The sequence below is a fragment of the Sinohyriopsis cumingii genome, chromosome 15, assembly GCF_028554795.1.
Source record: "Sinohyriopsis cumingii isolate HCF-2022 chromosome 15, ASM2855479v2, whole genome shotgun sequence".
Taxonomy (NCBI): Eukaryota; Metazoa; Mollusca; class Bivalvia; order Unionida; family Unionidae; genus Sinohyriopsis; species Sinohyriopsis cumingii.
This window is the reverse complement of record NC_142975.1, coordinates 95,395,198-95,467,286: the sequence shown is the minus strand read 5'-3', so window position 1 is coordinate 95,467,286 and position 72,089 is coordinate 95,395,198. Positions and strand designations below refer to the sequence as shown.

Sequence of the window (72,089 nt, the reverse complement as noted above, 5' to 3'; positions counted from 1 at the left end):
AACACTATATCTATATGATTGAGACAAAATGAGAACCCAACTTTCCCTCTGGTACATAATCATACGTTCGGTGTTAAACTTCCAATGTATTCTTTTTAGGTCAATTGGTCCCACCATTTTCGATGTACAGTGCACCACTCGCTATTGGTTAGTTTGGTTTTACATGCTATGGGAGGCATAAAAAACAATGTCGCTAGGTCAAAGTATCAATATATATACTGGATCAATCAGGGTATAGATAGGTTATCACATCGGAATCACCCTTGGCTAGCGAAGATGTCCATTGCGCTGAGTACAGGTTATACACAATATATGCATTTCAGCAAAGTGGCACTCAAACAACAGAACAAAGTTTATGTACATTTTTGCAAACGTCTTTCCTGCAAGGATAACGAAATTACATCATATATAACATTTTATATCGGATTAGAGGTAATTGATCAGCATAGTGCTTAAAAATGAAATACGATATTATTCCTTGGTAAAATTCAAAATCTAATCTCCAGAAGAAAACAATATTTATTAAGGTTTCGTCTTTTGGGTGGTAGCGGCCGGTAATATTAAAAGAACATTCTAAATTTTCTACATTTTCAGCATTAGCAATATTTGTTGCGCACAAATAGAATGCCTTATGCATAAACATAACCTGTACTTCTGAACACGTCTCTTTTAAAGAAGATGGTGGTGTTGTCAGCTCAATACACGGCTACTGGAAGTGCAATATCAAAGGGAAGCAACCGTTTGTTCCAGGTATTTAATGACGGGTAAATGAATGAGAAAAACTGTTTACTTCAATAGCAGTACTTGACTGTTGATATGAAGGATTGAAATGATTAGTTTCGGGCACTGAGTGCATGAACGAAGTAGTCAATGATTTTCATTCTATACGTTTCTACTCTTTGTGAAAATGTCAGGTATGACTTGTAAACGATCATCCTCTTATCCTAAATGTATAGTTAAGAATGGAAAATCTAGGGCGGATCACTGTACCTCCCAATCTGAGTTTTTGCGGAGAAGCTAATGAAATAATCAGCCCGGCTATATTCATTCATACATACAGACATATATATATATATATATATATATATATATATATATATATATATATATATATATATATATATATATATATATATGAATTCGCTCTTACCTATGGAGAACTGATTGTCGTGGACTTTGTGGTTGCCTCAAACACTTTTGTGCAGATAATTTGAATAAGTTACATAACTGTGTAACACGAACAATATATGGTATTTCGAAACGTTTAGTTCTTACTACATGAAACTTACCCTTATGATGTATTATGCTTCCAAAATAATCGGCTATATTTGCAGGGTACCTTAAATATACGATATCGTTTTCAATTACAGATGAATAGATATATATAGGCTATATATGATAAAGATTGTAGGACATGATGTATACCATTCTTGATGGCTACGTACATTCAACCACTGGCTAAATCAGATGATAACACCCTTTCGTCTCAATATCAGAATGATCATGTAAAGACTTCCTGACATTAAAAACATCTACTTATTAATCAAACAAAGTCATCACAATGTTTCTGAACATTTTTATCCGTTAGAACTGAAAATGAGTTCTGTCTGTACATAACTCCTCTAATTGAAATTTGACGAAAAACGGCAGAAAGTAATAATCCTGCCAAAAGATGATATATGTAAGAATGCATCCAAATTACAGAAATAATCTCTTTTTCATACTGAGTACGTTACGATTGGTTATAATACCTAAAGCTCTGTATGCAATCTTTCTTCAAGCGTTTCATGCACTTACTATTAAAGATTATATATATATCAATCGACGTTTTTTCTTACTTATTACAAAGGGTTTGAATTTGGTATACAAGTTTTCCTAAGCTTTTCCATGACGGTGCACGACGTGAATATAATTGATGATATGCTGTCTGAGAATTTGTCAGAGGTAATTGAGGCATGATGGTTTGTTGTATACATACTCAGCATACATATGTTTAACTAAAACTGAATCGTTTTTCTGCTCCCGACCCTTACTTTCTATAATTTCAGTAACTGTTTACTAGATAAACTGAAAACCCTTCCACAACACCCTCAAAAAATGTTTAAGTCGCTATATACTCAAAACATGTTATGAGCACTTGGTCATGCATTAAAGAAAGCTTTGGCACTGTGTGAATGGAGTGGAGAAATGGCGTACAAATAAAAATAGACTAAATCGAGTGAATATACAGATAAGTCAAGCGTTAATAAAGCCCTCTCGATTTCTTCAAGAGTTGTAGGGCTTTATTTTCCTATTGGTTATATTTTGCATTATTTATTGGGATTTTCTCGTTTTTGGACATTGAAACGTTCCATCTATAATTTCCTTTGGTGAACTACGTATGTAACTAACCATTTTTTGTACAATGCTGGCATATTACCGTTAGTCTTTCTTGAACTTATCTGTCTTGAAATTATGCATACTTCTCCATGATTCCCTATTACCACTTTATCTATTATTTAATCCATTAAGATGACTTATGTTGTTATTCGTCACACATATCTCTGTCCTTTGCAGCATACTCTTTGTCTCAGCTCATGTAGTATTCTCTTAGAGTTGGAGTTGATGACCTTTTTTCTTTTATTTCTTTCCTCTGATCCATTAGTGTCCATGTTGGTTTGGAGATTCATGGCTTGATATTTCATGTTTTATACATCACAACTTTCCCACTTGTCTATGCGAACCACTTGCTAATAATGTCGAACAGCCTGTATGATAATTCCCTCATTAGATTGGGCTAGTATATTGAACCACATTTCGAATTCCAGTGCAAACCCTAATTTGTACTCGTGTAATTTAGTCTATCCACATTAAATGACTGGCAGGTATTGGTGTTAAGTCTCTTTGTTCTTCGCGACAATTTAGGTAAGCTGGCAACAGACGTTGAAGTCTGATCTTCTTCTTGCCTTGACGCAAGAGACTGAATTTTTCCCTCTTCCGTTGATAAAAACTATATGGTTAATCTGATTTTGATCCCTTCGATTAGCAGAAAGCCATGGTAGTTTATGCATGTCCTTATATTTGAGAAGCATCATTCGTATCCTTATATCATTCGCTGCACACAATCCACACGATATCCGTTGCCATTATCTACAAAACCATCACTACGCATCATTGCACTGCTGCATAGAGTCAACCGTAACACATATTACATTGTAGGGTGGTGTGACTTTGAAAATCACTTTACATTTGTTGTATGAGTATTGCTTCAACACATCGATCACTTCATTTGTTGGTTAGTATAACTTGCTTTTGTTTAAAATATTGGCTCTGATTATACTCTTGCTCACAAACTTCCAGGTGAAACGAAACTTCTAATATATGGTATTCAATGTGAGAGTTACAACCTTTTCCTGCTGTTTTGTCGTCTCTGCTGTGTTAGTCTTCAAGACGTCATAATCATTCCATCTCCTTCTGCCACCAGAGTATATATTTTGTTGTTCGCCAGCTATCTCATTTCTTTAGCAGTTCTCACCACTAATGTTATCTCAGTTTCCATGTACTTTTGACGTAAACTGAATGTACATCGCTTTTTCAACAGAACTGTTGTGTGGTTGCCCAAGTTGCATAATCATTCACTGCATTGATTAATGTCAGGCAAATAGATAAGTATATACTAAATTCACAACTGAAAAGGAATACTATATTAATGACAAAATACCAAGAAATATGTTGTGCTTAACTCAAAACAGACGTTACTAAATGTTGCTCCCCCCAAAACAATAAATATCGCAAACAATGGACAAGATTTAGATTATGTAATCAACGTAATAAAAGTGTTCATTGTTAGTCCGTAAAAACTGGATAAAAATGATCGTCAGGTTATTAAAGAAGTTGCGTAATTAAATTTGATTTGCAGAAAAGGACCAAAACAGAATATTAAAAAGTGTAAGGACTGGCTACGTAATGTTGCATATCGTGACGTTACGTAACATTGCCTTAGAAATATGCCAGTTCTAGTGCATTCTTATCGTTCATATAACAAATTTATTTAAAAGCCAATTATAACATTATACATGAGATTTGAATTGCATATCATCGTTTATAGACACGGATGAAATTTTTGTAACATATTTTGTCAGCAGTAACGTCTTTTTTCTCTTGGCAATACCAAGTTGGCATTTAGTGTCTGTTAGTCATGCAAATTCTATTAATGTCACAAAGTCATACGTTTTTCAGCGTTTCTTACGTTAATGATATTCTACGTTTACGTTTACCATATAGACACATTGACCTAAAGGCCCTGGCGGTAATGAAGCCCCAAAAATCGTCTTAATTGTGATTGTAACTGTTCCTTTGACACCATCAGTTAACATTGCACTATTCAAAGTCACCTCTTATGAATATTATCATTAATTAATCACTGTCGCAAAGACAAATGCCATATCGTTTAAAACGTAACTGTTTTAGCCCCATGCCTGAGAATTTTGCGATATTATTACAGCAGCACTTTGCTAAAATTATTCGACCGATCTTGCTCTTTAGTTCGTATGCTCGTTGGTCCTCTTTAAAGTTTTAACACTATTTCTAGTCACTGAGGGAGCGTGATCATATTTATCGTCTTACACGTAATTGCACTAGTCATTTAAGCAGTGGTTGAATGTCATAGGATATAATTAGCTGTGGTGGATGTTTTTCTCGTGCATGCGCTTATACAGTTTTTGAAGCGCCTAGTTAAATTGCACAATCGAAATAGTATTAAATGCTTCCTTTATGTTTGAAGTTTAGATTTAGATTTGCATCATTACGATAATGAATAAACGCAAAACCACAGCTTGGAGATTTGGAAAAGAACTGGTTTAATTTGGCTGACATGCCGATCCTGTCCTCTAAGTGACGTCAATATATTTGCTTAGACAACCCAGAGACAACAAAACACAAAAATACAAGTAAACCATATGAGTGAGCAAAAGACACCATATCTCTCATGCTTGACGGGTGTGCAGTTTCATAATTATTTCATGAACGAACGTGAAAGCGTATCAAGATCATTAATAGATTGCCAATATGTACTCTCTCTCTCTCATTAATTACGTTTCCGATATTTCATGTTCTAGTTGATTGTAACAAGGTCAATATTTTCAAGTAAAAGGAATAAGGCATTACATTTGATAACAAGCGTAGGCTTGTGCTGGCATGAAGAACCATATAACCATAAAACGGTGTGACGTTAGCGCAACTTAAATATAATGAGATTTTACAAAATAAAAAAGCAAACTTAATTGTTTGTAACACGCATGTGTTAGCTTTATTGCACGAGAAATGGCATCTTCGAGATTTGTAGGATGTCATTAAAAAACTCATATGACTCATGAGCGAGATTTGATTATTCGCGGCCCTTGTGGGGATTTCTTACGATCACCATTATATATCCACGTATACGCTTTAATATGCACGAAAAGAAGAATTCAGATATGTGGATGACATCGGTCGAGGAATATTTTCTAATCACTTGCTCATATATCCTCCTCCCACGCCCATCACTAAACAAATCGGACTTAGGTCATTAATTCTGTGTTAAATCCCAGATTTACGGTATTTGATTATTCGTATAAGAATATCAGTTGTTTGTGTAGGCTAGTTGGTTTTCCACAGTTGACAGACCCTTGTTTGTACATGATAGCTATCTCATGAATCAGCGGCATGACTTAATATTCTATTTAACTATTTGTCTAATTTGTTTACTGCTGATTTGTCTAACACTTCAATCTGCATATTCATGAGACTAAAAATGGATATAGATCAGGAGGAGCGGAGTCTTACATCTGAGACTGCTATTCATAATGTTATATTCCACAGAGATCTGCAGATGATATATGCTTTTCCGTCATTTTTCGTGGACACTGATACCTATTATGAACTTTATTTGTATCACTTTGAGTTGGTCCCATAATGCTTGTTAGTCATCATCATCGTGCAGATATACATCACTATGTCGTTGGTTTGTATTCAGTTAGACCACTAACCAGCAATGAATCCTGATTTTATCAAGGTCATCTGATGTGTATGGACGATCGTTGTATTCATGCTGACGCAGATAATGAAGCATTATAGAAGCTGAAGCCACTCCAAATGAAATATAAGAAACTTAGTACAGATAAATGTACAAATTTACTTCAATTGTTAGCTTTAGGGTGTTATCGCAACTAATGGACTTTGTAATGTTGGTGCTGACGAGAAAGGATTTGTAAATGAAATTAGGTTTCAAAATGGGTTGCTATAATTGTGTACATTCTCCTTTATAGTAGAGTAATGTGGAAGTTGGAAAACAAGATATCGTAGACAAATTGCTTGATAGCCACTATTCAGCAACACGATCTACCTCCATACACGTCTTTGCTGCAAGTGATATCATTATAGTGTGTTTTTGAAGATTGTCCTATGCCTTGGAAAGCTAAGGCTTTTATGACAATCGCGACTAAATCTTATTAAATGACGATAACTGTTGGTTGAAATTTTTCCAGAATGTTCTTTTGTCGGTTAATTATTAAAGATGTTCAGGCATCATATAATACATACATAAGGTTAAATTACAGCATTTAACGTTGATGTGACATTTAATGATGATTATGCCGGAATTTTAAAAAATTGAAAAGCTCAATCTTCTGTTTTAAAAAAACGAAGGACAGGTAAGGAACATGAAAGCGCAATATCATTAGTAAATGTCACATAAACTTGAAATATTACCTTTAGTTATTTTAACTGAGACTATGCATTCAGTGGCGACTGTACACTTTTTAACTGAATTAATTTTCCGGCAAATTAAGCCATGGTAAATGTTATAAACACATACAAATGTCGCTTTATGACATTTAGAATGTAGTGTGAACTAATGTTCACAAATTCCCTAGTCATCCCTTGCGGCAAAGATATATGCATTACGACTGGGGAGTTCAGAAATTCATTTTTAGTAAATTATTAGATTTGCATCGCTCATTTTCTTCAACATTTCCCTGTTATGATTCTTTTTAATGGTCCACGTATACAAAAGTAACAGCCCACTCCGAAAATATAAATTCATTACTCCTCTCTTTCCTGTAATTACCAACATATTCCCAACATCAGTTACTGCAATGGGCGCCCTTGTATTAACATATTTTGTAAAATTTTACATTTCTGTGTTTTTTGATTCTCATTTAATTGTCATTACAATGATTCAGTAGTTCAGTGGTGTCAGTCCCTGTAATGCCTTATTTATATCGGATACTGATAATAGATGCATCTATTCATAGCATATTTTTACAACACTGACCTTGAAATAATCAGGTTGTCTGTTGCTCTGTCCTCTAATTGCTGACAACGATATATTCATGTATAGTTTGAAGATAATGATGTCTGATCTGCATTACTGGACCCTAACAAGGTAACTCACGTCAAATTTGTTACAGTTTAGGCATATGAGTCCATTATGGATGGTATATGCCGCGTTTCATTCATACACCGCGACATGTTTACATTTACATTAAAATTAAACGAGGCTCGCTAATGAATCCAAAGATAAAGAGTACATACTATAAACATATTTTATTTACAACACCTACAAATGTATATACTTGAGTTTTCACGACAGTTCAGATTAATTGACTACAGACAAGTGTATATTGACGTAATGAAAAAAATACTTATCACATCCCGCCAACCGTTTCCGCTACAACATTTATTCTTAACCTTGTGCGGTTAATCACAATTTTCTGTGCAAATTCATAAGCTGCTTCATTTATTTACTGAACTTTCATTTTCGTTGGGAATGTTCAATTACATTGATTAAGTTAATATAAAAAGCACGTATGACTGAAAGATAGTTCCAATGTAGAAAGTAGAGCACTTTTACACGGATGTGAGCCGGTACCTTCCTACAGAGAGAGAGAGAGAGAGAGAGAGAGAGAGAGAGAGGGAGAGAGAGAGAGAGAGACGTTGGTGGTCTGGCTGGATAACTTACCTAAAAAGAAATTGTGTATCGCTGATCCGTATCTTTTTTTGTTGCTTTATTAGCTTGCTACCTTATCGACCAGTTTCAAATTGTTGATTATACAGTATAACTTAAAAACTCAGGGATTATGATTTTTCTATATATTTCTATTGAGAAAAAAATGACTGTGGAAAGAAACCTAGAAAGATATTTAAAAATTTAAAATGAGTGTTGAAAATAGACATTACATTTACATGACTATTATTTAAATCGCGAACCGATAGTTCGAGAATGTAACATGCCGATTTGGATAGAACGAGTTCGTTATGGGCCGATAACGTTAACGGACCAACTCTTCTATGGGCCATGTAGTCCTGGAATCCGTTTAAACGATTACGGGACTACTCGTTCCATAGCAGAGTCGGCTCAAGAACGAATTCGGCCCATATCAAACTGGGCTTAACCAAGTCGGCCCATTAACATACTTGGCCCATAACGTACTAGGTCCACGCAACAATTTCGGCCCATTACGTATTCGGCCCATTATATGCTCGGTCAGCATTACAGTCCACAATGACTAAAATAGTTTTTGTTTAACGGCCATTTCTGTTGTTTCGTTGTTATATATTTTGTACGTTTCTTTCTACGGTCATGTATTCTATTTATAAATTTTGTGGAACAAAATCATAATTCAAGATTAATTAAATTAAATACTGCATAATCAGCATTTGAAACCGTATATGTTAATTGTTGAGTTGCACGATAGAATGTGTTTGCTCATCCAAATGTTAATCAGACCAAATAGAGGCTTGAATAGCATACACGAGGCATACTACATACTTCCTAAATGTTCTTTTCTACTGATATTTTTCAGTATCTCGTTATAAAACCATAATAGATCAATGAAGACAGGAATAAAAGATAATTAGTGGGTAGGATGGATATCTTATCCTCTGAATTTACGTCATACAGTACAGTATTTTTCCTAGTTTGAAGAATGAAGAATACCAAAAGGGAAGATGAATATAATGCGTGAAACTTAGATGAGAACGATGACGATGGTGACGATGAAAATGATGACGATGACGATGAATATTGCAGTTGGTAGTTTTGTGGGTGCAATGCCGTTTTTCCTGCACACGATATGCCTTGCATGACATTCATTATATCTGGTGGAGGCAGAATCCAGGGAATTCCTGGGAAGATACATCATCCGATAGGAAGCCACATTCAAGCTTTCTTGCATGCTTACATTAGCCGAGCAATAGACTCGAACCCACTTGCACGGATGAGGAAATACAGTGATCGGAAAAGGCATGCTAATTCGACATACTGGAAATCAAAAACTGAAATGTTAATTTTTGGTTTGTTGCTGTTTTTATGGTTGTAGCTGATGTTGTTGTGGATGTGCATATTCAGCAAAACGTATGTAATTCAAAATAATGTTAAAGCTTATAAATAAATAAATAAACAAATAAATAAATAAATACATAATTAAAAACACGAGAAAAGTGTGCATAACTCAAGTGTTTGGCATCGTCAGTAGTTTTGCATTTCATTATCCACAGGGTCATGTGGTTATGCTGAACTTCAGATACTAGGACACATGTTCTTAAATCAGACCTTGTATGAATATTATGTCTATGTTAGTGGTTTTAAAGGATAGTCTCATAACACGTAGTTTGAATTGATTTATATTCTTCAATAATTTCCTATATATTAATCTAAGATAATAAATAACGAATAAAAGAGGGGAAAAAACCTGACGAGACAAATCATTAACGCCACAGGGAAATCCAACCTTTGAAGCTGCATCTAAGATGAAATATTCTAGTTTGTTTGAACAGGTCCTAAATAGTTTCCTTTGTTATCAAGTTCCAAAATGAGACACATAGGTCATCTAGCTAAAACAGGCAGGTGAAGTCCTAAGTGCCACTAGGGATGAGAACGAAAATTTGTCCATTAGATTTTTACGCCCATATTTTATACAGGAATTTATTTTGACATTATTAGAGGAGGGAAAGCTATGCATAGCCGATCCCGCAACTTTCAAGATGGATTACGCTTTGTATTAGTATTAGCCTAAAGAGAAAGAAACCTCAGATGACGTCATAAAGAAATCCATCACTTTAACCGCAATAATAGGAGATGTAATCTATTTTACTTGAAATTGCCCAAATTTTGTTGCTTTATTATCAAGTTCATTTATGAGGAGTATGTTAGTAGACAATTCCAGGCTAAGCGCTTCGTGTCACTAGAAACGGTAACTAAATTCGGCCTTAAGATTTGTATGTAAATATTTGATATCTTTAAAGTATGTATAATCTATCGTCTCTTATGACTTCTAAAGTCAGTGTTGTTGTATATAGGTGACGTTGTACTGTTCACACGAATCTCTGCATTCAAACATATGTTGCTTTTGTGTTGCAAGATACTTCCGAATCACGTTTTTACAATACTGTCCTTCCACCTAAAGCTAGTTATCCAATGATAAAATCAGGCAAAAGTATTTCTCATACATCACTAAAGGATATACTACTTGAATATATTGGCTCTTAAATTGTATTCACAACTTTACATTTTCAAAAAAGACACATTCTCATATTCATAGTGCTTTGCTCCATTATCTATTGTACGGGTAGAAATGATTCGAATGAGAGATTAAACGCAGAGTTTAAAGACAACTATATACATGGATACAATCAAATCTTAAAGAAATACTTGGTAGACATTTGTATCACATTAATCCATGATTAGAATTGCCGTCGTTTTGAAATACCATGTAAACCATAAAATGGCCATATCAGTACATTATCATTTAATTGGTCACAAAAACTATCTAGAGGCATGTAAAACAAACTTCTCCATCACAAAGTTGGGATAATTCATGAAATGTGCATAATGCGGTCATCACTTCCTTTTCATATATGTGTATGGTCTAGATTCTACCTTATAGCGAGTTTTCATAAATTTCGAGCATGTAGATTTTCATATTTTCGTTCAAGGTTACAACATATTTTTCGAAGCAGCTCTTGTAACATATCGGTGACCCGATATTGAAAAATGAATCACTAAATGTTTATATAAACGTCTGATGTTATCAGGTAGTATTATATAATCTACTGGAAACGTCCGTAATATATCTATTTTGATCTATACATCATATAATGTTCCTGAATTATATCATGGAGGTAGATATGCTGTTTATTAGTCCTATTATGTTCCTCATAGCCAGATCTCTTCTGGGTTGATCTTTACACACAACATATTCATACTATAATAATGCATATATTTGCAACATAATATCTATCATACACACCAAAAACATTTTCATAAAATATGTGATATGTTCTAGGAAAGTAAGTTGCAATAAAAATTATGGTCTTTATCTCTCCCAGTATGACTTTTACAGACATACTATTATGCAAATCAGTTTGAAAGGTGCTTAACGTACAAGTGATGATCTATCGAACACTCAAACTCGTCGCAACCTATGTTGCAGTTCAGTATGTATTAAAGAGGAAGAGCTACGAATTTAAAATCGTCTTGTAATTAATATACACATATTAGGTAGATTCTCTGTCTTTACAAAGTCACTGTTCAGTAATATCAAATAGAACTCTGTCAATTAATTTCTACGTGCTATGCCTTACGACAATTAATTGCATGCTGAGTCGATGAGCGTAATTATAATCATGACACGAACAAGTCCTGTTCCGTTCGTTGTTCATTGGAACGACGTTTTATATTTATCATGCGGTTCATTAAAAGGGTAGTCCTCTCTCCACTTACCGTTTGACGTCCATCCTTTACATTTTTTTCATAACTCCAAAATAATGGAGTTTTCATCAACAATTCAAAATCTTTGTAAAACATATTAGTTAGAAAAGTATAACACACCCATGCAAACACACCCACACATATCTATCTATCTATCTATCTATCTATCTATCTATCTATCTATCTATCTATCTATCTATCTATATATATAGACACAGAGAGAGAGAGAGAGAGAGAGAGAGAGAGAGAAAGAGAGAGATAGAGAGAGAGAGAGGGAGAGACAGAGAGTTACAAATGCACAACAAACTAAATTGAAAGTGCAATAGTTTGATTGTACAACAGCATGAATGATAATGCTAACAGAATGTTTATAAATACCAAAATATAGCGCTATTATAAAGGTTAGGGGACTTTAATTCGTACTCAACGGACATTTGAACACGGATCTGCAGTTAAACTACAGCAATCGCCTTGCCTGACGTTTGACGTCCATCCTTTACATTTTGTTCATAACTCCAAAATAATGGAGTTTTCATCAACAATTCAAAATCTTTGTAAAACATATTAGTTCGAAAAGTACAACACACCCATACAAACTCACCCACACACACACACACACACACAGACACACACATATATATATATATATATATATATATATATATATATATATATATATATATATATATATATATATATATATATATATATATATATATGTGTGTGTGTGTGTGTGTGTGTGTGTGTATATATATATATATATATATATTTATAGAGAGAGAGAGAGAGAGAGAGAGATACAAATGCACAACAGACCAAACTGAAAGTGCAATAGTTTGATTGTACAAGAGCATGAATGATAATGCTAACAGAGTGTTTATAAATACCAAAATATTGCGTTATTATAAAGGTTAGGGGATTTTAATTCGTACTCAACTGACATTTGAACACGGATCTGCAGTAAAACTACAGCCATCGCCTTGCCTGTAGACACCGACCCCTAAACCATTCCGTCCATGCACATATGCACATACTGTTATTAATTTGTACTAGGGGCTTCAACTATGTAAAAGTAAAGAGCAAAACAAACAAGTATTGTATAATGTAGAATGCAAATATATCTCCCGAAAATTCCAAGTGAAAGAATTAAAAGTAACTTACAGTATCGCACGAATTGCTAAATTGCCTAAAAGTATCCATCAATACATGGTAATCCAGGAGAGATCAAATGATATTCCGAATAAAAGCTATAATGTGCATATGTACTAGCACCCCTTTTTTTAAAATCCAAAAGTGCTTACTTAAAATCAAACTAAATCCAAAGAATATTACGTCCTTAAATGTCTTTGAATATTTCACTGATAATCCAAACATAATAAGACATCTAAGTCAATGAATAATCTCACTATAATCCACTGTATTATGTTATCAATTACAATAAATGTTTCAAGCTTTGCGGTTACGACGAATGGTTATCGATTTAAATAAATAACCGAAGATCCTCCATGAGTCTCGTTCACGACTGATATCAGCTCTAAAGACATACGAACACTGCCCATAATTACTTTTTTTAAGAAGATAATTTAAACTAACTAAGCTGTAGCTAAATACGAAATTGCTGAATATCATTCCAGTTTTCAGTGATTCATTTAGTTGCTTCGAAATATCTCATTTGTAGTCAGCCAGTAAAAATCTGCTGTTCCAGTTAAGACTAATCACAAACTAGGAGAGTCTGACCTTTCGACAGTACAAACGACCTGGCTTGGACGAGTGGAGTTGTTTGAACTAGGCACATCTATCTTGAAATTTACGAATGAAAATAGTAATATGTGTTACACATGAACTTTCCTTCTTTATAGTACAATCTATTCAAACGACATTGGCAATATAAATGTTATTAAATACATGACTCTCATAAAAACTATCTTATATCCTATTTTAATGATGCAGGCGAAAGGTACCATCACTCCCTTCTCCTTTTAATAGCTTATAAGTGCTGTAAATGCTGTCCTTACAATAGTGTATAATTTTCAATGAATACAGATGATCCTTTTTCAGGATCACATCCATAAGTTTATGTACATGTGCATGGGTTCTTTTTCTTTCGTTTTCCATGACTGCTATACAAGACATCTACTTACACTTCTCCATGTTATCACTGATTTATATTTCATGTTTTAGTTAACATTACTCTCTCGTCAGTCATTAATCGTTTTTTTTTTCTGTATGGCGGTCTTACATAAAAACCAATTTGAACTTATATACATTTTTGTTCTGATCAACACTTTCCCATCTATAAACACTTGTGACCCCATAAATATGTTTGACCTTATAAACAGTTTTGGCGCCATAAGACCAACCCAATGTTAAACAAAATTTCTTTTACAACCGCATGTAGTCTGTTAACGGAAACCTATTTGTTAGTATTGATTCCCGATGATCCCAACTGCCTCATTCAACTACTTGTACCGCATAGCTGTTAAGAAAATGCTGTTTTTTATACATGCTTTTTATATAATAAACATTTGCAGATCAATAAATTTTACTTGAAAAATAATAATAAATAACATCATCTGGATTTAAGTCTTTTCTCTTTAAATGGTGCCAAAAATTATTAAATGGAAACAATTCGATTTTATTAGCTAACGTTTAATTGAAAAGTCTACTCAATTATGTTTTGGTTTTATAGACAATAATAAAAAGACACATAGACTGACACTGTTTTTTTGTTTCAAGGCTCTTGCATTTCTGGCATTTAGTCAATCTGTTCTACATAATTTTCATCTGTTTTATAATAGTATATCCAGTTCAATTGTAAATAATGTTATTATATCATCTTTATTTCCGGTTTGAACGAGAAATTAGACACGTAGACATTCACAAAAAGAATCACAATTACATTAACGGATTTACCATTATTAGTGTGAATACCTAATTATTCAATATGCATTGACAAGAGACTGATATGAATAAAGATGGATCATTTATGACAAATAACCTCTTTAATTTAAAGGTCATGTTTGAGACAACAAAAACCCTGAAGATGTTTTTGGTGTAAACGCTGCCTGAGAAAGGATTGATAAAGCTATACAATGGAATCGCTATTTGGTATTTTCAAAGTATATTAGATTTCATTAAAACAAAATCATCTTGAGAAAATGCAGTCCATGAAAACAATACTTGACAATGGTCAGTAGTAAGGTGGGGTACATTAGCGACAATGGGAATTAGCATTACAGAGACCCCTGGGTCAGATTAGCGACAATGGAAATTTAACATGGCGAAAAATCGTGGGTCAGATTAGCGACAAGGGAAATTAACATGGAGAAAAATCGTGGGTCACTCTAGCGACAAGGGGAATTTAACATGGAACTATAGTGTGGGTATGTCTATGGACAAGGGGAAATTAACATGGGGAATAGAGTTTGGGCTTTTGGGATTTTTTTTTTTTATAAATTTTTTAAAATTTAAATTTAAATTTAAATTTAAATTTAAAAAAAGGGTAGGCAATGGAAAGGCTATCTCTTTTCGAGAAATATGGCTGGCCCTGAAAAGGGCCTTTGGGTTTATGTTAATGTATTCATTAACATAAATGGTACCGCATTGGTCTTCTTCTTGTCCTTAGGCTACGTCTCACTGTTGGTCCGTAAATCAGCACTCTTTTCAGGCATCCTTGTCTTTCAACGTAGATCCTACGTATCCACGGGCTGGTGTTTGTCCTGTGGACAACGGTCCACTTGGATCGGATATACATGAGCATGTCCGTCCGGAACATCATGGAAGACACAAGCGTAGAAGATTGCACAGCGGTCCACATCTTGAAGCGACGAGAACAAGTGAATCAATGCAGTGAACTGCGCTTATTTATAGGTACAGGAAGGATTGAAACGGATTGAATTCATTCACCAATCCGAACACGCGTTACAAAATTCAGTCAGCTCGCATCCAATCCGAAGAGAGCAGTCTGTGGCGTCACGTGGTCTATATAGATTCGTTAGCGCTTGTGTGCAGTCAATCTATGCGACAGTGATTCAACATGACGGAAACTCAGAAAACGATCCATTGGGGTGCACCAGCAGGGGAGACTGCCCAAGGGAACCCGGACTTACTTTCAGAAGAGGTACATTGGGATTTTGTGGATTTTCTTACCTCGCAAGAATTTGTTCCGGAACCTTCGTTACCTTCTTCATTACCGCAAGTGGAGAATTTTAGACAGAGACAGAAAGAAGAATTGGAGAAATTTATGCAACGACAAAAGGAAGCGGAACAAGCTTTTCTCCTACAGCAACAGCAACAGCAACAAGAAGAGGTAAGAAAAAAACAACAGCAACAACAGCAAGAAGAAGTAGCAGCAAAGAAACAAGAGGGCCACCCACATTTCTCGAAAAGAAATACAATTTCAATTTGCCAATAACTCAAAAATAAACCCCACCCATTTTACCTTATAGTACGTGTCTGTGTATGAGTGCGTGAGTGTAGCTTCTTATTTTAAAATCAAAACTCAAAGACACTTACCTTATATCATTCATGCATTCTTTTATCCATTTTTTTACAATCCAATTCACAATTCACCACAGAACACTTTAATTAAAAGTTCATTGACTTCTTCTTTCTCCTTGTTTAGCCTCTCTGTTTTTTGAATTTCTTCACCGTTTTTTCCTCATTTTCTTCCCTTCTTCTTTTCTTCTACTGTTTCTTTGCTTCTTTTAAATAGAATTGTCTTCTTTCTTCCTCTTCTTCCTCTGAAGAATCCCTCTCTTCTTTCGAAGAATCCCTCTCTTCTTCCGAAGAATCCCTCTCTTCTTCTGAAGAATCCTTCTTTTCTTCTGACTCCTCTTGTTTCTTTTTTGGGCAATCTCTGACGAAACGTTCCATCTGGGTAGTCTCTTCCATTGTTGTGCTCGGCTTGAGAGTGAAATGAATAGTGAAAGGACAAGACACACACCCTTTTTATATACGCTGGTTTGCCAAGACTATAAATTAGTCTATGGTGTTTAAACTTGAGTCATTTGACGTTTTGCACTCAAGATGAAACGATCCCATTCATTCGAGAAGAAAGAAGAAGAAGAAAGTAAGAGGCAGAAACGTGATCTATCGCCTCGTACCAGGGCTGAAATCTTGGCACAAATTCATGCCAGTGATTTTGAAGAGGACATGAGTGAACCAGAATCCGAACCCTCTAAACCAAGTTCACCACCCTTAGTCAACCCTGAAAAGTACTATTCCATTCGAGAGACGGAAAAGCGCTCCTCTAGAAAATTTAGAACCACGGCTTACACCTACACGGTGAAGTTTAAAGATTTCAAGTCCGACGTACCCTTGGAGAAAGCAGAAGGGTTTATCACCGAGATGTGGGATTCTTTGCTCACCGCACTCAAGCGACAATGTCAAGCCAAAGAAGACGATCGCTTGACACTATCCATAGATCACGACGGTTTGAAATCCCCTGTTTGGATCGAGTTCAGCAGACCCGCAGAACTGACCCCTTCCAAAGTCATGGACAAGATACAACAGGTGCAACAATCTAATGTCCAGTTTGACATCACCGATGGTAAAGCCACACTGAAAATGGCCCACGTCTCTCCTCCTCAAGGAACTGGATGCAAAAAGATGTTATTGGTGGACGACCTTCGCAACACCAAAAAGAGTCTCGTCCGAATTAACAACCCTCAAGACCAGATGTGTTTAGCCCGTGCCATCGTGGTGGGACGAACCTATGCCAACAAGAACGACACGGTAGAATGGAAAAGAACCTGGAAAACTATTCAACGATGCGATCGAGCCAAACAACGAAATGAAGCAGAACTCCTGTTGCAACAAGCCGGACTATCCAAAGACACACCCTGTGGCATTCCTGAGATGCAAAAATTGCAAGATGCCCTAGCTCCACGCTACACCTTGAAAGTGCACCCTCAAGAAATGCGTGGAACTCTGTTGTTTCGAGGCCAAGATTTTAAGGACGGAAAATACATTCATGTCTATCATCACGATGACCATTTCGATACCATTACCAGTATCACTGGATTCCTGGGATACAGTTATTATTGTGAGAAATGTGACTATGGTTATAACAATCGAGAGCAACACAAGCATTGTGGAATGAAATGCCCAGGATGTTTGGCCTCTCCACCCTGTCTGAGCGAAGGACCAGTGCCTTGTTCGACTTGTTTGCGCACGTTTGTCAGTCCTACCTGTTACCAACAACATTTGAAAACACAAGGTTCACAGAAGAAATGTGCTTGTCAACTCCTGAGATTGTGCCCTACCTGTGGACAAGGCATACTTACCAATAATGCCAAGGCACACGTATGTCGAGGAAAGAAAAAATGTCACATTTGTCACCACATCGTGGACTTGGAACACCAATGCTACGTGCAAAAATACCAACCCCCACCAGAGAAAGAGGACGGTCACAAGAAGAAAGGCAATTTCATCTTTTTCGATTTCGAATGCATGCAAGAGACTGGCATTCACATTCTTAGTTTCTGCGTGGCTCATCGAGCGTGCGAGAAGTGCATTCAAGAACCTATCTTCAGTCATTGCCCTCACTGCAGCAAGATTCCTGGAGGACGTGAAAAAATCTTTCGGGGACCAAACACGTTAGCCGATTTTGCCCAATGGGTCTTAGACCCCATCGACAAGACGTGGAGCCAAGAGGACATCGAACGTTACGGAGATTGTCATCGTCATGCCACGGTGATGGCTCACAATTTCTCCGGATACGATGGACAGTTTCTTCTCAGATACTATACGGAACAAGGCACCGAACGTCCTAAAGTCACTTTGAACGGAGCCAAAATCATTTTCATGCAAGTGGGACAAGTACAGTTTAAAGATTCGATGAGTTACTTGGCCATGCCTTTGAGCCGAATGCCTAAAACGTTTGGAATGACAGAAATGGCTAAAGGGTACTTTCCACACTTTTTCAATACGGAAGCCAATCAACATGCCGTTCTACCCCATTTGCCTGAGGCTCACTATTACGACCCCGACAACATGCGTACCGAACAACGAGAAGCTTTCTACGCTTGGTACCAGGCTCATGCCTCTGACCCCTTCGACTTTCAGGAAGAAATGTTAAAGTATTGTCGTTCCGACGTGGACATTTTACGGCGTTGCTGTGGAAAATTTCGAGAACTGTTCATGGAACACGGAGGGGTCGATCCTTTGAAAGAAGCTTGCACCATTGCCAAAGCGTGTTCCTTAGTGTACCGCCAACGATTCATGCCTGAAAACACCGTGGCTGTCATCAGTCCTCAAACGACCCACTATGTCAAGCGTCAATACTCGGTCAAAGCCCTACGATGGTTACATTACTTGTGCGACAAGGAAGACAAATGGATTCAGCATGCCCGCAACGGAGGAGGCGAAAAGACCATCGGAACGTATTCGGTCGATGGCTGGGACTTAGAAAACCCCAAGATCGTGTACGAGTTTAACGGTTGCTTGTTTCACGGATGTCCCGTCTGCTACCCTGACCGTGACACTAAAAATCAGTTTTTGCAACGAACCATGGAAGACTTGTACCAGGACACTTGTCAGCGACGCCTAAAGTTAGAACAGCAAGGATACCAAGTGGTGGAAATGTGGGAACACGAGTACGATCACCGTTTGAAAACCGATCCCGAGTTTAAAAGCCTCGTGGAAAGTTACCAGTTCATGGACCCGCTGAACCCGAGGGATAGTTTGTACGGAGGAAGGACCAATGCCACCTGTTTGCTGTACCAAGCCGACGAAGAGAAAGGAGAAGAAATCAAATACTTGGACGTGTGTTCGCTGTATCCCTACGTGTGCAAATATTGTCGCTTTCCTGTAGGGCACCCGCAATTGTTGACGGAACACATCGACCTGAAAAACATTCGACAATACGAAGGCTTGATCAAGTGTAAAGTTTTGCCTCCCACGAACCTATACCATCCCGTCTTACCTCACCATTGTCAAGGCAAACTGATGTTTCCCTTGTGCCGTACTTGTGCCGAAACGTGCAACCAGGACCAACCTTGCCATCACAGCCAGGAAGAACGTGCCTTGACGGGAACCTGGGTCAGCGTGGAATTGTTCAAAGCTCTGGACATGGGATACCAACTGTTAGAAGTGTACGAAATTTGCCACTTTCCCAAGACACAACAGTACCACAAGGGTGACCCTACTCAGAAAGGCATTTTCGCCGACTACGTGGATGCCTTTTTGAAACTGAAACAAGAAGCCAGCGGCTATCCTTCCTGGTGTCACACTCCCGAAGACCAAATACAATTCAAAGAGAAATACTATGCACAAGAAGGCATCTCTTTAGACCACATCGAAAAAAACGAAGGCAGGCGATCGTTTGCCAAAGTGATGTTAAATTGCTTGTGGGGTAAAATGGCACAACGACCGTGTTTACCCAAGACGGAGTATTTGACAGAACCTTCCCGCTACTTCCAGATGATTCACGACAAAACCAAATACATGAAACACGTGGACGTCGTTCGAGAGGATTTGATCTTGGTCAATTACGAAGAAGATCTGGACTTTGTACAAGACGACCCTTTTGGAAATGTCATCATTGCGGCTTACGTGACAGCTCATGATCGCTTAAAATTGTACGAAGCTTTAGAACTGTTAGAAGAACGTGTCCTGTACTTTGACACGGACAGTTGCATTTACATCCATCACCCGATTCAACAGCACCCTGACATCGAAGGAGACCGTTTAGGAGCCTGGACAGACGAGCATCCCGACGACAAGATTCTAAGTTTCGTCAGTGGTGGTCCCAAAAATTACGGCTACGAATACCGGGACAAACAAGGAGAAGTGCACACGACGTGCAAAGTGAAAGGACTGACTCTGAATCATCGTGCCAGTCGAGTGGTCAACTTTGGGGTATTGAAAGAAGCCTTGCAATCGGGAGAGGATGGAAACTTTAAAGTGACCACCTATCAACCGAACAAGATTGTACGTTTACCCACTCACCACATCGTCAGTCGACCCTTGGAAAAAGTCTATCAAATTGTATACCAGAAGCGAGTGCGACTTCCCAATCACTTCACCTTGCCGTACGGTCACGTCGGTATTGGTCTGTATATAAAAAGGAACCCTAGGCAAGATCGATAGTTCATTGTTCATTGAAGTAACTTACCATGTCGTTGACGAAGAAGAAACCAGATTGGTTAGGAGTCAAATGTTGGACATCACCGAGACCAGGGTTTTGAGGCTTGGACACAAGAGGTGGCCCAGTATGCACGAGAGTTATTCAAGGAAAAAAGTTACTTTTCAACCTGTGTTAGTGACGGTGCCAGAAGAACCCGTCACCCAGGACAGGACTGTCGTGGACAGGCCTGAAAACCCTTTCGGGAGGACACTTGCGTGACCTTACCCCCTACTATAGAACTGGTTAGAACTTTACCCAAAACATGTTGTACAGACACTTGTGTTTATTCCACGTTCATGGTTATCATGTGCCTTTTATTCTTGTACTTAAGCCTTTGGCTTTTATGTATTTTTGTCTTTCGTATTCATGTTTGAAAAAAAAACATTCAATAAACGTGTTCTGAAAAAGTATATAAACTCTTGTCTTGTTTGTTTTTCGTGTCACAAGTGACATTTCTCACACAATGGCTACCTCTGCTGTCTCTGCTCCCTCTTCCTCTACTGTCAAAGTCATCGACGAACGCTTAGATCGTGCCAGTTGGGAGGCTTTGTATCTTCGCCATCTCTTTAACATGCTCATTGCTGGACCTAGCGGTTCAGGCAAAACCGAATTCGTCAAACGTTTGATCGAACATAAACATCATTTGATCGATCGACCCCCTCAACGAATCGTGTGGTGTTACAAAGAGTGGCAATCGGCGTACAGCCTCTTGCGAGAAAGTCAAGGCGATTCCATCGTGTTTGTGGAAGGCATTCCTAAAGAAGACGATGGCATCGTCTCTGACTCCCGTCTAACCCATTTGGTCATTTTTGACGACATGTTAGGAGAAGACGAAGAAGAAATTAAACTGTGGTTCACGCGCAAAGGGCATCACCGTAATGCCAGTGTCGTTTACATCACCCAAAATTTGTTTCAACAAAGTAAAGCCCATCGCACCATCAGTCTCAATGCGCATTACGTGGTCTTGTTTAAAAGCCCTCGAGATAAATCGCAAGTGCAAGTCTTAGCCAAACAATTAGGAACGCCTTGGCTGACTCAGGCGTACGACGATGCCACTCAAACTCCACACGCCTATTTACTCGTCGATTTGAAACCTACGACCCCCGAGGATTTGCGATTTCGTACCCACTTGTTTCACCACTGGTGCCAAGACGGAGGGCCTGTCCTGTACACGTCTTCGTCCTCGACTTCATTTCACTCCCCATAAAAAAAATCTATAAAAACCTCAGACCCTTTTTCGTCTGTCTCACTCTCAGTGTGAACATGACGTCCCTTCAGTCGCATCTTCCCGTCAAATTGATTCGTGCCTTGTATGGCATCAGTCGAGAAAAAGATCCACAAACACGAGCTCGTGTCTTAGAAGCTAGTCTCAAAGAAGTCTTACGATGGTTCACGGTGACGGCACGTCAATTACTCCAAGGAATCATTCAGATTCCTCATCAAACCAAACGCTTTTTCGATCGAAACAAAGTCGCTTTGGTCCAACTGGCCGATCCCCGCATCGACACTTAAACCAAAAAACAAATCATTTTGAAACCTGGAGGGAGCGGTACTCTAGGAGGGGTCATCATTCGCTCACTCTTAAGATGGGATCCTAATGCCCCCAAAGTTATACCCAAGACAAAAGTCCAACGAAGCCCCAAGAAGAAAAAGACCAGATCCCCAAGGAGAACTTCTCCAGTGGCAGGACCCTCCTCTGACCAGACACCACCACCCCGGAAAAAGAAAAGAAGCCCCCAGAAAAAGAAAAGTCCACAAAAAACTAGTCGCAAGAGAGGCACTTCGGCCAGGACGCAACCTTACACTCGCAAACCACGACCTGCCACAGCGGTGACTGCGTCTCCGGCAGCTTCACGTTTGTCCACTTCTCCGTTAATGACACCCAGAACTGAAGAGTACTTGGAGACGTTGATCACACCAAGAACTTCTCCGTTGATGACCCCCAAAAGAACTTCCCCAGTGGCAGGACCTTCCAATTTAGTGGCAGTGGCTGCTGCTCACAAAGTACCTTCTCCCAAAATCAAAGTTCAAGAAAGATCGGGCATGTTACAAAGTTTACTGGATTTGTCCAAGCAAGAACTGGCTCGATTTAGTCCGTTACGTACCCCTGCACGACGTGTCATGCCTGTCCTCAAACTGATATGACGTAAAGACGATCAGTGGCGACGCGTTCCAGTATAAAAAAGGCCTGTGACCAAGTCGGGTATCAGTGTTTTTTTTGGTGCTCCTGAAGACTCAAAGATGTCACCCTCCAGAAAACCCCAAGGAAAGAAAAGGAAAGGACTGCCACCACGTTTAGCCAAACATGGGGACATGTTATCTGTCCTGTCCAAAGCTTCTCCACCCCTACGAAAAAAACTCATTCAAACAGCCTCCAAAGAGGTCATCGATACCGTGTGCGAATGTTGTTTGAACGTTTTGAAAGGCACGATCCCTTTGTCCAAACACCAGAAACAATGCTTAGGCAAACATCGTCACGTTCTTCGCCAAATGGTTCAAAAGAAAATTCCCATTCGTCAAAAAAAGAAGATGTTAGTGCAACGTGGAGGTATTTTACCTCTCTTGTTAGGCCCCATACTGAAAGGAGTCTTGGGAACCATGTTGGGAGGACTGGTGGGAGCAAGATAAAAAGGCCTCGGAAGTTCCAAGATCTCAGAATCGACCCCTGACAACCCCATGGAAGGACGAAAACTAGCTTTAGTGCCTTACAAACGATGGATGGAATACCATCGGTGGCAAGAACAGCACACCCCGCTTTTACCTCCCAATCCCCATTTGAGCGAGATGTCCCAGTTGCAACACGAATTGCAGTCCTTGATGGATCGCCAAGATTTGTCCGAAACAGAAAAATCGCAAAAGTACGGTCAACTTTTGCAACGACTGCAACTCTTTCACCAGAAAGCTTTAGACGAAACAGCTCTACCCACTCTGAAAGATTTTAAGACCTTGATGAAAAGTCCAGCACCATCACCAGTACCAGTACCAGTACCAGTGACCAAGACAGAAAAAGGAAAAGAAGAAGAAGAAGAAGGGTTTCAAACTCCACCAGAAAAAGTACGCAAGTTAACAACACCACCTACCTCCAGAATTGGATGGATTAAAAAGATGATGGCCAACCCTTCTTCATCACAAGAGAAAAAGAAAGTGAAGACAGAAGTGAAGACAGAAGTGAAACAAGAACCGATATCCCCCGCTCAGACATCCTCCTCCTCTTCGACACCTATTGCCGGTCGCACACGCAAAGCATTGCAATCCAAGAAAATACCCCATGAGAAAAAGAGTAGCATCCTCCAAGAGTGCGTGCCTTATTAACACACCAACCAACCCCAAAAAATGGAAAAAGTCTTAGCCAGCATTTACTACGATCCCTCCCATCCTGCAGGTTAAGCAGGAGTTCAGAAATTGTATCGTGCTGCCAAAACGCGACTGAAAAGTCTCCGTTTACCTCAAGTGCAACGATGGTTACAAGAACAAGCTACCTACACTTTACACAAACCCATTCGACGCAAGTTTGCCAGAAGTCGCACCCGAGTGGAAGGCATCGATCATCAATGGCAAGCCGATTTAGCCGATGTCTCTCATTTGGCCAGCTACAATCGTGGCTACAAATATTTGTTTTGTGTCATCGACGTCTTTTCCAAATTTGCTTGGGTCGTACCCTTGACTTCCAAATCGAGCAGCGAGTTAGTGCGAGCCCTGCAACGAGTGCTGAAACAAAGCGGTCGTCACCCTCTTCGATGGAAAAGGACAAAGGCACCGAATTTCTGAACCAAGCTTTCCAAAAAGAATTAAAGAAACGTGACATTCATTTTTTTACCACCGAGAATCGCGAAACCAAAGCCAGCATCGTGGAACGTTTTCAACGCACTTTGAAAGAACGCATGTGGAAATATTTTACGCATCATCACACTCTGAAGTACATCGACATCTTACCGCACCTGGTGCAAGCGTACAACCAATCTTACCATCGAAGCATTGGACGTGCCCCGCAAGACGTGACTCCCGACAACGAAGTGCTGGTGTTTGAGCGCCTGTTTGGTACGTCCCCGACGAGGGCTGTCCCCAAGAAAAGTGGAGACTTGGCCGTAGGAGATTGGGTGCGCATTGGCAAAACCAAACGCACTTTCGACAAAGGTTACTTGCCTAACTGGACGACCGAATTGTTTCGCGTCACTGGACGAGTGCATGGCCGTCATCCTGCCGTCTATAAATTGGAAGACATGAACGGAGAAGTGCTCAAAGGAACGTTTTATTTGCCCGAGTTACAACGTGTCACCAAAAAAGAAGACGTGTACGACATCGAAAGCATTCTCGAACGCAGAACCCGTAAAGTGGGCAAACGACGTGTCAAAGAAGTCAAAGTACGTTGGAAAGGATATCCGCCCAGTTTTGATTCTTGGATCGACGCTTCGCAAGTCATCGACTATAAAAAGAAGTGACCATCATGCCTTTTCACACAGCAGACGCAGCTACGTCGACCACTCCTCCTTCCCCTAGTTCTTCTGTGCAAGATTTACAAAAACAACCCTTGTGGGTGTGGTGTGGAGAACGTGTGCCTAAAACGCAAATCGTCTTTTTCTGCCAAATCTTCGTGGTGTATTGTGTCATCGGGGCAGCCATCGCCAATTTGAGTTTGCAACAAGGAGACAAACAATTGTGGACCATTTTATTGAGCAGTTGCATCGGTTACCTGCTTCCTAATCCCTCCCTGAAATTCACCTCGAACGGGAACCCCTTGAACCTTGTGTCCAGTGCCAGTGTCAGTCACCACTTCAATCACAACCAGAACCCGATTTTAGACGAAGACACGCCTCTGACGTCCAGTAACCCCTCGGACAGCCACAGAACTCTGGAATTATGAGTCACCAAAACCAATTTTACTTAACTTTACCCAGTGACAGTTCCATGGAGGTGTTTCCCAAGAACACGTTGTGCTGTTACACGGCCAAATTACCTCAGGCCATCCAGTTAGATCACGAAGCCCATTGGGAAGTGGCTTTAGTAGAAATGATTCACCCGACCCAAGTCCTCAATGTCCTTCCCAATCAAAATTTTTTGATGTGGAAGTTCATGACGAGCAAATGCAACAGTGGGTGGATAGCAATGTCAAATATGACAAGAAAACCCGTACACAAAAGTACACCACCTATCACTTGTTCATTCCCCCAGGCTATTATTTTAGTGGTCAACATTTGGTCAGCACCATAACCTCCAGGTTTAATGTCGTGTTTCTGAAAGCTTTGGAGCATGTCAACAAAAATGTCACCATGGAGTACCACAAAGCAGCTCGTCGCTTCTTGATGAAATTTGAACGAAGTAAAATCCTGTCCATTTTATTTTGTCCTGAATTGTTTGACATGTTGGGCGGAGACATGGACATGAGAAAGACCATGCTCAAGAAAAACGAATTACCCATCGTTTACGACAACGAGTCTTTTAGCAAGTTATTTCGTGCCCCGGTAGAACTGAACCAAGGACTGAATTTGATGTTTGTGTATTCCGATGTGGTGGAGTACAACGTGGTGGGACACACCTCCGTACCGTTACTGCGTGTCAATCCTTTCAAAGTAGATTCTGCCACGAACGCTGACGAGGAAGGTGGAAACACTTACCACGTCCACCGCGAATTTGTCCATCCTCACTATTTGCCGGTCAGCAAGTCGTATTTGGACACGGTCAACATTGCTATAAAAGGAGATTTGGGACAAAATATTCCATTCACCAAAGGAAAAGTCACGGTGAAACTCCATTTTCGAAAACGGTTCTCTCACGACTCTTAAGTCATGTATCCAGTGTACCGAGGGGTTGCTCGACAGCGAGGACACGGCTTAGGAGACATGTTAAAATCGGCCTTTCGTTCGGTGGCCCCAGCGTTGAAACCGATGGTGACACGCGGATTGCACGCCTTGAAAGATGCGGCACTGACGCAAGGCAAAGAATTTCTCCAAAATGTCATCATCGACAAACAAAACCCTAAAGAAGCCTTCATGAGGGCAGGCAAAAATGTCTTGCTGCAAACGGGCAAAGACATTTTAGGCCAACGAGAAACACCTATAAATGCCCTGCACGCTACCGAGTCAGGCATTCAGCAAGGACAAGGCAGAAAGAGACGACGAAGAAAACACCCTTTCACCAGACTTCAAGCGAGAAAGGCCAAGAAAAGAAGAACCGTTCGAGATTTAGACGTTTTCGATTATTGAGAAAAGAGACAAAAAAAAATGATGCACCGAGAATCTTGCGCTTGTTCCAAGACGGAACTGGATCTGTTTGCCATGCCCCCTACCATGATGACCATGCAAGAATCCCAGTGGGTGGAATTTCACCCCGTCTCCTCACTGACCGATTCCGCCCCCATCGAGTTTGAAATCAAAGGACAGCCCGAAGATTACATCGATCTGAATAGCAGTTACTTGTACCTGAAAGTCAAAATTCTAGATAAGACTGGAGGTGCTATAGACGATGAAGCAGTAGCTCCCGTCAACAATTTCATGCATTCCTTGTTCAGTGGAGTGGACTTGTACTTGAATAACAAACTGGTCAGTAGCAGCATGGATACTTACCCTTATCGTGCCTACCTGGAAAATCTCTTGACGTACGGAATAGATGCCAAGAACACTCATCTCAATGCCTTTGTGGTATGGGAAGCTGACGAACCTACCAAGTTTGAAATATTGGAAACTGATGAAAAGAAAGAGAACAATGATGGATTTCTAGAACGAAGAAAGAGAATCACGGGAGCCGACACAAGTTTAGAACTGATGGATCGTTTGCATTTGGACATGTGGTTGCAAGAAAAGTATTTGCTGAACGGGGTGGTTGTCCGCCTGAGACTGAATCGTAGCAGTGCCGCTTTCCATTTGATGGCTGATAGTGACGGTTACAAAACCAAAATCCTAGAAGCCAGACTCTACGTACGCCGTGTGGAAGTGTTACCTAAAGTGGGAAACGACATCAGTCAGACGTTGAGCAGAACGACTGCCAAGTATCCCATACGACGCGTAGAAGTGAAAACCTTCACCATTCCCAAGGGACAGCGATCCATGATCGAAGATCATCTGTTCCAAGGACAGTTACCCAAACGTTTGATCGTTGGTATCGTCGAGAATACAGCCTTCAACGGAGCTGCCGAAAAAAATCCTTTCTACTTTCAACACTTTGGCGTGTCCAAAATCGAAGTCAGTCGCGATGGCAAGACCTTGTGTACCCCACCTTTCGAACCTGACTTTACCAAGAAGAATTACTTGAGATCGTACTTGTCCCTGTACGAAGCCACCGGACAGTTAAGAACCAATACCAGTCACGGTATTACGTACGAGGATTATGCAGGAGGCTACGCTTTGTGGGCTTTCGATTTCACTCCAGACCAAGGCAGCGACGACGGACATTTCCATCCTATAAAATCCGGCCAGATTCGTGTGGAAATTCAGTTTAAAGACCGAGACCCTGACGAAACGGCGAACGTCATCCTGTATGCAGAATTCGATAATACAATAGAAATCAACAGTTTGAGAGAAGTCATCCTAGATTACTAGAAACCATGGAAGACTGTTATCCCTCTTTACCTAGTGGAGAAACTTTTAGTGTTGGATTATTGTTAAAAAATGTTAGAGTTGTTGTTGTTGTTTAGTGTTAAGTGATTTTTGAATAAAAAAATGTTGTGTTTTGAAAAAATTGTTTGATGTTATATTGTTGGATTATTGTTAAATATGTTAGAGTTGTTGTTTAGTGTTAAGTGATTTTTGAATAAAAAATGTTGTGTTTTGAAAAAAATGCCTTTGTGGTTTGTTTAGCTATAAGAATGTTGGATTGATGCTCTTTCATTTCTTACTATCCCTCTCATGACACTCACTAAACGTTGCGACTCAAAAACCGTGTGGGGGATGTTTTCCTTCACGTCCGCGCTTTGACTTTAAGAACCGGGGTTGTTTCCAGTCTAACCATCCATTGTCGACTCATCCTCCTACGAAGATGTGCTCCAAACTAGCTAAGCTCAACAAAGCCTACGTGAATTTGCATAGGGTCAGACACAGTCTGATACCGAAGCCAGAAGAAATAGAGAATGTGAGAATGTTAAAAATCACTGAAGACCTGATAGAAGAGCTCTTCAGAGAAGAAATGAACAGGGAAAAAGAAGAATGGACAGAGAAGTACAGACTTCAGAGACAGCAGCAACAACAACAACAAGAGCAGCAGCAGCAGCAACCTGAAGCTGACAGAGGCTTTGTCGATTGTCGTATCGACACCAAATAGTTCTTCTTCTCTTTTCGAAGAAGCAGACCTATCGCCAGAAAGTCAATCCTCAGAGGACATCGCATTCTTAGAAACTAAAAGAATGCCATAGCAAACAAAAAAAAAACAGCCCTTTTCAGGGCTACCCAATACTCAAGAAAAGAAATAACGATCGATTTGCCGATGTGTAGGTAGAGTAGTGTGAATATAAACACTAACTCTTTTATAAAAAATGTGAGGGTATGTGTTTGTGTGTTTGTAAGTGCTCACGTAAGTTGGTGTGGATAGTAGATTAAAATGATGTCTGTTTTTGGTGTTTGAGGTGTAAATTTGGGGTTAGATTGGATTGCTTTGCGTATGTGGATAGTCTATTGAAGTGATTTATAACAAAATTTTAAAATAGTGATGGGTAGCATAAAAAAGTGAGTGAGTGTTTCTTTTAGGTCCGCGCGTTGTTATTTTTTTTTGGTCATGATCTAGGTAGGATCAATTTTATGTTTTTAGGGGGATGTTTTCCTTCACGTACGCGCTTTCACTATAAATTGAAACTCGTTCGGCAGTCCAACTACCCTTGTTGATTGATCAACACTAAAAATGAACACGAGACTGGAGAAACTGTTGGAACTTCATGTGCATCTGGAATATGCCAGGCGCATATTAAATGAACTGGCCGCGGAAGCCATTGTGGAGGAGGGAAGGATAAGAGAGGAGGAGGAAAGAAGAAATAAAGAAGAAGAGGAAAGAAGATACAAAGAGGAGGAGAGAAGATACAAAGAAGAGGAGGAGGAGGAAAAGGAGAGAAGAAGAAGAAATTTCAGAATCCCAGAGAGCGAAAATTGGGATTCTGAAGCGACATATCCTGCCTCAGCTCTCTCTCCCCAAAAGGTAAAAAGTAACTGGGGGATAAGATGTGTATGCGGCGCCAGGCCTGGAAGGTGCCACCATTAACCAGGTGTCCATGAAGTTCCAAACAAAAAAACAGTCCTTTTCAGGGCTACCCAATACTCTAGAAAAGAAATAACCATCAATTTGCCAATGTGTAGGTAGAGTAGTGTGAATATAAACACTAACTCTTTTTAAAGATAGTGTGAGGGTATGTGTTTGTTTGTTGGTGCTTGTAAGAGCTAAGGTATGTTTGTGTGAATAGTAGATTATGGGTTTCTTTATTGTTTCTTAGCGTAGGTGAAGAGCATAGTTAGGGTTTTGTAAGCGCTCACGTACGATTGTGTGGATAGTAGATTATGGATTTTGTTTATTGTTTCTTAGCGTATGTGGAGAGTATAGTTTGGGTTTTGTAAGCGCTCACGTAAGATTGTGTGGATAGTAGATTATGGATTTTGTTAATTATTTCTGAGCGTATGTGGAGAGTATAGTTAGGGTTCTGTAAGCGCTCACGTAAGATTGTGTGGATAGTAGATTATGGATTTTGTTTATTGTTTCTTAGCGTATGTGGAGAGTATAGTTTGGGTTTTATTATATGAAATGAAAAAGTAGGGGGGATGTTTTCCTTCACGTCCGCGCTTTTCGTATAGGAACCCACAGTATTCGTCGTTCAAACCATTCTGCAAAGAATAAATAAGAAGATGGCTTCTAACCAAATGGACAAAATGGAAAAATTGCAAAACGTCCTCGACAATTTAGGAATGATAGAGCAAATGTTGGTTAACCTAAACGAGGATCACTATTCTTATAGTCCCCATCGAGTGAAGATGGAGATAAACAATTTACGAAAACTGAAGGTAATCATCAGTGATCTGTTGAAAGAAATAAAGGAGGAGAAGGAGGATGAAGAGGAAAGGATAAGGATGAGAGCATGGAATGAAAAAATTGAAAAAGAAGAAGAAAATGAAAAGAGGAAGAAAGAAGAGGAGGAAGAGAAGAAGAAAGAAGAGCAGGAGAAAAAAAGAAAGAAAAGAAGAGAAAGAGTGTTGGAGATAAAATAAGAACTTGGTGGAGAAAAAGAAGAAACTAGAAGCAGAAGAAGAAGAAGAAAACCCAAAGGCCCTTTTCAGGGCCAGCCATATTTCTCGAAAAGAGATAGCCTTTCCATTGCCTACCCTTTTTTAAATTTAAATTTAAATTTAAATTTAAAAAAATTTATAAAAAAAAAAAATCCCAAAAGCCCAAACTCTATTCCCCATGATAATTTCCCCTTGTCCATAGACATACCCACACTATAGTTCCATGTTAAATTCCCCTTGTCGCTAGAGTGACCCACGATTTTTCTCCATGTTAATTTCCCTTGTCGCTAATCTGACCCACGATTTTTCGCCATGTTAAATTTCCATTGTCGCTAATCTGACCCAGGGGTCTCTGTAATGCTAATTCCCATTGTCGCTAATGTACCCCACCTTACTACTATGGTCTTTCGACGTTTATTTTTACTTGGAAATATGCTAGTAACCAAAGCTAGACATTTGCCTATATTTGTTCATTCGGAATCTGCTTCCTCATACACTCTAGAACAATGTTTTTTTTTCATTCTTTGCTAAAACTGCATAATATTGGGAAGTAAAAGAATCTACAACGTTTGATGTTATTTGTGAAGTTGTTTATCTACATTCTACGTTAAAATATATAGAATATATACGTATGTTTGAGTAGATATACATAAATAAATCACATGTAAATAGGAAACATTATAAAAGGTAAACGAACGGTTAGAAAGTAAAATGTGGCAGTACAAAACATTCTACTGCACGAGGGAAATATTTCCATATATTTACAAAGAAAACATTTTTTATATTATGTGTTTTTAAAGGAACAAATCTCCATTCAGTGTCTTTGCAATTAACACCAACAGCTATATGATGAATTTTCACTTCTACATTAATGATATAACATGGAGTGTTTATATAAATTATTTACATTGTACATATAATATGTTAGACTGTGTATTTGTCAATGTTTTCATGCTAAAATGAAGGAATGGCTATTTTCTTTAAAACATTTGTTCCTCAGTCATCATTGTTCTGGTTGGGTAATACAGAAGTATAACATAGATTGGACCGTAACATCAGTGAACAACAGTAAGTGCTAAGATTTGGGTTGATATTGTTCTTTTTTCGTTGAACAACCAAAAGCACACATTTTTGAATAAGAAGAAATATTGATTGCATATAAATGTCGACATATGATCAATCATGTCTGAGAAAGATGGACAAATCAGGCATTACCTGATGTTAATCGCAAATCAAGATCAAGTCATAATCGAAATTTAGGTGATGTGCAATCTGAAAGCTTGCCAATATTCATTCTTATTCAAAAATGTGTACCTTTCGTTGTTCAGAAAACATGTATTGGACACAGAAAGTTGCAACGGGTGAAAGGTAATATATAATTGAACATATCCTGCAGTTGAGTCGCTGACCCATCGTGTGTAATACAAATTATAACTAGTTATGTTAATATTTGTAGCATGCTTTTTATTATTTGGTGATTCATTTGTAGGCATTCTTGATGACCCATTCTCATTTTATAAAAAAAAAATGTGTACTAGAGGATAAACCGTCTTAACACATTTCAGATAAACTGAACTTGATAGTGAGAAAAAGATGAACATTGGAGAGAGAGAGAGAGAGAGAGAGAGAGAGAGAGAGAGAGAGAGAGAGATGGAATTCATCTACGTGGATATTCAGATCGAAAAACATGTATAATGGCACATGTACTACCTAAATGAAAGATGTAGTGGTTCCAAAAGTGGTATCCTCATAATGGTACTGAAAGTAGTATCCCACATCTTAGACGCCTTTTTCTCTTCTGGTATATTTCTATATTTCAGTATCTTTATATACATTTATTTGATAATCAAACGAATGAGAAAACTGATGATTAACATTTATAATAAATACCTCTGGCTCGGAATTTACCGAATAAATTACACTAATTCTCCATTAGCTAACTGAAGATGAATAACCAGAAGAGAAATAGAATGTGTGAAACTGAGATGAGGATGATGATGAAGGTGACAACTACAATAATGAATATGCTGACGGATAATTCGGTTGTGGTTTTGTGCTTTAACACTATTTTGCAGCACTTGATAGGCTTTATATTATGGCAAATAAACCTGATCGAGTAGGAACCTTGCGAACCTCGGGAAAGACAACAGGTAAGCTTTCTCGCATTCTCTCATTATAGACTCGAAAATACGCGAACAGTGGTGATATAGCAGTGATCCGCTAAAGTAATGGCCTTAGATCACCGTTATGTAGAATTGCGAGAGATTATATTGCTACTACCTATGTAAAAATAAATAAATAAATAGAGAAAAACGGTGAAATACACAATCGTTTGCAATCTTTAATAGCTTTGCAGTTCGGTAAGTAAAGGACCGTGTACTTCGGTAGAAATGTAATTTCATGGTAATAAAGTCTTACACCAGACATGTTCAGATTAAACACGTGTATATTTATGCTCATAAACAATAGTCTGAGGAGCACAAGGTTGACAAAATCAAGTGACTGATCATTAACGCCATAAGGAAATTCAGCAATTGTATTTGCAGCAACGATGATATGTATTATCTAATTTGCTTGAACTAGTACCAAAAATGTTCTTTTATAACCAAGTTCATATACGAGATATATATGTCGACTAGAATACAAGAAAAAACGTCTTTAGTGTTACTTGGAGTGATAACCGACATTTCGCATATAGTTTATATGCACATATTATTTACAGGCTGTTATTGTGAAATGGATAGAAGAAAGGAAAATATACATGGTCGATCGGACACCCAAACCCACAAATTCGAAAACGTAGCCTAAATAGAAAGAATCCTCACATGAATGACCATTAATGTCATAACGAAGTACAGCGCTTAATGCCAAAAGTACGATATCTAACGTCTTCCTCTTGAAGAATGCTTAATAAGTTTACTGTATTTTCAAGTTATTAGATACATACTGACTCACAATCCGGACAAAGCATTTCGTGTTACTAGCAATGATAACCAAATTTTAACCTTTCGATTTACATGCCCAATTTTATAACATATTTTGTTGTAAAATCGCAGTTGGATAAGTTCTGAATATTCACAGCATATATATTTTAGTTGTATTTTATCTCAGAAAACTTTAATGTATGAATTTGTTCAACGACTTAGATTGAATACTTAGCAATGGTTACTTTCAGGGAGAGAGAGAGAGAAAGAAAGAGAGAGAATACTTGTGGCGTTATGATTTTATCTCTATTAACATCCACGCCTGAAAATCGTCCACTTATAAAGAATGTGTCATGCTATGTAAATTAAAAATAACACTTGAACGGTGGCTAATCAATTTATTGAAACAAATAATTTTGTCTGAATCTAGACCCAGATGGTGAATTTGATATATCCGTTGTTGCACCAAACAGTGAAACTGGGTATGTTATGCAATCTTCTTGTTCGGAATTGCTGTTACAAGACGAAGATAGGCGATGAGAAATTCGTACAAAGAGATTTTTCCGTCTTTTCCTAAAATAAGTAAAGGATACAAATAATGGCAGGTTACTTTCAAAGTCAATATTTTTAAGTCAGTTAGAACAATATATCTAGATCTGTATACTCTATAGTGTATAAAAATGGACATAAACGAAATCGTTAATCAAACTGCTTGTTTCAGAGCCCATAGACTTTTCGAAGTTCTGCTGTATACACCTACATAGGAAACCAAAGGATTGATGGGCATGACACTGGTCTAATGCTACAAGAGAATGCCAGCGTTTCGCATAAAAATGCAACAGTAATTATGTGGAATATATATATATATATATATATATATATATATATATATATATATATATATATATATATATATATATATATATATATATATATATATATATATATATATAAATAATGCGTTTAGATATGCCGAAGAAGTAGCATACCAGTTGAAGTTACAGGTTAGGTTGTATACTCTAACTGTGAACATGAACATATCGTTGTACAAAATCAACAACTAAATGTTTCCTTGGGTATGATATTGGGATTCAATACTTGATTCGTACATATTGACAGGTTAGAGATAAATAAAGAGTAATGGAATCTGAAAAGTGGTCTGAATATACAATTGTAGGAATAGCGCATTCTAAATTACCACTCAGGAAGAATGAGAAATGCTATGACACAAAGCTGACTGGAATCGCTTATTGCAATTTACCACAATGGACGAATGAGAAATGCCCTGTTATCAAGTTGTAGTAATTGACCATTGCCAACGTACCATACATAAAGACTGAGAATTATTAGAATATCACGCTTGAGTAATCGCGCAAGTGTCATTTATCACTCACGAAGAATGTGAAATACGATGATATGCAAAGCTTTTTAAATGACAGTATCACGCATATGCTCTTTTTAAAATGAACTCGAATAACAGTTAACAGGAGAGAGACGTGAAACAAACACCTTAGGAAGAAACCTATTTGCCTGATTAACAAATGATTATAAAACGAAATAGACCAACCGACACTCATCCGATCTGGATTATTTGGAACTATTGGAACCTTTGACAAAATTTGGACGATCACCATTGTAGGAATAAGAGAATTGATAAGAAATAAATTTCATGTTGAGAGATAAAATTTAATATTCAAGACAAATGTATTAGACATGCTTACACACACACACACACACACACACACACACACACACACACACAGATAGATAGATAGATATTTAGTAATTATAATATATAAAGTCGATTGGTATAATGTTAATTTACTTGATGTGTCATAAAAGAATTAGTTATTAGCATTTTTAATCAGAGGTGTAGATACGGCTTCAAATAGGCAACAAACAATCACGAGCCAACAAATGGCATCATTATAAATGATTGCTACCTTCAATGTTAGATTACGTTCGTGCGCCAAGGCTATGTTGTTGGTCTGCACGTATCTAAAATGGACTAGGTCACACTTCTTGATCACCCTGTGTCATTTGAACATAAAAGTCGAATCGTAACAGCATATTTTAACGTATAAGATGCTTCGGAAGATGTGGGGTGTTCCAAAGTAACATCATCATCATAATCCTTCTTCTCTGCATAATCATTATTCATTTTGTCTTTATATATAATTATTACTCATGTTGTCTTCTCTATAAAATTGTTTTCGACTTTTGGAGATTGCTTATCATTCTTTGAAATACCGTTCATCTCTAAATAGATAGTAGTTTTTAGGCCGAGTTTAAACGAGTTAGGTAAGATATTTAAATTGTTGTTTAATCCGGATCGTGTTCGGTTCCATATCTATTTGACTCAGTAACAAAATGTTACTCTCATCACGAATAATATACTTCATTTTCATAACCATGTTAGTTGGCAATAAAAAATATACCCTTATCAGTAGCACTATATTTCTGTGTCATAAAGAGATACCTAATCACAAGGACTATAATACTCTTAAACAGCCATGTTATTCGGTAATAAAATGAAATCTCCAATAGTCTGATTAATTTGCATGAGCATGTTATCCAATACTTGCAAAGTACCCTGAATCAGCAACATTTCAGCTTCATAACTATATTACATGGTAGTACAGAAATAACCCTTTATAGTCATCCGTAAAATTAATTTTCACATTTGAATATTTACTTGCTGCTAATATTTTACCAAGCATTTATAATCTGTTTCGTAAGCTAGCTGCTCTGAAATAAATATCTCTTACAATTTTAAAAGTGTTGTACAATACTTTAAACTTTGACCCTTTTTATCTGTTCTCTCTTCCGTTTATATAATTGCTGAAGGACGTAGAGGCAGTCAGTAGGATAAACTTTCTCTGACACAATGTCACTTCATTTCATGAAAATGCTTTCTTGTATTGAACAGTACATACTCCTTTGCTATATTCACATTTGTAAGCCGATATCACAACAGCAGTTAGACTGCAGAGACTTATATGCACGGTTGTCATGCTTTTGTTTGCTTTCTGCAGGTATCTCCATGTTTGCTGAGTATCAACTTTGACACTGTATATATATTATTTTATTTTGTAATGAGTCTTCATCATCTAAAAGTGTTGCATTTTCATATTGCAATTTTCAAAATCTGGAAATATACCTGCAATATGCCAGTAGGAGCTTACACAAGCAGCTGAAGCTATCCACACTGTAGTGTTTTGTTGACTGACACAATGTGATGTGAGTCCCTGATCTGTATCTTTACATGGAATCATCATTTACAAATTGTATCGAAATCTTTAATCGCTTGCAATCATTAGCACTACATTCCAGCTTTTCTTGTTCAATATGTTTGCAATATCAGGACAGTTACTAACAGTAAATGGAGATGTATTACATTCATAAGATGCTGTAATTTCGTCCCTTTGAAATATGACGCAAACTATTCAAGTTTTTAAACTTAACCTAAAATGTAATTGTTTAAATACATTGAACTACCACTTAGTATTTTCCCACTCTCTTTTGTAATTCTATATCTGTGTTTGTCTTACTCTTGCACGTTTCTACTTTGTCACGATTGCTCTGCATTAGATATATGTGATCCAAAACTACCTCTAGCGTTGAGTGTCTTAAATATTGATTCTACCATTTATTTGTCAAGGTTCAAAGGATGAATGAAATTTCTGAAAAACTTGCATGTTCAAAGTCTGTAGATGTGTACCGATTCAATTCATTCGTGTGGTATGGAAAATCGTTCCCTAAAATAGGTGATTAATGTTGAGGAAATGTTTCGTGATTGAATATTTTGTAGATGTATTACACCTTACTGTAGCAAAATACATGGTAGGTTGTCTAGTTTGTTCAATTCTTTCTTTGATCTTATTTGAGAAGACTTTATATAGGTGCATTTACATTTTTGTATTTTCATTACATTTCACTATGTTCTAAATTTGATACATTAGCTTGGAATATATATCTTCACCTTTTTGTAACTTCCAGAGACGCAGTTAGAGTAAAATTAATGGTTCTCATTTTTAGAAATATATTATAGAGTTCATTTGTTCCATAATGGTAATTATTACCTTCCTAGTACATCGTGTCGAATGTTGCTCCGTGTTCATCTTTCCACCTTATTGATGTAAAGTGTCATTGGAAGAATGACATTTACCTATTTATTTTAATATGATGCATATTTTAATGCATTTATGGTATATTAGACCAATGTTCTACTGATTTCCATCCTGGAGCGCAACACAGCCAAATTAAGAGACCATGTGTAGCCCTAGCCAGAATATAGTCACGCGGAGTTGAAGGCTTAGACATAGATTGTTAAGCAAACAATCACTATTATCATACTACTCGTACAAATACACTTACCCGGCTATGATTTGCTTGAATACCCGCGTGGTGAACAAAACAACAGATATTACTAGAATTGTATTACGCACACAACCCAACCACAAAAGTGACTGTTGGAGTCAGGCCAATATTATTGACTAACTCTCTTGCATATGTGGAGATTCATTACCTGTGAAACTAAAATTCTACTGAAGGAATAAGGTTACTAATCACTAAAATAACATGTTGTTTCCTTTGCTTGGCTATGTTTTTAATTGACTGTGCCAGAGATTATGTGATATATATGAAACAATTACACAACACATAGAGCGTGTGCTTAATTATTGTCCGTACGTGAGGGTTCTGCCTACCTGATTGTGCAATGATTCGGAGACGTAAATAAGATTTTCTTTTTAAATTTTAGGTTGGAAGATCTACTTCGTAGCACATCAAGATAAACTTAAATTTAAAGAAATTTGGTGAGCGACAATTAGTTTCTCTTTAAAATCAATCTTTGATATTCAACGATTACATTTTATAATTACGTTCAGTTATAAATTTAGAGGAATTATTTGTTTAAATTATTTGCTCTAATTACAACGTGATCATTGACTTTTTGGGTTAAGACACTACTTTGGGATTATTAAAATATCCTCCAAAGACTATATAATCATATCATTGTGGTACATCAGGACAGTGAAGGCTCTGTTACATAATATACCAGTTAGGATTTTTAAGGATTTAATACCCAATACTGTGAGTGTCTTTCGAATTTTCAAATTTTTATTTGAAGGAACTAAATTATTAGATAAGTTAAAAAATCTTGCTGCTTTCGCTTCGTTTTGACATATATTTTATGATTAACAGTAAGCTAAACTAAACTGCAGTACACATGTTTGCTGTCTGTATTTACTTATGTATATATGCATGCATGTCTGAATGCATATGTGTATGCATGCATGTATGTATGTATGTATGTGTGTGTTTATGTGTGTGTGTATGTACGTATGTATGTATGTATGTATGTATGTATGTATGTATGTATGTATGTATGTATGTATGTATGTATGCATGCAATTATGTCTGCGGGAATTACATTATGAAAACAACGGAACGTTTGAAACTCCAGAGAAAAGATTAAACCCTTATATTCCTTAAATTGTCAAAGAGGCTCAAAATATGTGGAATGAGTCTTCAAATACTTATCCGGTCTATCTTGATAAATTAATCGAGTAAGGAATGTATCGGAAGCACAACGGCATATGTGTGGTCAGGCTTATCACAAAACGCGAGAGAAAATCATTGCTGGATATTGTGCAAAAAGTTTTAAATTAACTAAGGCGAGGGAGTGAACATGGTTAGGACGATAGTAATGTCAATAGCGAGAACAGTTTATGATATACATTACGAGTATTAAGAAAAAGGACATTGGTACTCACTATCCGTGGGAGAGATTTTATAAAACATTTTCTCTGTCCATAGAAACAATCAATCACAGCTATGATGTACAATAACTCCAAAGCATTCATGATTATTGTATTTGATGCTGCGAACGGAAGTATGCAGCTTGGTGCAGTACTTAGTGATATATCACTTGTGCTCTTTTAGACCGATATGGAGGTACAAATATTTTACCTAAGTTTGCAGATTTATTTGTCACTGATTATTGTTATGTATATATCTATATCTATATATATATATATATATATATATATATATATATATATATATATATATATATATATATATATATATATATATATATATATATATATATATATAGTGTTATTTACTTTTGGTGAGTTCCTGTATATTGGGTAAGAGTTATAAATAGGTATTTACAATGATTAAAATTAATCCTGAGAACTAACTTTTTTACATGTTTGGGGTGATTCCCCATTGGATAGTTCAGTCAGGTTGGTTATGTTGTGACGTTTTTTGTTTCTGTGACTTCTTTCACTTAGGAGTTGTTGTGACATGGATAAGGTAGGAAAATATTACGACGACCGTCAACAGGGTGTAAATAAGGACGAGAGTTGATTAATTAATTAATTTTTATTTCCTTTGTTCTTGCTTTAATATCAGTCTGCATTTGTGTGTAATGCTGAGCGGGCACATTTGCTTGATTATTCATTGGATTTACAAAGTACTCACATTTTCATTTTCATTTGAAAACAAAGACGTGATTATTGTGAATTTATTTAAATAATTACTGTACAAAATATTTGCAATCCACTAAGAATGCTGACACATCAATACATTCGAGAACATGAAATTCATTCGGAGCATTCATTATGTTTGGGCTTTTAAGTTTGCATTTAATTCACAACATTGTATGTTCCTCTTAAAGTTTCATTTTATGACATAAAGTACTGATTTCTTTGTTCAGTCTTACAAAACTTGTTGGCTAACTTATTTCTTTTAGTTTGTTTAAGACCATATATATATACTAAAAGTTTCTGTTTATAGGAGGCCATGACAGAATAGTTCATATTCTTGTGAGATTGCCCTAGATATTGCTGTGTCAGAAATCATTTCGATATGCATCACAATTTCAGTGGAATTCAGGGCGTAATCAATGCATACGTGTATGTTTTACATAACATGACCTTTGTGGCAGTAGGTGCTATTTCGAATAATGTATAGCACATTTGCGAGCGTTACTTGTTGGTCTGAATTTTTGACTATGCTTAAAATGATGTCGCGTGAGCAGGCAATGTAGCACCAAATATACTATTGTAGAAACACCTGACGATTATGTTGAGGAAAAAGATAAAGTCAATAAAATAATAGCGTGGATAGAAGCCATTGCAGTTTGTGATCTTGTTTAAGTAGAAATAATACTAAAAACATTTATTAGTGAGACACTGATGTTGTAATGTATATAACACTCCACATGAGACGACCCTCAAGCAACTAGCACGAAAGTGTTGAATACGAATAATAACCTGAATGAGAAAAATCAACATAGTTGCAATGTTATGGCCGTTTGACCGTGTAGGAACTTTGTGAAATAGCAGCGCAGTATTACTTAATAATTCCTATCGGGGTCGCGCGGAATGAAATATCACATGTGACAGGCGATGAACGAGAGCGTCGATTCCGTACCGCAGTGATCAACAAAACTGCGGCTGCCGAAAATGGACCTCAGTTCTAAGTCCATGAGATTGAACTACATAAACGTCTTGTTTAAATTAGACGATCACTGGACAATTATCCCAATCGAAAACGATCCAGCTAAAGACGCTGTGAAAATTCCTTCTAGAATGAGTTTTAACAACTATATCAAAGTTACAGCGCACGGACAACTCAGTGGTTAAAATGAGATTTTTTCCCATCTGAATTTGATTATTCTGACAAACCATGAGAATGGTGAAGTTTTTAACGTCTTAAGACCGTGGATGAAAGAGGTGATTGATTGATCTTAAATCGCAAAGACACCACGTCAATTAATGTGCTAATGGACGAAACCTTTGAAACGATTCTAAAGACTTTTGACAATTTTGCAACTCAGGATCAAAATCGAAGCATGGACAGATTCATATTATATGTTAAAGTCCAGTTAAAATCCAACGCCAGCGTACTGCGCGGCGACCAGCAATCATTGTGAGAAAATATCACAGTGGATGTTTGGAATATGCGTTCTATTCGACAATGCATCATGCAAGAAAAAACAACAGCAAAAACACCAACTTCGATAATACAAGCAATACGTGCGTGAACCTAGAATTATTAATGTGTGGGACATGCGTGCGTCTCTAAGTGTTGATCCCAACTTCGAAGATTTTTTAGTAATAGTCTTAACCAGCTAAAGACCTCAATCCGTTAAAATGTAATTACATGTGCAGAACACGCCTTATTATTTTCTTATATGTGATGCCCACTTGGATATTAATGAAAATTAATGCTTTCGTTGGTTTTAGTCGACGAAGACAAATATATATTCTCTATACTGCAATGTATATTGAACATCTATATTATCAATTGGATTTGAAATGTATATTCCCTTCAGAGGTTGTCTTTCTATGGTAATAACACGTCCCATTTAAGGAGCGGAAATTAACTAACAGCTGACATATTCATATCATTTCACGATCTAGCCTCATGAGTAAAAAATTTAATCAATAAATAAATTAATAAAAAACATAAATATGTCCATTTTTACACATTCTTGTAACACCCTCGGTTTTATTCCACAGTCTCAACTATTTTTTGTATTCGTCGGTCTTTTGTAACAGAGTAGTTATATCTTTCTCTGTAATTTTTATTGTTGATGCAATATTAGTACTCTGAGAACGTTCTCTCACATTTACCTGAAAGAAGTATAGAAGTGTGGACATAAATATATTGTTTGTATGAGCTGTGCAAGATTCAGCAAGATATTTTGCTTTCCTTGGATTAGACTGTATAATCCAAATAAATGTATTCTTCGAAAGTAAGCTATCCGTTATTTTTTTTTTGGTACTCAATTTGCTTACTTCATTATTTGGTCAGATTTTATCCTTTGTGCTATTAAAATAAAATTGCACAATGAGAACATACAATATGAATAGTTTAATTTTGGTGCTTTCAATATCCGCGACTGATTGTGACTTTATTGTATTTAAAATTTTTTTATTATAAACATTATGTAACCGTGTGTTTGAGATGATTCAATACTACTTTGTAAATTGTGTAAATTACTCCATTTTTTCGCATTTCCTCTTTGGCCATGTCTGGAAAGGGACTTCATGTAATTTTGTCGTGCCAAGTCTAACTGGTTCCTTTCATTACGTGTTGTACACGCTCACTGTTCTCACTCGGCTTATCAGTAACACTCGATTATAAAAGTTGTCTCAATGTAGACATGCATTCTAAACTAAGACAATATCGACAAAATCTACCAATGCATATGATTTAGTTAGTTCCTTCATACTGACTTCTTTCAACTATTACCTAATTAACATTTTGCCCTTATTTAATGTCTCCTTTTTGGTATTTTTTATCCAATTTGAATGTTTCGCTGCTTGACTTTTTTGTTCAACCTGACATGTTTTTCTTTATTATTTTTGACAGCGTTTCTTTTCTGGTTGTTCCGTAACCTTATAATTTATTTTCCTCATTTTATTGGTTTTCTTTTTCATGTATGTTGCGAGAAATAGAGCGTGTAAATGCGTGTAATGAGCTAGTTAAAGTAAATACAAGTTAATGCTAGTTTTAAGTTATGCAATGCCCTTTTTTAATGAAGCTTCGGATGAACTAAAATTCATTTTACGAACTTGTTTAAATCTGAAGGTAGCGCAATCTCAGAAGAATAATTCATGAAAAATGAATAGTCTAAAAATGAATTAAATATTCGCTCCATATTTGTCGAATAGAAAAACATAAGTAAGTTTAATAAAGTTGATGCATCATGCACACCTTAGGACATATTGTATGGATCAAAAGTACTGGAACAAAAAAACGAAAATAACGGTCGTGCCAAGAAGAAAATATAAAATGATTTTTATTGATAAGAAATGTATATTTAAAAATGATAAAAGAAATGATAAAGTAAAAATGAAAATAATGTGATTTGAGGCTGATAAAGAAATGTTGCCGTCTAAAAAACAAATAAAACATGTAATGTGTTAGCTTTTGAAAATTATTTTTCTTTCGTGGAGTGGAGTGTAGGGTGGTAATAATTGAAAATAAAAATGATTTTTTTGCAGGTATTTTGTGGTGAGGCAGCAAATATAGACTATATAATACTGGTTTATTGAAAATGCTGTTCTACGATTGCCAACTCATGTAGAACGATACCAGTATTTGTTTAGTTGTAATAATTAATTTTATCGTTTCGCCTCCAAAATAATATATGACAAAAATTAGGGTTGTGACTATATTTGGATACCGGTAGTTTTGACGCATTTTGTTTGCCATACATATGTCATGTAGGTCGATTATCGTCTGCCCGACACAGCAGGGCCCAACATTCATTACACCAGTTTTTCCTTTATACTTTGTATATTTTTGCAAAATCCTTTTCCGTATTCTTCATTGATGGAGGAAACTTCATGTCCTGCCCTATTATACATTTACGATGTTTTGGGTGTGAATGCCTCTTGCCTTGTCTACATGAATTTATAGGTAAAAAAACGAATTATTGTACGCTTTCTAATGTATGTTTAATTTACTTACTGATTGCGGTATCAAAGGTACTGAACGTGGCTATAACATCGGGTAATGTAATAGCGTCATTATTATCTGTGTCAAACGCTTGAAATATCCTGATGGAGGTCGCGCCGTCAAATATCCCAAGTGCAGCATCTACGGTGATCCACTCTTGTCTTGAGATGGAGTTATCACCTGATATACAATATCAGCATTTACGAATAACAACGAATACTTCGTGCAATAAGGGGTTATGTTATATAATTCTTTATGTGCACAATGCTTTGACATGGAGAAAATCCGTGCTTTGATATATGAATGCCCCAACTTTATGTAATTATCAAAGTAAATTTGTTTCCAAGAGAAACAGCTACTCTTTATAAACATAATAAAAAAGAAGGTTCACTTCTAATTAACGTCACCACATTGTTACGTTCGTACGTACTGCAATTAAGTCACATTAGTCATGCAAATGTTTCTGATTGGCCATTTCCTGGTACAAGCGTTATTGATTTGGCAAAGTCTATCTGTGCAGATTAGTATCCTTACTGTCAATCACAACCACTTAATCGTGCAACTGTTTTAAGATGGGTGTTTGCCTTATCCAAACATTACATTTGTGGCAAAGTATGAAAATGAATATGATAGTCATTCTGTCATTTGATAAAATTAATTTCAATGTATAGTTATTACTAATGAGAAACCATATTCTATATACCGTTGAAATCTTTATCCAGGGAAATGCTGATGAATTCATCAAGACTGATATAGCCATCCCTCTTTGTTCGATCCGTCAGCACAAACAGTCCTGCTAACTTGTTATGTATATCAAAGCCGAACTTACTGTAACAATAAATACATTCCTTGAAATTCTCAGTTTTTATGGGAATTGATGTATCTTTATTTATATTTCAGTATCGCATAGTATGGCAGAAATTCAGTTAAGGAGTATGTATAATGCCTGGTTTCAGGGTGAGTTTCTGATCAAGGCACCTTGCTCCTATTTTCTCTGCACTAGATAGTCAGTAATGTATTGATTTGACTTAAAACCCAACATAACAACAATTCATATGCAACAGTTTGAGTCATCACCATTGTCTGAAGCTTTTAATTAAGACTGAAATCCCAACGTGCAGATTGGTGTTGGTATTATAGATAGTGACTGCGTTAGGCAATGGAAACACGAGTATATCGATACCGAAGGAAAACAACGACCTAATTCAACCATGAAAATAAGGAAATATAACGTCTGAAACTATGACTGCATATATCCATGTGTCTAACTAAAGCAATACAATTGTCCTTTGTTTATGACTGGAATTACAAGGTACTGTAGGGATTCTAAACTGGTCAGCTGTTTCAAAATGTTCATAATAAGAAAACGTTTTGAAAACGCCAGGCACATCCTTTTCGTACAAATATCATATACATTTCTTTGGCCTGCGTACGTACCACTGAATGAAAAATCTGCTTTAGGTTATGCTTTTTAAATACTTTCAATATATCATAACGCGTATAGACGACGATGGATCACTGATGTCTTTTTAAACAAAGTGGATCCACAAACGCTGGACCCCTTTCTACCAATCAATGCAATCTTCACCTGGAATAGATGAGTTTGACTTACACACTGCTGGTCTCTTTCTACACCTGGTGTGGACGGATTGGATTCAGTCACTGGTTTTATTTTCAGGCAATGCAATCTACATATGGTACGGACGAATTTGACGCACTGATTTCTTTCCATAAACTTATGAAATCTATACTGGTAAATACACATTTAACTCATTCAGTGATCTCATTCTATCAATTAATGCAATCTAAAGCTGTTGTAGACAAATCTGACCACCTAACTGATTGTTTTCTATTAACCAGTGCAATGTACACCTGGTAAAGATAAAAATGTCTCTAGCACTGTTCTTTTTTTGTTAAACCTGGCATAGACGAATTTGACCCTTTCGTTGATATCTTTCTATCAACTAACCATATCTACACCTGGTGGAGACAACTTGGACAACCGTACTAATTTTATTTCTATCAATCAAAGGAATATGAATATGATATCAACGAATTTGACTCACCAATCTCTCTCAATCGAACAACGAAAACATAAAAACTGAAGATATATTGAGCATGAATGCATCAGTATTACCAAGACATACAAATACCTTAATGACAAAATTACAACTTGGAATACTAAATTATTATAAATAGTACCACATCAATACCAAGTAAATATTAATACACGTGTAAACATGTAGATATAACTAGGATTGTAGATATCAATGAAATATTAATGCAGGCACATTAATGTCTATCAAAATAAGAACTGTACAACTACTCGAAGAGACATGGAAATCGTGAGTGGAGGAAATTTACCTCAGCTGTCCGCATGTAATACCTTGCTGTGTAAATATTCTGAAATGACAGAAATTTAGGATTTGGGTGACACGCTTAAGACTATAAACAAAATCATTTTCTTTAAAGGTCTATTCATTTAACTTTTACAATCGCCTAACCATTCCCCTGGCCCGTATTGCTCCACGTTTCTCGTCTTCAAGTTTGTTTGCAAAATGAACGACTAATTTCAAAATTTATATGATTCAGTCATCTACAAAATATATTCCAAACCCAACGTAATGCATTTCAGCCCTGTAGTCTACTGTGCTCCTTAACAAAGCTAATAAAGGATAGAACATTTAAAATGTGTTTTTTTTAGCAGCTACCAAACTCAATCTTAACCCAATCGTAATACATTCTGAAATATAATAGTGTGTTTGTGGCATGAACAAAATGCAGTCCATCCACAACCTATTCGATTCTGAAATTTTAGTGAATTGTGGCGTACACAAAACGCATTCTAACTCAAGCCTTAACAATTCTAAAATTTAGGAGTGTGTTTGTGGCATGTACAAAACGCAATCCAGCCCCATTCAAACGAATTCTGAAATTTAAGAGTGTGGTTTTGGCGTGTACAAAATGTATCCATCCTGACATGATACATTTACAAATTTAGCACCTTGTTTCTGGCAACTACAAAACGCAATCTAACCACGAAATAATAAATTCCTAAATTCAAGGTCCTTTATTTGCCAGTAGAGTACGATCTGCACAAAGTTTTGCATTATGTGCATGTTACTTTTGACTCTGCTATTCTCACAGAAGGATTGACTTGTTCTGACATTAAAGATATTTTAAATAAAGCGAACCTAGCCCATTGCTCTACAATAATCAACTTACATGCAGAGAAATAAGGCAGCAAGTAGACCCGAGCTCTTCTCCATCTGCATGCGACAAGGGATAATACAATCCAAATTGCATTAAGACGATTTTAATCAACCTCCTTATATGCAGTCTACGTGGCAGTAGTAATTATATAAGCAAGAAAAAGGCACAGAAAATAATATATCTACCGAAATGATTGATAATAGCTATCGCTCTAACTATGTAATATACACAATATATATTAAATGGTAACACTAATTAATCAAGATACTAGACCCAAAACACTATACACACTATAAACGAAAAAAAACTAAAGTACGTTCCCAAAGTATATCGCTTAAATACATTTTCAATATCCTAACTGTATGAGTCGTATCTTTGAGCCGAAAACTTTATATTTTTAAATAGTCCGGATACACTTTGAAAACACTGTCCCTTTTCCTTCAATATATATAGTGCAGGGTAGCTACCGGTGCTTTGCAGGGTATTAAAAAACAAAACATTTTGTCACCCAGTATGGGTCGCTGCGACCCTTTTCTAAGCACTTGAATGCATTTATTGCGGATAGTGGTAGATGTAGGAATTTGAACCGTAAAGCGAACGTTGTTTAATTGTTCATGTATTCTACGTTTTCGCTATGTGAGTGGTATGTTCAGTAATGTATGTAACAATTTGTTATGTGTTAATTATGGTTTGGATATGTGTTTTTCAATAAATTACTAAAACTCGCTTGTAAATTGATATATACGGTTTGGGTTCTGTTGAAATTTAGTCTCTAATGATAGCTTCAATATTTCCTAATGCCAAACAGTTCTAATATACAAGGAAACACACAGGATACAACCTACATGATCCTCTCCGTTGTGGTATTAAATATCACCATGTCATGCATGTTGGTAAAAGACATATAAAGTCAGACTAAATTATACATTTGTGTATGTGTGTTATGTGTGTATGTATGTATGTGCTTGTATGTGTGTGTATCTGTATGTATGTGCATTTGTGTGTGTATGTATGTGTATGCATGCATGTGTGTGTTTGAGCGCATATATGTTTGTGTGTGTGTATGTGGGTGTGTTTTGGTATACTTGCGAGGACCTGAGTTTGAGTGCACACAAACATGTTGAGGACTGGACTATATTGTGAGCGCTCACACACGAGTCCTCGAAATGTTTCTTTGGCAAAAGGTTGAGAATGATCATAAGAGATGAATTACGCGTTATTGTCAAAGTCGTCACAAAGTCGGTAATATCGGACAGATACTTGCACTCAGTGTGAACTGTTAACACAATTTGCGACCCTGTTTGGGCGGTAGACTGGTATGCAAAACGCTTAGCCAAGCAGAAGGCGCATGACTTCTGATTGTTTACCATCCAGTGAGAACATCGCTACTGTGCAGCGTCACTGTAAATTTCGTATATCTATAAATACGACTCATAAAATAATTATTAGTATTATTAGTGATTTTTTAAAATGGTAAACTGGTGATGCCAGCAGAAAGTGCATTATTTTAAGCCCGGAGCGGCTGATATAGGGCGGTATTTCTGGCGCGTGGTTTTGTGTGTACATGGATTTTACTGCTTCGAGACTTAATGCACCTGCATCTTGGAAGATGGCAAGACGTACTGGATCAATCTGGTGAGAAACAAATATATTCTATATAAAATTGTTTATTATATTCGTCCAAAGAGCTGTTCGTTCTTTCATTAGTTTTTATCTGTGACAACTTCCTTGCATCCGGTTCCATCCACAGGTGCTCGTATAATTGCTTAAAATTGACCTGTCATACATGTACTATATACATGTACAATATAATGCATGTACTATATAATACATGTACTATATAATAACTAACGTCTTGATTATTATATTTCCATATAAAAATAGTTCACATTGATGTCATAAGAGTTGGTAAACGAAGAACCGTCTCTCTCTCTCTCTTTCTCTCTCTCTCTCTCTCTCTCTCTCTATTTCCTTTTCAACTTCATTGTCGAGAGAGAATATGAACTTTATAGTACAAGAAGAATAGTGTGCTTTTTCGTGCTATTTATTCCAAACAAATACCGAAAAAGAAAAAGAAAGTTTTAAAAAGTCAGATAGGCAAGGAAAGGAAAATAGAATACCAATGTCTCAGTACCCGATACCCTTGAAAAGTAAATGGTTGGTCCCTTTCACACTAGTACCGTTCTCACTCTTGATGACACTATATATCTCCCAGCAGAAAATAAGGCTCTGTACATGACAGACTCGTTGATAAACAAACTTGGTTACTATAGCCTGAATCCTGTCTTGGTATATCACAAGCAGGAGTGTTCCAAAATCACGTTCTAATGAACTAGTCAGCTACAAGTTAGACCTAGTGATTCTCAGGACTATGCCTATTGGAGGTTCATACCTCATCGCTGCTTTTTTAGCCGGATTGGTCTGAATAAAAAGGGACGAAAATATACACTGACACCCTTTTACTTATTTCTGCCATTCCTATCATTACTCTTCTGACTGTCTTTACTTCATCTTTGACCACACACCATCCGTGGCTTAATAGCCAAACCCAAGTGTGACTGTGTCAGCATATCTATAGATAGATAGAGTCCCTCGTTTGTTTGTGCTCCGTAAATAGCAAATATTTGATGTGATAAAAAGTGCACAGATGTTAGTAATTTTATTCATTGAATTTATAACCTGACAGTGACCCTAGTGGCAATAACACTAGCATCCTCCGCACCTTTCAAGCTTTGCAGTTTTTCCATACTATCACGGCAGCATATTGCATACACTATGGGTGAGACTCTTTTCCTCAGACAACATAGTATTATAGTTCATCCTATTCGGTAACTGCCGGATAATACCGTAAATTAACATAATGTTGAGAGTTTAGTTTTACATCTCTTTCCACTCATAATTATGAAAATTACACCGCTTGGTAAATGCACAGGAATGGCACATTTGTATTTGTCATTTTTGTGTGTGTGCTTGATATGACGTAAATATCGGAAACATATGACATAGTATTTTCCTTATATGTACATACATGTGTAGTTGTGCACACACTACTTCACTGAACATCGATTTGTCCAGGAACCAGAAATGACTGACAAGCATGGTCGTCTTTTAAACTGAAAACATCGTTTGAAGTGAAATGCTCAGATGATAACTGTGTGAGGGCCACCATTGGCATAATTAGGTTTGAAATTATAAATCAATAAATGAACTGATTAAGTTCTGAGCATCTCTGATCTCATTCGTGCATTTTGTTTTTTAAATTGGAGTGGGGTTACAAACAAATGGAGAAGTATATTTTGACTATAGTTTAAGCTCGATTTAGTGGAACTTGCTGTTGTTATTGAATGGGATAGCCATGTCAGCATGTTATATCTGAGAGCACTTTCACATCAGCACGTATATTGCTGCAGAAAGTTAAGTATCATTATTATTTATACTTCTACACTTCCACACTAAGCTCAAACGAACTTTATTTGACTAAGGACTATCCCATACATATATACAGTAGTCAACATTGCTTACATCAACGTACAGTGTTGGCGACAGCTTTCTTGGACAAATACGTCTGTTGTAATATTTGTTTCAATGAAGTTCTATTACAGTGATACAGAGTTATGGACTATTACATGTGCTATCTCCCTGCAATTATTAGCAAATGATTAATAGCTGGCCTAGATTGGACATCAGAAGACGTCACTGTCTTGTGCTATAAACATATACACGTATTATCCATGCTCAGAGCTAGGTCATATTTGACCATAAATATATAGTTCCCACATACAAATCTTGGTGACGTCATCCATAAATATATATCTCCCAAACTACCTGAGTTTAGATTTGTCACACTTCGCACCTTCACACAAGTCTTCTTTTCTCCGTGCCACTGTTGTAATATATGCTACGGTAGACAACAGTGTTTTAAAGTAGTACAATAGTAGTACATAAAAAGCTCAAATTTACCAGAAAAATGAGACATAACAACTCACTTTAATTTCCCAAAGGTTTTTGTTATATTTATTATAATTTTGATTGAGGAAAGATTTTTTCTCGAAAGCAAAAATAATAAAATTTGAGAAAATCGTGATGGTATTATACTAAAATTGCTTACTTGTTAGAAAAAAATGCCCTATCATATTTAGCTTTATAAAAAAATAAATGGGCATTGTGCATAAGCATATGCATCCATCATAACTCATTCCTCGAGAAGTGAAGAAAATCATAGTCAAAAGACAAAGTTACAGGAGAAGATTTTGATTTCAATTTATTATCATTCTTACCATGTTCATGATTATCTGCAAAGGAACTAAAGTATATAGGTCAGATTGAGTTAAATATCAAGATTAAAGGATTGTTAGAAGTTGACTTTTAAAGTAAAATTGCTTTTATCCTTAGATTTAAGATCATAGTACTTTCAAATGTTGTTTTGAAGGATTTAATTTCAGGTTTCAGCACAAGATGTGATATGTATGGCGGCCGGTATAACTGGTGGAGGAAGTACCCTGGAAAACCATAGGAAGAACTAGCGACCCACGAAAAGCTGCTGACATGCTATCTCAAGTACCCACGTTAGCCGAGCTTGAGACTCAAACACGCATAGACCGTGGTGAGATGGCATTGATCAGGAACGTTGAGTGCTTTAGACACTGGCCACTCGGGGCCCCTAAAACAAATATAAAGGACACTGATACAGCTATTAAATATATTATAAAAGTATTTACGGTAACAAAGAACCACCTAAGAAAATCGGTAACAACAGTCTTCTTTGAAATTGAGATTTCAATACATTATTCTGAACAGTATTACTGATGTAGGTGTCCACTGTCTTTCACATTGCCGACACATGTTTAGTATCTGGCTGTTTTAGGCAGAGGATGGTTTGCTTCATCAAAATAGTTTCTAAGGACTTTGATGAGAACTTTACTAATTCAAAAAAGGACAATTTGTGTAATATATATTTTTATGGCAAGTAACATTTTTGTCATTGAGAAATTCATTCTCATGAGAACTGGGATTTGTGTGTGATTTGCATTGTTTAATGTAGCTTTAGCTATTTTTCAGTCATATTACTAGAACTGGGAGTTATGACTTTGACTCAAAACAGTACATCATCAAAATGGGGCAGGATGAAACTGTTATTGCATCCGCTGTTTTTAGACCATGATTTCGTGTTTATAAAGCACATTAATATAGCTGCAATATCGAAACTTATACAGCATAGTGTTAGGAAAGCTTTAGGAAAGCTTTAGATTACAACCCTTGAGAAGACATATAACAAAATGCCCTTGAAATTTTTGAATCAATTGTCAAATGAATCTGTTGAGAACCTTGCCTCTGTGTGTAAGGAGGGCATAACTTGTCAAAACAGAGCATGATTGTTTCTGTCTTGACATTTCTTATCCATGCTTATACAGAATCAATGAATAGTGCATAGTTTTTATTACATACATGTATTCAGCATTTAATGTTTTTTTATGATTAGCTTTATTATGAATTAAGTAGTTGTCCCGTTGAAGGCACCGTTAAGTGGTCAGTAAAGAATTTCATTTTAAAAGCACTGGCCGCATTACTGTTTCCAGAATTAGAAAATAATGCTTGAATGATGGACTACTTTTGCATTAAGGTTGCTAACTGAGCAGCATAGCACTGTTACCCTAGTCTTACTGTGTAAGCTTTCACCCCTGATAAGTATAGTGGGATTAGGGCTGGTAATTGTCTTACTTCCTGAACAAACCGTGCCGGTGGCCTAGTAGTTAGAGTGTCTGCCTCGGATGAGGGAGATTGTGGGTTCGAGCCCCGGCCAGGTCATATGAAAGACTTCTAAAGATCGTACTAGCAGCTGCCTCGCTTAGCACTCAGCATTAAGATGTTAGTGCAAGAACTGGTTGGTCAGGTGTCAGAATAAAGTAACAGCAGTGTCGGTCTTAGTCTGATGGGACTGATTTTAAGTTCAATATCATAAAACAATTAAGTTCAGCATCATATAAAACTTGTTTTAAAGATTATTTTTAAATACCTTGTTCACAAAGGGTCGCGTGCATAAATCCAGGGGCCCCCACCAAAATGATCCGAATCGGTCACCACATTTGCTATGGTCAGTTCTGTGTGACTGAGGTGGACAAGATGCTACATGTCTTTAGCATAATGCCAATTGCTATACATCACTATAAACTTTCTCAATGCAGACGTCATTGCGATATGACTGAAAATATTTTAAAGCTACATTAAAAATTTAATTCACACACACATTTCCTAAATAATATCTGCTGCATACATGTACCGCTGTCTAATTGCTTTGGTCATACTGAAATTACCATTACGCCTTTTTACTTCTAGAAGTATATCCATATAGAATCAAGTAGTTTGTTTTATTTTTAATTCTTGGACAACCAAGTAGTTTTTTTAATGTTTGGACCATCAAGAGTTATTAACCACTTTGTTAAAAGAAAGGTTACACATAGTTCACACATATTAGGCATATTTCTGCTTCCATAAGTCTTCAATCTGCTGAAATGATGGTCAACACAAGAAAAAAATACATGATTGTATCTGTATATACGCATGTAAGGAGAAAGGCATCAGAGTAAATTGTGTATGGCTAACACAGTTAGAATCAAATCTGAGCAGTTTTATCAATATGGACTGTATGAGAGAGATTTGTGAAAACTTATCCTTGTTGTTGACTGCTGATTATGATATAGATCAGTAATTGATTAGGCAGAACATGGCCCCTCCACCACTATATCAGGGGTGATGACCTATATGGTATGACTGACTGGTACCCTAGTAGCAGCTTCTTATAATGCTTCTAACGTCTGTTGCATAGTAAAACGTGAATGGGTTGCTGAGGCAACCAACTACTGATTATCCTGACTCATTGGAAGATATCAACATTGGGCTTGATAACTGGTCTTATAAATAATGAAATGATGTAAAGCACAACGTTAGGTATAAATGACATTCAGCTTGAACAAATGGCATTCCAGTTAATTGGTTTAGATATAATCACTTTGAATTTAAAGACCTCATTTTACATATTGTTATTTTTTTATTCCCATTGCAATCTAATATTTCTCATTATTGTTAAAAATACTTGAAGGACGATGCTGTCATTGTGCTATCCAAAGTCTGTCTGATTATTCTGCAGTTTTGTTTGATCCATTCATATGTCCTTTTGCTGACATTTAACCCAGATATGTATTATAAATAGACAGTGTCGTGCACAGCGACACATTTTCTGTCTGATGTGTTTTACGTATCTGATGTGTAGTTTTTTAGCTTCTTAAAATCTGATAATGAAACTATATCCAAATAAACAATATAACTCACCATATTGGATTGATTACAATTTTAAGGGTCAGATCATAGGAAGATATAAGATATATGCACTTAAGATAAGTAACAGAAAAGAGTGAAAAGCAATACGCTTTGTAAAATTAAACAAATAATTTATTTGCCTAGAATGCAGAGTGAAACAGTAATTAAAAGGAACTTATAGTATTCTGAGTTAAATCCCAAATAATCCTAGAATTAGAGACACAATTCCTAATCATTTAAAGTCCTCTATAAGTTAAATCCAAAACTGAGGGTGTTGCTGTGTCTGTAGTAGCTTGTAGCGGTTTTTTGTTGAATCACAGTAGTATAGTTCCTGGTTTGAATTCACTGTGTATTCCAGTGACTGTCTCTATCCAAGATTTTTGTCAGAACACTTTTGTATTTCCAGAGAAAATAATCACTTGAATTCAATAATTTGAAGAAAAAGATTCCAACCCGGAATAGAATACTGAACACAACTTATAACTCAACATGAAAGTGTTCGATCTTAAAACATGACTGAAAAAGCTCTCAGTTACAAGATTACATAGTAGTCTACTTGATCTCAGGTCACTATTAACATTTTTTTAAAACAAAACCCAATACATAATTGACAATAACCTTCTAGAATGATCCTGATGCTTACACAAATAAAATGTTTGTTAGTATTAGAAAGCAGAACCTGGACTATGTGAATTAAACCAAGGGAATTTCAAAACCTACACCCAGACCCAAACAAACATATTTACTTCTTCTGTTAATAATGATCCTGATATTAAGCCTATACATATAGAGAATATTTTAGCTATGTATTATTCGTTTACAAAATAAAATTTAAAAGAAAATCAGTTCAGGTCAAGCAGAAGATGAACTCAATTTAGGACAAGGTCAAATCCGTTACATTACAATAGCATGTAATGAAATACAAAATTAAAAACCCAAAAAAAGCATTGAAAATTAAATTTACATAACTGCATAATTTTGTGAAGATAATATATTAATCTTCTTGCCCCTGGAGTTTAGCACATGCATTAAATTGACGTGCAATGTTTAAAGAAACCCAGATGTGATCCGAAAACCACTACGGCTGTGATTTACTTTCTTGGTGGTTATCACAAACAACTAACTGCAAGAACCCGTGATAATCTGTATTGGAAGACGAGCTCATGTACTAAGGATATCTACTTTGTAACATCTTCAAGTTGAAATTACATGATTATAACATGTTTTTAAATGCATCATACTAGATTGCTTGGACCTTTTGTTGTATCAAAATAATTTTATTTCAGAACATTATAGCACCATCAAAAATATATTTATTACATACAGCCAGCTTACACATTAAAATAAAGAAATTACTGTTAATGCTAACAGCTGTACTTTCAAGATTGTTTAACACAAATTGGTGATGACTATATCTCACAATATTAAACTGAGTTCATCTTATGTCAAAACTAATTGTTCCAGTATATCTAAATTATATTTAGTTAATGGCGCATTATTCCATTTTTGACTGGATATTTTTTGTAAATATGTTAACAATTAAACTTGTTTACTTCTTTTTTACTTTCTACAACTCATAAACTTAATGGCTGTGATAGTGAGATTCAAACGTTTACATTTACTGTGCTTGTAAATAATATTCCTGGTAGCTGTCGCTGTTAAAACAAATTAATAGCATGTTGCAATAATATATTTGTCAGTGTGCACTCAAGACCCTAATGTTAATGTTTCCTATTGTCAGTATTGGTTTCTTTACATTGCTCAGACTTGTTCCATTTAAACATACATGCTACCCAGGGAAGGCAGTGTTATAAAACTATATGCACGGTACTCTGATTGTACAGAGTTTATATTAAAATGATTAGAAATTTCTAAATTGTATCTTTGGGTGAGTAACCACTTTAAGTGTGCCTTCCCTGGGTTTCATGTATGTTTTCATGGAACAGCTCTTAAATGGTAAACAGTTGAATAATTCCTATTTCAAATGGTATCAATATTTGGGGAATGTAAGATCTGAAAGTAAAAGGGAATATTTTGTTTTTTAGGTAAAACTGCAAGTCAAGTCTGAAAGTTAAAAAGGAAGAAAATGACTAGAATACCATGGTTCACGGTGGAGAAGGAAGTTGTAGAAAGACACCTGGGACAATTTGTAATAACTGATTCGCTACCAGAAAAAGCAGCATGTGAAGAGGCAAATAAGAAGGAACTTATTATGGCAAGGTGTCCATGGAACCATATTAATGGGATATTGCATACCTTAAATGCAAGTCTATTACAATTGTATTGCTCCAACCTAAGTTTGTCTGAATATTATGAAGGCGAAACGTACTAAACATCTTTCAGTTGAACCTGTTTATGCAACTGTTCTCTTTCTCAGATGTATCATGCACCTTTTTTTAGGTGTGTTCAAAGGTCTGCTGCCCACATCTCAGTTTTATCATTATCTTGGACATAGGGAAAAAATCTAATTGGAATTATATAGCGCAGATAACGTAAACTTTGTTTGCTTCTTTCTCTGAATATGTAAAGATGAAATTATTTGAATTACGCAAATACATCTACACTTTACGAAGGAAGTTGTCTTGCTTCTTGGTATTCCTTCAAAAAACAATTTGACAGCGTGACGTTTCATCAAGTTTGGAAAGAACTACCTTATCTGATTATAATATAGATTTTCCATGCAGACATTAATGATAAATAAGATGATGTTTTCATGTAACAATGCAGCAGTATTGCATATGTCTTCCTGTGATGTCATTTGCAGATGGAAGTTGATGTCCTTTTGTTCATCTGTCAACACTCTTTGATTACCCTCATTGGAGCACATATATTTTTACTTTCTTTCACCTTAATACCATTGTAACCAGCATTTTGTTGTTGTTGTTGTTGTTGTTGTAGGGTTTAACGCCTTTTTTCAGCACACGATAGGCTATGCACGGCGGCCAGTATTAATGGTGGAGGAAGAACCCTGAAAAACCCAGGGAAGAAATACCGACCCACGAGAAGCTACTGGCAGGTTTTCCCACGTACCCACACTAGCCGAGCCTTGGACTCGAACCCACGCAGACAGAGGTGAGATGTCAGTGATCCGTAACGGAGAGCGCTTTAGACCACTCGGCCTCTCGGGGCCCCTCCTAACCAGCATTTTGAATGTTGTTCATGAGTGGGCTCAATATGCAGGCTGTGACCAGCTTCTTGCATTTATTCAGTAATGACATGCATATTGACTGAAATGACTTTATTTGGGTTGCATCTTTCATATCAAACATTTTTGTGGAGATGAACATTTACTGTATGCAGTAAAATATGTGTCATATTCATACATGCTTATCTGGCTTAATTTAATTATAATGTGAAACAGTATTTGGTAGGTGGCCATAGCAACTCAGTAGGTGGATCACTGCGTTTCGTAATCCTATGTTCATGATTTCACTACACTGTAAAAAAAAATAAGGCCTGACTTTTCATCCGGAATAAGAACATTCTGAACAGATTTATTTTCAGATAAAGGCAATGTACCTGATAATAAAAGACTCTGACAACATCCTGTGTCCCTTAATATTTTAATCGGGATGGGTTTGGTAGAATTGCCCACAGGCGATATATCACCTTTCAAAATAAATGGCTTATAATTCTCAATAATAAAAACAGACTGATTTGTTTGATCCAACACATGTATTGCTTTCAGTACAGGACTGTGACCATGGTCTGTTAAAATAGGAGTCTTTCTGAAAAGTCTGCCTTTATTATGTTGCTTAATTTTCAATCTTTAACAATCAGAAATAGCATGCACTTTCTTGTTGCAATATTGGTCTATCCAGTTTCCATTTTGAAATTCCTAACCTGTTTTGATATATATCAGGTACCAACTCATCACCCCTCAAGATACATTCCTTAACCACAGCATAATTAATACTTTGTTGCAATGACAATGAAGTGTAGATTGTACTACCTTTGCCAATAAGTACACTTTGTACAAATATATTTCAAGGCTCTCTTGGCCATATTTATCTACTTCCTCTTCTCTAACAATTGATACTAACCTATTATTTATGGAAGCATCAAAACACAAGCGTGCATGTAAAGGGAGGGCATCTTTTCACTTTTCAGTTTTAATTTTTTTTAAATCTAAATTGCATTTCCCCATTTCTTCTTTTCTCTCTGTTTTTTCATCTCTTCTCTTTTATTTGCCTATAGACCACTCAGTTGGCCTAGTGGCTATATCATCAGGCATGGATGGGGGAGGTTCCTGGTTCGAACCCTGGCCGAGTCATGCCAAAGAGATAAAAATGGTACAGCTTCCGCGCTAGGTGCTCAGCATTAAGAGTTTAATGTTGGCACTTGTTATCCTGGTGTTAGGATAATGTGTCCTTGTAGGACAGCCGCGTGATACCCCATTGCTAGACATGACTATATACTACTACCTTGCAGACATTGTAGTGATATGATTGAAAACCTGTTAAAGCTATGATAAATATCCAAATCGCACACAAATACACACTCCATTTGCATATTTTCCCTATCTCTCTCTCTCTCTCTCTCTCTCTCTCTCTTTCCTATTTATGAAATTGCGGTTGTCTTTCTCTTCTTCAAATAAATTCCAGTAGAGATGCAAACAAATTCCAATACTGAACTTGATATGTCTATAGCTTCGAATGTGCTAATGTGTAAAGAATCTTCATGTATCTGGGTGATATAATCTAAAACGTCTTAAATCAATTCAGTGCACTTCTAAAATAGTGATTTAGTCATAGAAGTAAGAATGAGTACCTTGCAATTCCAGTGAATAATTTAAAGAAATGAATCCTCTGAAATATTATCTGAAATGCAACCGAAACGGAGACCTCAAAAACTGAAAAATGATGTTAAGACATGCAATAAAGAAGTTCTGTTGCTTCTCCCAATTTAAGCAAAAGACCCAGTTTTAATAATATAACCAGGATGAAAGTTATTTCGAGAATATTTTTAGTTTGAAATAAGGTCAGGTCTCTTACTAAAACTTCAGTTACGAACATGTAATGCAGCAAGTACACTTGTAATTACCAAAAGGAGCACCAGTGTCCTAAATTCAAACGCAAGTAAACGTTTATCTCATGTAATATTGATATTAATATATAATATAAAATCATAGATAAATATTAGTTATGTATTGTATTGTTTACACAAAAAGAAGAGTGTTGTCAGGTAGGTATTAAACTCAATTACTGACCAAGGTCAATACCACAATTTAGAAATACGTAACAATTCATCATAAAGGCCAACATATACAAATTAAATATACATCACAAGCGTTGTTACATGTTTTTAAAGTTGCGTTTGAATATGACAGCAGTATCTAGAGTCTTGGCCACTTCCCACATTTGTATCGAGATACAAAAAATCCATGCATTGTACCACCTTTATAATATGTACAAGGACAAACCACCACCAATGTTGCTTCTATTGCAAAATACCGCTGTTAGAATGGATATTTTGCGAACAGTGGAAAGGAACCTGACGATTATCGCATCATGGGGTTCCCCTGCTACCATTGGTCTAGAAGTGTATTTCGAACTGAAATTGAGTATGTTTCAATCAAGGGGAGCTGAGAAAGTGAATGGCAATTTACAATTGTACATAACCCGCTCCCATCCTTAGTCTAAAAATGATTGGTGCATAGTTTAGAATAAGGCGGAAGGGGATACCAAGTTTAGTCATATTCTTCTCAGGAAATGCCTTGTTTCAATTGTGGTATTTTACAATAAAATTCAATAAAATTGTTCAGATATTCACATGCACGATCACTTTAAGTGAATTATGCTCATTGGATTTACCTTACAAAAATGTGAAGACAACACATCGTAAAGAAGCACTGTCTGCTGGTACGACTCGATCTTCAGTATTGCCATGAATGTTTATCACACATAATCTAATTGATTCTAAATGAAAATGATGCCACTTAAACATTCAATATAACCAACGCAGCATCCATCTTGACAATATTGTTGTCGCTACTTGGATAGTGGATAGTCGCACCAATATGAGGTTCTCACCTACATACTTCTTGTAATGTCTTGGTCCTAAATTTAAGCATCTTGAAAATCGTTTTCTACCCAATAATAGAAAGTTATATAGCCATCGGGTCTTCGCGGAAAAACGTATGATGTCTAGTCTGTTCTAAACAAAAATGGTGCTGATCTGATGTCTAATATGGACACAACAGTGCTGATTTGGTCCGATTAGGTTCATTTTCTTGGAGGAGAGATCATGAACTTGAAATTGTTTAAATGCAATATCTTGCATGTAAACAATTGCATATTGATAAAAGTAGGAATAAAAATTAACTGAATTTGATTTCATGGTCTCCCCCTCATCTATCTCAGTTACTAGCACAATTCATCAATTTGATGCAGAAGATAATAAACACTCGTATTATTGTTATTAGGACTTTCAGAATATACTTGCCTGATACCAGGAAGAAGTTTATATTAGTCTCGGGCATTTTCCCGTGGGAAAGCGAAAAAATTAAGAGACGTCGTGTATAGTTAGTAATTCTTTACGATTTGCACTTTTCATATTATGCGATCTCATCAAAGTACATATATCATCACTTTTGTGCATGATTACATATAACGTAATCTTCTTTTGCAAAATAGTCCATGGTTTCTGTAATCAGTCTATCCATGTTAAATTGTATAATTTCAATTTTGTAATCCGTGATATAACATGAATATTTAAAGCAAGTTTTGACAACAGGTACTATATATTTATATTTTATTTTGTCAGTTACATATATATATATATATATATATATATATATATATATATATATATATATATATATATATATATATATATATATATATATATATGTGTGTGTGTGTGTGTGTGTGTGTGTGTGTGTGTGTCAATTTGTGATCCACTCGTAAGGCAATAATATGCATATATAAACATTCTTGCAACGGCGCCTTTGCCTCTGTCAACTTATTAATCACTAGTGACGTATGAGAATAACGATGAAAATATTGATAATCCCCGTTTTCTAAATGAATACACAATTTCATTGCAATCCGTTCTGCTTTCCGTATTCAGAAACCTGGAGTGAGTGAGATAAAGAATTTGGGATGCATTACAACCTTGAAATTGAATTTAAACCAAGTAACATACAATACTATGGTTCGTTGTAACGGTATGTGTACTGCAGTGTGGCAGTTTATAATGATATCTTGCAACGCTACATGCAAGATGTCCCCCGCCATGCATATTATCCTGACACCAGGCCGACCAGTCCTAACAATAACCTCTTAATGATGGGCGCCAAGCGAGGCAGCAGTACCATTTTTATGAGTCATTGGTATGATTCGGCCGTGGTTGAAACCCGCAGCGACCTACCGAATCCGACGCGGACGCACTAACCACTAGTCCACCGGAGCCATCCATACTGGTGTGTATCTAATGTTTAGTTGTTGTTTCTTAAACCTATTATAATGTTCTGAAATCGATTATCATTAATTAAATATGAAAATGTCCACCCACCGCACCCACCCTCTCTCTCTCTCTGGACCATATTAGCGAGATACGGGCGAAAATCTATGAAAAGACTTGCTAACAGGACAATTTTCGTTTGTGTCATCCCAAGATGCCTCTAAACTTATGAATGATGGTTAAAGTTAATTCAAGCCGACCAAAGGGAGAGAGATAGAGAGAGAGAGAGAGAGACGGACAGACGGAGTTTATAGTCGTTAGTATTGTTATTAAAGCGGAATAATGATTTAGATCAACTGTAAATAGATCAAAATATTTTAATTACCTCTTGTTTGTTCATGATTTTGCTAGGTTTCTATTCCACACTAATTTCCATAAGCTGGTCCGTGAAGGGATGATCGTTCGTATCAATGACTGAGCTAATCATGTGTTTGTAGTGCTCTACTTTCTTAATTAATGCCATCTTTCAATTTTAAATAATAAATAATTCTTATATTGATTTTATTAATGTAAGGAATAGAAACTCAACAAGAAAACAATCAGTTTATACAGTTGCGTAGGTAATTTTAAAAAGCAACAAAAGACACATACTGCATTTTGTAGTGGATAAACTAGGAAGGGATGTAGTTCATTCGCTCGGTCAATACACAGTTGCCTGTAGTCAATCGGAAACTCCATTCAAAGTGCAAGCACGTGTATTTGCATGTGATATAAATAAAATATATGTACAGCATGTAAGCTGTATCAATTATAAACCAGTCATATACAATTTTCATTAAAAGGATGTTCGACAAGCTTCTTTTCCTTTTAATAAAAATGTATTCATTTCATGGTACGCGGACTTCAAGCCCTAACACAGCCATGGAAAGATTGCAGGCTGCATTATATGCCGAGATTCCCGACCCTAAATAATCGGCTTCTCAAAGATTTGTTTGATGCATTTCGCCTATTGTATAGCAATTAGGTAATAGTTGTACATGTTAATAATGTAACTCGTGTAAGATTTATTCTACAGGCATGCTTACTAAAGCATGCATCCATAATTATTATAGCCATTTCTATTTCTTTAAATGCATGATCAATCTACCTAAACACTATCAGCCTAATCGGTCTTTATCATCTATTGTATGATTGTTTACGTGAAAATTACAGAGGGCTGATAACTCTTTATTGTTTGAAAAAGAAGTAAATGAATTAAAATAAGTGTAGGTAACTCCTTCTCAAAAGTAAGCTAGTCAGAGAGAGTTTAAATACATGTCGCCGACTTCATGGCAACTAGATGATTATTGTTAAGCGAATGGATAAGTCAGTGTTTTCAAATCATTTAGTTTTAAGAACAAAATATTCCATAAAGTCTAGGTTTCATTACTGTAATGTTAATCTGGTAGCATGTCTAGGTGTAGTAAAGTGAAAATAATAACGGTTCCAAAAGCAAATCAGATGATCCCTTTAAAAAATAGTTTAAGGTATCCATGTCTGTGTTATTTGTTCTTGTTATTTTTCTTCTCAGTTAATGATAAGTGATCAATTCAATCCTGACCTTTTGGTTGAAAATGTCTGACAAGAAACCGTTTCTTCGCTTTGTCTGCGGACTCTGCGCCAAGAGAGCTTGGATGTGATTGATCTCTAGAGTCATCAGTGGAGTTGAGGAATGATCACGCAAGTCGTTATACCCTTGATGCAACACGGCTTCTTCCAAGCTTTGTCCAGATACTCGTCCAAGTTTTCTTCTTGACTCAGCATCAGACATGTATCGAGTTGAAGTCGACTTGGATGATCGTTTTGACATCCATAGCAGTCTTTCTTGATCAATTCCGTATTTTTTTCTTCTGCCAAGTGGCTAAGCAGGAAAGTAAATGTTGTTCTTGTTCTGGCCTCTGGACTTCGTTTACTATCTACTTTTCGTCTTTTGCTTGGGGTTCTGCTTCCAAGGTATCCTCCCATTCCAAAGATTATCCACTGTTCGAAGAGGGATACAGTATTCCGTAGCTTCCAATAGTCTCTAATAACTTCTCTCAAACTGTTGATTTCTGTTATTATCGAATTCGGCATACCGGATGACGTTCACCGTCTCAGGTAGAGCTTTAGCGAACTGAAGTTACACACGAATATGTCCAGATTTTAGTAGGTCAAAATGACCCTTGTCGCTGCCTTGGTCTGGAGTGAAATCAGGAGCCCACAAAGCGTAGCCTACTGCATAATCCTCATGCGTAATGCCATGACTGTCCTGAGGCCCCATAGAGGGACAAGTAAGACCTCAAGTAATTCATCTTGACACTAAGCCAGGTTCGAAGGGTCTGGTAAACAAGGTCTCGCCATCTCAACTGACATTGATCTTGGACAAGTCGTAGAGCTAAAACCCAAAAGGATTTTGATCGTGTATTCCGTTTAAAGCTACTTTGCTCACGAAACCAAAGTTTAATCGATTGGCTAACTGTCCCTCGAGCAGATGATCTTCGATCTTTGATCGGAGTCCAGAGGCAATGGTGAACGTTTTCACTTCCACGCGTCGTATCGGATACATGGCGGTTGTTCTGCTCAAAGTGTGACTGATGTCGCACATTAGGTAACACTTCTACGCGTCGCAAGCAGAGTATGGCTTCCTCGATATAGGTTTTGTAATCGGCAGAATCAGCCATCAGATTGAAAGTGCTACTCAGTCACAGGCGAACATCCACGCGGTTCAGCAAATACTTCCTTTGTAACCACATGTGGTAATGCAAACGGTCCATCAGTTCTAAACTTTGGCTTCCAGCAACTTTCTTTTGACGTGCGTCAAATCCCTTATTGGTGCAAGCTTTATCTGCCACATCATCGAACTTGCCCCATTGTGACAGGTTTCCATACCACGCAAACATCCAGATGGGTGTTTTTTGGCTTATTTTCAGCACGTCAAGAGATTTTCCAAGTACGCTCGATAAGGGTAAGTATCCACGCTGCTGTGACCTGTTTGTAATTCAAGTGCAAATCGAATTCGCTGAACAAGGAATGCATTAAATTGTTGACGGGATCTACTGTCTCATCGACATCTATATCTCTACCATCCGATTCGTTCACTTTGACTTTCAAATACAAGTAACTACTGTTCAGATGGATGTAATCTTCGGGCTGTCTTTTGATTTCATACTCTATGGGAGCTAAGGCCGTCAAAGACAAGACGAGATGAAATTCGACGAATTGGGATTCTTGCATCATCATCAAAGCGAGTGGGATGGCAAACATATCCAGATCCGACTTGAAACAGTCGCAAGACTCGGTGCATCCTTATTTGTCTCTATGATTTAATAAGAAAAATGTCTAAGTCTCGAACAGTTCTTCTCTTCTTAGTGTTTCTAGCTTTATGAGCGTGAAGGGATGTTTTCGTCGCCTCTTTTTCTGCCTTGTCCTTGCTATAGCGTCAGGGAATCGGAATGCTGGACTCAGTAACGTTCAGGGCATTTATAAGGAGTTTCTCGTCGGTCTAAAATGTCTTTGCCCGTTTAAAGCAAGGCGAATTTGCCTGCTCTCAGAAAAGCTTCTCTGTGGTTTTGTATGTCATGATGACATTTTAGAGAATTTTTTTACCGTGTGTCAATGCAGCATCTTTCAAGGCGTGCAATCCTTGTTTCACCATCGGTTTAAAAACGAAAGCCATTGAACGAAAAGCCGATTTAAACACATTTCCTAAACCATGTCATCGGTACACTGGATTTACGACTTAAACTTCCTTATAGAATCGTTTTCGCAAATGGAGTTTCACCGTGACTTTTCCTTTTGGAGAATGGAATATTCTGTCCCAGATCTCCTTTTATATTAATGTTGACAGTGTCGAAATACGACTTACTGACGGGTAAATTGTTAAGATGTACAAATTCGCGGTGAACGTGATTGGTATGTCCACCTTCCTGGTCATTGCCGTGGTGGAATTCACGCAGAAACGGTGACGGAAGTGTGTCTCACCACGTTGTATTACAGTACAATGCAGTACACATCGACCAAATCGAGTCCTTTGTTTAGTTCCATCGAGGAGCCAAAGAACCTGTAAAAATCCATATTACTGTTGAATTTTGGGTCCAAAGTTTGTGGTACTATCTCTAGATGTTCACCTTTAATTTCAAACCAACTATCATTAAACCGGAGGGATAATATATCCTGACATTGTATCAGTAGGCGACGAGCCACATACTAATATTCAATCTTAACGCTTCTTCTGGCTCTATTCAGGGCTTTGCCAAATGCTAACTTGAACATGTCAGCAATCGTGTCCACCAAATGTTCACCACTAAAACAATAGCCTGACGAAGTTTTCAACGTGTAGCTGCTGAATGATGACTTGCTCACTCACTTTGTGTCACCTGAAAATCCGATTTTATTTATTTTTTCTTGCAATTGGGCATTCAGGATTTTGACCTGGAAAATGCTTTGCTTTTCAGTGATGTATTTAATTTGTGCAGGGCAAACAATTTCCACCAAAGCCACTTACCAATGGGCTTCGTGATCTAATTTATCCTCGCTGTTTGGTCCATTGAGGTGAGCTCATTGCAACATTGTACTGTGAAGTAACCTTACCTGTTCCATTCATATTGTCACTATATAACCCGAACCTTTTGTCCCTATATAGGCCCAAAACCATTCTGACTGGGCTTTTCCTTGTCCGCATGCATCCTGTCCGTATACAGACCCAGGGGGTTCTGTAATGTATTTTCCCATTGTCCTTGTATCTGCCTCCTTCACTACTATCAGTTGTTAAGAATAACCAAGCAAGAGCACCAGCAAGATATCGTCAGGAATTTGTCTTTACCTTCAGTCAACCCAGAGGAGCACATTGCATGTATAATTTTGAGATGCATATGCAGTCAATTACAGTGACATTTTATAATGAACAATAATAAAATGCTAATTGTCAAAAGGAAGCTACTGAAGAAATAATTCAAAAACTACAAAGCAACATGTCATAAGCGCTTAGTAGGTACATACAGATGACTGCACATCTAATTTAAATTACAAATAGATATTACTGATCAATCTTGTTTTTTGTCTGGACACCATGACCATCCCATTATCAAAATCTTTGTAAAGAATGATTCAAGTGATGCAGTAGCAAAAACGGCAAACAATGGTGAAATCTACATTTCTTTTAGGAACGTTGTTATAATTGACAGGTTTGAAAAGACGTTTTCATAAAAGAGCACACAAGTTTGGATAATTTTCATTTGTGAAGCGGACAGTAAAAGAATTTGTTCAGCAATGTTAACACAATAATAAAATTCTCTATGACAATAGATTGAGCGTATTTGTGAAAGAAATAAGATGGATTTATTGGAACGTTTATGGAACCTGAAGTGCTATAATTATATGAATTGTATTCATGTCACAAAAGATCAAGGTTAAGAAATAAAGGTTAATTTAAATTAAATTCTCTTGGTGATATGTACGATAAATACACCAAAAATGATACTTTAATTTTATATGATAAATCTAAAGAACGTAGACATGTTTTAATGAATAATACCAACTAGAATAACACATTGTGTTCGTGCTTTTAGACTAGCTTAGGACTTTAGTTTTAAAGAATTATTAAAACTACTATTACCAATTTCGATGTGTTTAGCTGTTCGTCAAAAATACCGAGTAACTTCAGTAAACAGTGGCTTTATTTGTGTACCTCAGTCAATGGATCAATTTATTTGCTTCTTTGTTATTGCTTAAAATAGCGGAGGGAAAATTATCAAGACTCGTTATAAAAACTTCGTTAGTTTATCGCGTATTAAAGTAGTATTAGCTTCTGCATTAAAAAAAATCTATCTATTGTTATGTCTGCATGAAATAAGGACATTTCCACTCCAACCCATTTCAGTCAGAAGTAATTAGTTATTACTTTTGTTATGTACTTATAAAGGAAAGACATTTCCACTCCTATACTCTTTAATCTGAAGTAATGGGATCATATTGCTTAAATCTACTTACTCATGGTTCGCAACGAACATAATTTCATATACCTTTTCTAAAGTAAATGTAAATCCAATTCTTGTTGAAGACCATACTAATTCAAATGATCATAATGTGATATTAATTGGATATGAGAAGTTTTTTCAATATTCTCTACATAAAAGCAAACTCAAAAGCTTGTGTAAAAAATGTCACAGTCTCACGAATAAGCAATACACCAATAGGCAAAAGACATCACGATTATGTGTTTAAACATTATTGGGTGCATGCGACAGTCGCATGACAAACTCTATACTGTTGTCGTACTCGATAATCACCCAATGGCGCTTTCTGAAATACGTTGTTCTCAGCACCACATAAGGATTGGGTTGTATTAAAGAAACTCATTCATGAATAATTTAAAACTAAAGTTCATGCAATGGGTAATCTGATGCTGGCGTAGTTAAGTATTTGTCAAGGGTTGATTTTCAACTTTCTGTTATCAATGCGGAGTACGAGAGAGGGTGCTGATTACAAGAAAGAACAGACAATGTAGCAGTGTTTCCGCTAGTTATATAAACGCTTGTGGGATTGTATATAAGAAGAACCATGCTACTGGAAGCCAATACATGCAAATATATCTGCTCTGAAAAATACGAACCCTGTTGTAGAAAATGACAATATGAATATTGTAAAGCACACAGGTAAATAATGCATAGTGGCACAGGGGTCAAATCACGTACTTATCCCTGTCATTATTGTTGATCTGGTTGAGAACCTTAAAAAGCGCCCAGAAACAAACCAAAACCACAAACGCTTTTGACTGTCCAAGCCCAAGCACATACCATATTAAAAACAAAACAAGAAGTATATTCCGTAATAACCAGAATTGAAGCTAGCTCAATCTCCGACCTTGACAAAATACAAAAAATAAAAATAAGCCATAGATCCAATTTCTAAGTTGCAAAGACGCACTGTCTACAGTGCCACAACAAAATCAACTCGCACGGCAGCATGGAATACACATACCAAGTTGTATGAGAATACTGACATATTATTGAGACCCATAATTGCACTGAATCCTCTAGTATTGTCACCACTTATTGTATTGCGCTGTAACTAAACCAACAACGGTAAAACAATTACGGCAGTATGCACATGAAGATATTATTCGAATGCAGGAAAAGATGACATCATTGCGATATATGAGGATCAGCAAACTTTTCGTTTAGAGTTTGCTATCGCTACTGAAGCGACCGAGTACGTTCGTGCAACAAACAAAACATTCACAAGTACCAAATTCAAATTTCAGAAACGAAATTCGTGGTCATTATCCGGCCCACCTACGCATAAGGCTTGACAACTGCGTACAGATCAGATACCTGAAATTGTAACGGTGTTACAAACGCATGACCACCATGGAGCGAAAGTACTTATTACCCTGATCGCGAACTTGGTTATACCGCTTAGTCATGACAAGGTCACCAAGGACAATCTTTTAAAGTTGACTTGGAATAACCCGAGCATGTACACGATGGACTGATCGAGTATACGTTGGCTCCAGAAGCGCTCTAAGTGCCCAGTACGTGGTTGTCCCCGTATCAGTGCTCGATCATTGATGAATCCACAAGCAGATACACCAAATGCACCTAATTTGTATCATGTCTTACGACCAAACACAACTATGTATTATCTGAGATAAGTTTGCAGTTGTGCTTATGATTGAGATTGCATTTGGTCAAAATTCACCAAGTGCTTGGATTTAGCCTGCAAGCTTGGACGGTCCAGGCCATTCGGATGAACCCGGACCTACGTACAAAAAGTCATGAATGACTTTGTGACTTTGAAAACGATTTTTTCAAGTCCATGAACAGTGCATTGTTTGTAGAAACCATACAAATTATGTGCAAACTAATCCGGGTAGTTCTTGTCCACGATGATGTTGGTGAGCAAGAATAATTTTGAAGTTTCATCTCGGACCCAGCCTTTGAAAAAACTTTTAATGGTGGTCAAAATAAAAATCATCACTCACACTGACAGCAATACCTGTATCGTCCAAACCGTACTTGTAGAAGCTCCTTATGTACAAGTTCTTCTATGATAAAATCAAACCGTTTTGCCAGGATGCTACATACAACCAATTAATCGTTGCTGATGCATATCCCCACCAATAATATGTAAGTGGACATGGCGTACCCAAATTTAGTCAAAATAATGGATTCAAGCGAACATCCGAAAGATCATCCGTTGTTTAGTAACCCCGATGAAAGGCTGTTGGCATGGTCAAAGAGGAATGATCGGGCAAATAAATCGATAGTATGTGGGACTGTCACCTACGTTGTACTTTAGCGTTAAAAGGCCAAAGTGTTCCGAACACATTTTTTGAGTAAGAATAATGGTCTTTTACTGAATCGCATTGGCTGGTTTTAATCCAGTCTACCGTGTGACTTCACTGTTTAGGGTTGTTATGACGAATGGAAATTGGGTGACTCATTGCTGAGACCGCTCTAGCCTGATCAGCAACTTCTTGTACTGACGACTGATCGGCCTTTCTTCAAGAGGACGATTAAAGCGTTCCACATAGATTGGTCACGATGTGTACCGACATGTCCGACATCTACCCGCACATGGTGTTTGGCCAGCTTCACAGCAACAGATCCGATAAATATTTTGCCATGATCCACTTGTAACAATCATGGTCATACGAATAGGTCGAGTGCAATAATGTGCTCGATCGCATATGCGACACTTTATGAATTATTTTATGTCAACAGCGCCGCTTCTTTGTATCTACTGACCACGTTGACAATAGTGAGCGCATATTTATAGGTGCGTCATTGGCCTTGTTCATCACGGACACGATTGTGTGTCAGAAATAACCAATGAACCTGATGAACCTCATTAGGTGTTTAGACATCGAACCGACCAAGTGATATCTTTTTGGTACTAGTAAATAAATTAATTTGCTACAGCATTTGTTTGGTCAACAATGATTGAGCAATCATATGAGTTAGTTTGGCTACACTGGCTAACTGTTCCACAGCGGTTTCGCCTCTGCAGAATCATCGCAGACCTAAGAATATTTTCGATAATAACCAGCTTCTTTGTTTCCGATTGTTTGCTTTTATTAGTATACATTTTTAATGAGTGTTATCGACTGCAATCTTGACATTTATAATTATTTTGCCGACAATCGTGCTATTCGTTCTCCCAATATTGGCATGGGTCAGATCCACGTTGCCACGTTATTGTCACTGATATCACTGGACGCTTAATAAGCTAGGTCATGTCGGCAACACGCAACATCAACGCAAAATGGCCTTGTTTGGCTGCTAGAATCTGGTCGATAATCAAGCTATGTACCAGGCCCACATTCAATGTATCCAGAAAGATGATTTTTCAACCGGATATTAATACTATCGTTCACTTGATAACTTTATTAATGCAATATTGATATCACCGCCGGTGACGTTTGCTGATTGCAACTTTCCTAACAAACGTTGATTCTCATCGATCACAAATTCCAGTAACCATTGCTTTACCACTACATGCCAGAATTTGAGTTGGATTTTGGCACGATATCGCACACATATGAAGACAGAATCATTTTATGCGATGCAAAATTATTCAATATCATCAAGAATTTTTCTCCTCGCAGATTTGCATGTTAAGAGCAAAGAATTTTCCGTCATCGATTTCTCTACACTAGCAACACCTAATCCATCCAACCATGG

At 36.8% G+C, this 72,089-nt stretch overlaps 1 protein-coding gene across 1 annotated transcript; it reads right to left on the bottom strand.

The window, feature by feature from the left end:
• Positions 1–34,356: 34,356 nt before the first annotated feature.
• LOC149782350 (uncharacterized) lies at positions 34,357–47,783 on the bottom strand. The gene is made up of 5 exons (XM_089934867.1): positions 47,683–47,783; positions 46,822–46,860; positions 45,161–45,285; positions 44,470–44,637; positions 34,357–34,545 (listed from the first exon to the last, which is right to left on the bottom strand). Exons 1-5 carry the CDS (start codon positions 47,730–47,732, stop codon positions 34,460–34,462), a joined length of 468 nt encoding a protein of 155 aa, XP_089790993.1. The 5' UTR covers positions 47,733–47,783; the 3' UTR covers positions 34,357–34,459.
• Positions 47,784–72,089: the final 24,306 nt, after the last annotated feature.

What these genes read in the sequence shown, in the direction of transcription:
- LOC149782350 (XM_089934867.1), bottom strand. Translation starts at nt 47,732, where the DNA reads ATGCAGATGGAGAAGAGCTCGGGTCTACTTGCTGCCTTATTTCTCTGC. An exon ending in GCTGCCTTATTTCTCTGCAT is followed by an intron (nt 46,861 to 47,682) that starts GTAAGTTGATTA and finishes CTGTCATTTCAG; the next exon opens with AATATTTACACAGCAAGGTA. An exon ending in CCTGGATAAAGATTTCAACG is followed by an intron (nt 44,638 to 45,160) that starts GTATATAGAATA and finishes ATTGTATATCAG; the next exon opens with GTGATAACTCCATCTCAAGA.